Raw genomic sequence first — 72,089 nt, 5'->3', positions numbered from 1 at the left:
GTGAACACAATACGTAAGCAATCACAGTCTCAAAATTAAAAAATATCCCTGTAACCTATCTCAACCAAGTATCCACCTATCAATTTCCCTTTTCTTAAAACAAGACTGAAAATAAATAGGTAAGACGCACATATTACAACTTTAAAGTTTTAACGTCTGAAATAACATTTATTACATACCAGAAGTATTCTAAAGAAATATAATACAAAACATAGTCTATATTGCGGAATAAAAACATGACAACACTAGCTCCGACTCTATCTACAGCTAAGGAGGAACACCCTCCACACCATCCAAGCCATGACCTGAAAAGATGTGTATAAAATAGGAATGAGCAACCACAGCTCAGCGGGAATTACTTAAAACGCACTCCTTAATACCTCCGTGAATCCAAACAAAAAATAGACAAAGAATAATGGGATCATACAAGCTCGGGAAAAACATAATATAATATGAGATAATAAAAAGAAGTGCCATGTAATGCAAATGCCAATGCTAATGCCACTGACACTTCTCACTTCCCAAAACTCCCATGTCCATCACAAAAAGTTAATGTAATCCACCTAGGGCTGCTCCCCAGTACCACGAGAAAAGAGTTGGTCATCTATCCCTGATACAAGGCCACTCCTTGTGATCATTCGGGGCTCTAGTGACACAACTACGCGTAGAGCCATTCCCTACGTCTCCTTTAGATTCCCATTAACTACACAGACAAGGCAACTCCTTATCCGGTTTTAAAATCTTTGATTCAATTCCCTTTTTAAAACTCACGGATATAAGGCACCTCCCTGTTATCCTGTTTTCAAAACCATTTAATGAAACATTTTCACTTTCCTTTTCATTGCAACATCATCCCCATGCTTATGTGACATGCATGTACATTTGTATAACATGATATACGGATAATGGAATGAATATGGAAATCTCAACTCATATACAATATCGTGGTATTGCATTTTAATCCTCACACAAGCATGGTAAATTAATAGGCTAATTAATCCATGGTTGTATAACATTAGAAGCATACTTTCTAACTCATATTTACCATATAACAACACAAACAGTGCTTAAAAACATTTAGAAAATCAAGTACAAAACTTCTCATTCAAGAAATATATAACAACCAATATTCTAATTTTCAGTTGGATTCTAAGGTTGAAATAGTAGCATTGGAAAGCTTGTTTAGCGCTAGCCAATTTAGACTAAAAAATTACTCAATTTGGACTTAAAATGAGGAGGTTATGTCAGTTGAAGTTCAGATCGCTGTGCAGGAAATTCTGCAGATTAAAGCGCCAACCTGGTAGCCTATGTTTACAAGGTGATAAATTTCTCCACAATTAGAATATAAGGCTGAAATTGGTATCATTGGAAAGCTCGTTTTGATCTAGTCAATTTAGACTCAAAAATTACTCAATTTGGACTTAAAATGATTAAGTTATGATCCTCTGAAGTTCAGGTCGCTGTGATTCCAGAATTGTGAAAAATAAGTAGCAGCCTATGTTTTAAGCACAAAACACATAGAATTGATTCCTTAAAGGTAAAGGGTGTGAGAGTTAAGTAATCCTACCTCAAAGAAGCTTTAACACTTGCTTAACAATGCAAAGCCACACCAAAAATGGATCAAAATCAACAAGTAGAAGGTGAAGATAAAATACTTCTTTATAGTAAAACAAAAACTCCTTCTCCTTTCAAGACAACTTTCAAAATCAGCAACAAGGGAACGAACTCAAACTTGATACTAATGGAAACTTCACAACCTTAGGAACGTTTTTCATCTTTACGACAACACCAAAATGTCACTACAAGAACCTTAATTTGGAACATGAAGATGATGACTATAGTGAAGGAAAATATGACGAAATGGTTTTTGCCAACTTTCTCTATAACATTCCTTTAGACAATTGATATGTGATAATATGCAAAACGTGGATGCCTTATCACACCCATAGATGTCAAGCACACACATGTCAAAGGTGGGACTATGTAAAATGACTAATAAGCCCATCAACAATTGCCAAATATCATTCATGCCATGTGCGTGATAAAAGTCAAGAATACCCTTACACAACTAACCAAAGACCAATTATGCTATTTTGCATAATAAAAGTCTACTTTGACCTTTATAAAATAATCAAATACCATATATGTTATTTATAAAACAAAAAGTCCATCATGTCCTTTATGAAATAAAAAAAATGACATTTAATTAAATTAAACACATTTGTAACTTAAATCATAATTTTTGACAATATATAAAATGCATGAATGCTAACATGCCCGGAAAATGTTAAAAATGCAAGTGCTCACAATATAAATTAAATGTCATTTGCAACTTAAATCTTAATTTCCGACAATAAATAAAAGGCATGAATGCTAACATGCCCGAAAAATGTTAAAAATGCAAGTGCTCACAATCTACCCAACATACAAGGATTTCGTCCCCGAATCAAGTCATACCTAGGGAAGAAAACAAACTCGGATACGTCCAACGAACATCATGTTCCCATTCCGACGTAGCCTCCTCAACACCGTGATGTCTCCACAAAACCTTCACAAAGGTCAACGTTTTACCCCTTAACACTTTGTCCCGAGTGTCAAGAATCTGAACGGGTCCCTCGTCGTAAAAAACATCCTCATCAATGTCAATATCAACCCAACTCAATACATGTGATGGATCCGACTCGTACTTCCGTAGCATCGAAACATGAAACACATTATGGACTCTGTCCATCTGTGGTGGCAATGCCAATTTGTAAGCAACCTCACCTACTTAATGCAAAATCTCAAATAGCCCAATGAAACGAGGTGACAACATGCCACTCTTTCCAAACTGTAGCAATCTTTTCCGTGGAGAAACCTTGAGAAACACGTGGTCTCCCACCTCAAAGGATAATAACCGTCTCCGTCTATCTGCATAACTTTTCTATTGACTCTGAGCAGTCAACAACCGTTGTCGAATCAACTTAATCTTGCTTGTAGTTTCCAACACAATGTCTGGCCCTAAGGCAGCTGTCTCACCCACCTTTGTCCAACAAATAGGACAATGACAAGGCCTACCATACAACGCCTCAAAAGGAGCCATCTCAATGCTCGACTGAAAGCTATTGTTGTAGGTAAACTCAACAAGAGGTAAGTGGTCCTCCCAACTACCACCAAAATCAAGCACACAGGCCCGAAACGTATCTTCCAAGATTTGGATAGTACGTTCTGATTGGCTATCTGTCTGCGAATGGAATGCAATACTGAAATGCAACGGTGAACCAAACGTTGCATGAAGCCCTTCCCAGAACTTCGATGTGAAATTGGCATCCCTGTTCGAAACAATGGACAATAGAACCCCATACAATCTGACGATCTCTCGGACATACAATCTGCTAAGTGCCTCAGCAGAATGTGTCGCCTTGACAGGCAAAAATGCATTGTCTTAGTCAATCTGTCAATAATGACCCAAACAAACTCATTGCCCCTCTATGACCTCGGAAGCCCTGTCACAAAATTAATAGCAATACACTCCCATTTCCACTGTGCTACTGGCAATGGCTGCAATAAACCTGCAGGTCTCTGATGCATGGCCTTTACTTGCTGATAGGTAAGACATTTGGTAACAAACTGAGCTACATCAGCCTCTATCTCATTCCACAAATACTGGCGTCTCAAGTTATGATACATTTTAGTTCCACTTGGATGCACAGTAAAACGAGAAGTGTGAAACTCCCATAACACATCCTCCTGACAAACCATAGGAACCACAAGCAAACCTCCGAACCGTAAACCACCATTTGTATGTAAGGTCCAGTCCTTTACTATGTCCCCACCTGAAATCAACTAATGAATGGCAACTAAATCTGAATGTTGTCTCTGTGACTCAATCACCCGTGTAACAAGAGCAGGTTGAACCACAAGACTAAATAGAAAAGCTGACTCATAACCAACACTGTCATCACAATACTGTAATCCTATCTTTGCTAGATCCTCCAACATCTTCCATTTTCGAATGGCTAACCCAGCCAAAACTCGATAAGATTTCACGCTTAAGGCATCTAGTACCACATTTGTCTTACCCGGATGATACTACAAATCAAAATCAAAATCCTCCAAATATTCTACCCATCGCCTCTGCCTGTTATTCAAGTCCTTCTGAGAGAAAAGGTACTTGAGACTTTTGTGGTTCGAGAACACCTTGAATCTCTCACCATACAAATAATGCCTCCAGCTTTTTAAAGCAAAGACAACTATTGCCAGCTCCAAGTCAGGAGTGGGATAGTTAAGCTTGTGAATCTTCACCTGCCTAGATCCATAAGCTACTACCTTACCCCCTTACATTAACACACAACCCAAACCATCCTGAGAATCATCACAAAAGACAACATAACCCAAACCATGCTCTGGTACCACTAATACTGGAGCTGTAGTCAATCTAGTCTTCAACCCTTAAAAAGGTGACTCACAAGCTTCAGTCCAATCAAATATGATCCCCTTTCAGGTCATCCGAGTCATAGGAGTGGCTAAGTGAGAAAAGTCCCTCACAATCCTGCGGTAATAACCCACTAAGCCAAGAAAACTCCGAATCCCATACACATTCTTGGGACGTTCCCAATCCAGTACCGCGTACGAAAAGCTGTCTTTAGAATATCCTCATCCCGAACTCGTAACTGGTAGTAACCATTTCTCAGATCAATCTTGGAAAGTAAATAGCTCCCCTCAACTGATCAAATAAATCGTCAATCCGCGGTAAAGGATACTTGTTCTTGATGGTTGCTTGATTTAATTTCTGATAATCAAGATATAACCTCATAGAACCATCCTTTTTCTTTGCAAATAACATTAGCGCGCCCTATGGGGAAACACTAGGCCGAATAAAACCCTTCAGCCTCAAGTCATCCAACTGTTTCTTTAGTTCCTCCAGCTCTGCTAGTGCCATACGATATGGAGCCATAGAAATCAATGCAGTACCAGGAATCAAATTAGTCACAAACTCAACCTCTCTTCTATGAGGTAAATCTTGTAAGTCATCTGGAAACACATCCAAGAAGTCACAACAACTGACGGATAAACTATCCCCATATCACCATCTTCTTCAACTAAAATACTAGCTAAGAAGAAATCACAACGGTCCCGACCATGAACATCATAAAAAGCTGAAACCAGAAAATCACCCCGATCTTCCACAAACACAAAGCACTCTCCCTCCAATTCTACAGATACTAACGAGGAAAAGTGGACACAAAATCACGTGATAAAATGCATCTACTACCAACTAACTCCAATCCGCGAATCCAAAGCCTGACAAGTTTGTGCCCTCAAGCAAAAATGGATTCGAATCCCACCAAACCCGTGCTAGCTCAAATCATAATTGTTGAAATACGCATTTATCGTAATAAGACCAACCTCAAAGTAAAATAGTTTTTATTGATAACTAGCACTTAAACTGAACTCCAAATCAACTAAATGAAAAACATTATCACCTCAACTCCATCATCATCGTAATCCCTATCCATATTCCAACCCAGGAATTTCTTAATCATGACATTCTATAACACAACCACTAACACGAATGCCAATGTGATAATCCACCAATCCAGTATAATACCGGTGAAAAACTGTCAATCCTCACCCATCGTAGTCATTAAAGAATACACTTTACTAGGATCCACCAATCAAACTAGCGACTAGTGTCTATTAACATATACTCATAAGAACGGTAGCCTTGTCGGCGTCTAGAGCCCGCCCACACATACTTATCAGCATGGTAGCACAGTCAGCAACTACCGCCCGCCCACAACGCCCTCATACGTAATGTGACATCACCAGTGTCTAATACAATCCCACAACATATCCTTTTCCTGAGACAACTATGACATCTCCTGAAACTATATGTATCTCCAATGACACACCAATCGTCATCCTTGTCAGTGTCTTGATATTGCGTTTAGAGCAGGGTATAGTCCACAATGTCCGGTCGGTCCATTTGGCCATCCCATGCCCTAACAACAATTACATTTTCACTGACCCACTTTAATCAAATCACAAGTCACTAAGACTCAATTCTAACATCAACTGCTATCAAAACTTTTCTAACATCAGGATCCAATTATGGACTCCTTACCACTAATCACAACTAAACATTCCGCTATTACATGCATGAAACACCCACATTTGCTAAACAATAATTAGTGCACTTCTAAACCATTAGTAGAACCTCACAATACCAACCAAGTCGTGTCCAATGAGGACATCTAACAAAGATGCAAAATGCATTATGCAAAATGCTATGATACCCACACATGCTTATGCTGATACTTCATCCACAAAGGACAACGTTACAGGCGTTAGTCCAACCACTCACTTCCCAGACAAACCATTGCACTAGTCATGAAACCATGTATGTATATAATGCATAACATAACAAAACTGGGAAATGCATAGATACCAATCAAAATACAACTCGTAACACATAATGAGATGCAAGTCAATAACAATGACACTATCCACAGTTCCAAAACTGACTCATATGAATAAAAGCCTTTAAACACATGGCATGCTTTATCAGAATCAGATAACACGTAATCACATATACACATATGCATGCTTGCAAGGTCTATAACAGATAAACATATAAGCATATGAGACAATGCAAACCCCTAAACACACAGCTGTAGACAGACCTCTACCCGTCGTCCCTAGGTTATAGGAACTATGCTCTGATACCACAATTGTCACGCCCCATGACCGTAGTCTAGATTGTGAACACAACACGTAAGCAATCACAGTCTCAAAATTAATAAATATCCCTGTAACCTGTCTCAACCAAGCATCCACCTATTAATTTCCCTTTTCGTAAAACAAGACTGAAAATAAATAAGTAAGACACGCATATTACAACTTTAAAGTTTTAACGTCTGAAATAACATTTATTACATACCAGAAGTATTCTAAAGAAATATAATACAAAACATAGTCTATAATGCGGAATAAAAACATGACAACACTAGCCCCACTCTGTCTATAGCTGAGGAGGAACACCCTACACACCATCCATGCCATGACCTGAAAAGATGTGTATAAAATAGGAATGAGCAACCATAGCTCAGCGGGAATTACTTAAAACGCACTCCTTAATACCTCCGTGAATCCAAACAAAGAACAGACAAAGGATAATGGGATCATACAAGCTCGAGAAAAACATAATATAATATGAGATAATAAAATGAAGTGTCATGTAATGCCAATGCCAATCCTAATGCCACTGACACTTCTCACTTCCCAAAACTCCCATGTCCATCACAAAAAGTTAATGTAATCCACCCAGGGCTGCTCCCCAGTACCACGAGAAAAGAGTTGGTCATCTATCCCTGATATAAGGCCACTCCTTGTGATCATTTGGGGCTCTAGTGACACAACTACGCGTAGAGCCACTCCTAACGTCTCCTCTAGATTCCCATTACCTATACAGACAAGGCAACTCCTTATCCAGTTTTAAAATCTTTGATTCAATTCCCTTTTCAAAACTCACGGATATAAGGCACCTCCCTGTTATCCAGTTTTCAAAACCATTTAATGAAACATTTTCACTTTCCTTTTCATTCCAACATCATCCCCATGCTTATATGACATGCATTTACATTTGTATAACATGATATATGGATAATGGAATGAATATGGAAATCTCAACTCATATACAATATCATGGTATTGCATTTTAATCCTCACACAAGCATGGTAAATTAATAGGCTAATTAATCCATGGTCGTATAACACAAGAAGCATACTTTCTAACTCACATTTACCACATAACAACATAAACAGTGCTTAATAGCATTTAGAAAATCAAGTACAAAACTTCTCATTTCAAGAAATATCATAACAACCAATATTCTAATTTTCAAGTAGTAGCCTATGTTTACAAGGTCATAACTTTTTTCACAGTTAGATTCGAAGGCTCAAATTAGTATCTTTGGAAAGCTTGTTTCGCGCTAGCCAATTTAGACTCAAAAATTACTCAATTTGGACTTAAAATGAGGAAGTTATGGTCAGTTGAAGTTCAGGTCGCTGTGCAGGAAATTCTGCAGATTAAAGCGCTAACCTAAGTTTATAGGGTGATAACTTTCTCCACAATTAGAATCTAAGGCTAAAATTGGTATCATTGGAAAACTTGTTTCGATCTAGTCAATTTAGACTCAAAAATTACTCAATTTGGACTTAAAATGATTAGGTTATGATCCTTTGAAGTTCAGGTCATTGTGATTCCAGAATTGTGAAAAACAAGTAACAGCCTATGTTTTAAGCACAAAACACATAGAATTAATTCCTTAAAGGTAAAGGGTGTGAGAGTTAAGTAATCCTACCTCAAAAAAGCTTGAACACTTGCTTAACAATTCAATGGCACACCAAAAATGGATCAAAATCAACAAGTAGAAGGTGAAGATAAAATACTTCTTTGTAGTAAAACAAAAACCCCTTCTCCTTTTAAGACAACTTTCAAAATCAGCAACAAGGGAACGAACTCAAACTTGATACTAATGGAAACTTCACAACCTTAGGAACGTTTTTCATTTTACAACAACACGAAAATGTCACTACAAGAACCTCAATTTGGAACATGAAGATGATGACTATAATGAAGGAAAATATGACGAAATGGTTTTTGCCAACATTCTCTATAACATTCCTTTAGACAATTGATATGTGATAATATGCAAAACGTGGATGCCTTATCACATCCATAGGGGTCAAGCACACATAGTCAAAGGTGGGACAATGTAAAATGACTAATAAGCCCACCAACAATTGCCAAATATCATTCATGCCATGTGCGTGATAAAAGTCAAGAATACCCTTACACAACTAACCAAATACCAATTATTCTATTTTGCATGATAAAAGTCTACTTTGCCCTTTATAAAATAATCAAATACCATATATGTTATTTATAAAACAAAAATTCCATCATGTCCTTTATGAAAAAAAAAAAAAAAATGACATTTAATTAAATTAAACACATTTGCAACTTAAATTATAATTTCTGACAATATATAAAATGCATGAATGCTAATATGCCCGGAAATTGTTAAAAATGCAAGTGCTCACAATATAAATTAAATGTCATTTGCAACTTAAATCATAATTTCCGACAATAAATAAAATGCATGAATGCTAACATGCCCGGAAAATGTTAAAAATGCAAGTGCTCACAATCTCCCCAACATACAAGGATTTCGTCCCCAAAATAAAGTCATACCTAGGGAAGAATACAAACTCGGATACGCCGAACGAACATCATGTTCCTGTTCCGACGTAGCCTCTTCAACGCCGTGATGTCTCCACAAAACCTTCACAAGAGTCACCGTTTTACCCCTTAACACTTTGCCCAGTGTCAAGAATCTGAACGGGTCCCTCCTCGTAAAAAACATCCTCATCAATGTCAATATCAACCCAACTTAATACATGTGACGGATCCGGCTCGTACTTCCGTAGCATCAAAACATGAAACACATCATGGACTCTGTCCATCTGTGGTGGCAATGCCAATCTGTAAGCAACCTCACCTACTCGATGCAAAATCTCAAATAGCCCAATGAAACGAGGTGACAACTTGCCACTCTTTCCAAACCGTAGCAATCCTTTCCGTGGAGAAACCTTGAGAAACACGTGGTCTCCCACCTCAAAGGATAATAATCGTCTCCATTTATCTGCATAACTTTTCTGTTGACTCTGAGCAGTCAACAACCGTTGTCGAATCAACTTAATCTTGCCTGTAGTTTCCAACACAATGTCTGGCCCTAAGGCAGCTGTCTCACCTACCTCAGTCCAATAAACAGGAGAATGACAAAGCCTACCATACAACGCCTCAAAAGGAGCCATCTCAATGCTCGACTGATAGCTATTGTTGTAGGCAAACTCAACAAGAGGTAAGTGGTCCTCCCAACTACCACCAAAAACAAGCACACAGGCCCGAAACATATCTTCCAAGATTTGGATAGTACGCTCTGATTGGCTATCCGTCTGCAAATGGAATGCAATACTGAAATGCAATGGTGAACCAAACGCTGCATGAAGCCCTTCCCAGAACTTCGATGTGAACTTGGCATCCCTGTTTGAAACAATGGACAATAGAACCCCATACAATCTGACGATCTCTCGGACATACAATCGGCCAAGTGCCTCAGCAGAATGTGTCGCCTTGACAGGCAAAAAGTGCGTTGTCTTAGTCAATCTGTCAATAATGACCCAAACAAACTCATTACCCCTCTATGACCTTGGAAGCCCTGTCACAAAATTAATAGCAATACACTCCCATTTCCACTATGCTACTGGCAATTGCTGCAATAAACCTGCAGGTCTCGAATGCTCGGCCTTTACCTGCTGATAAGTAAGACATTTGGTAACTAACTGAGCTATATCGGCCTTCATCTCATTCCATAAATACTGGCGTCTCAAGTTATGATACATTTTAGAACCACTTGGATGCACAGTAAAACGAGAAGTGTGAAACTCCCGTAACACATCCTCCTGAAAAACCGTAGGAACCATAAGCAAACCTCCGAACCGTAAACCACCATCCGTATGTAAGGTCCAATCCTTTACTATGTCCCCACCAGAAATGAACTAATGAATGGCAACTAAATCTGAATCTTGTCTCTGTGACTCAATTACCCGTGTAACAAGAGTAGGTTGAACCACAAGACTAAATAGAAAAGCTGACTCATAACCAACACTGTCATCACAATACTGTAATCTCATTTTTGTTAGATCCTCTAACATCTTCCATTTTCGAATGGCTAACCCAGCCAAAACTCGATGAGATTTCAGGCTTAAGGCATCTATTACCACATTTGCCTTACCCGGATGATACTGCAAATCAAAATCATAATCCTCCAAATATTGTACCCATCACCTCTGCCTGTTATTCAAGTCCTTCTGAGAGAAAAAATACTTGAGACTTTTGTGGTCCAAGAACACCTCAAATCTCTCACCATACAAATAATGCCTCCAGCTTTTTAAAGCAAATACAACTATTGCCAGCTCAAAGTCATGAGTGGGATAGGTAAGCTTGTGAATCTTAAACTGTTTAGATCCATAAGCCACTACCTTACCACCTTGCATTAACACACAACCCAAACCATCCTGAGAATCATCACAAAAGACAACATAACCCAAACCAGGCTCAGGTACCACCAATACTGGAGTTGTAGTCAATCTAGTCTTCAACCCCTAAAAAGGTGACACACAAGCTTCAGTCCAATCAAATTTGATCCCCTTTCGGGTCATCCGAGTCATAGGAGTGGCTAAGTGAGAAAAGTGCCTCACAATCCTACGGTAATAACCCACTAAGCCAAGAAAACTCCGAATCTCATACACATTCTTGGGACGTTCCCAATCCAGTACCGCGTACGAAAAGCTGTCTTTGGAATATCCTCATCCCGAACTCGTAACTGGTAGTAACCAGATCTCAGATCAATCTTGGAAAAGCAAATAGCTCCCCTCAACTGATCAAATAAATCGTCAATCCGCGGTAAATGATACTTATTCTTGATGGTTGCTTGATTTAATTTCTGATAATCAAGACGCAACCTCATAGAACCATCCTTTTTCTTTGCAAACAACATTAGCACGCCCTATGGTGAAACACTAGGCCGAATAAAACGCTTCAACCTCAAATCATCCAACTGCTTCTTTAATTCCTCCAGCTCTGCTAGTGCCATACGATATGGAGCCATAGAAATCGGCGCAGTACCAGGCATCAAATCAATCACAAACTCAACCTTTTTTCTAGGAGGTAAATCTAGTAAGTCATCTGGAAACACATCCAAGAAGTCACAACAACTGACGGATAAACTATCCCCATATCACCATCTTCTTTAGCTAAAATGCTAGCTAAGAAGAAATCACAACGGTCCCGACCACGAACATCATAACAAGCTGAAACCAGGAAATCACCCCGATCTCCCACAAACACGAAACAGCCTCCCTCCAATTCTCCAGATAGTAACGAGGAAAAGTGGACACAAAATTGCGTGATAAAATGCATCTAGTACCAACTAACTCCAATCCGCGAATCCAAAGCCTAACAAGTTTGTGCCCTCAAGCAAAAATGGATTCGAATCCCACCAAACCCGTGCTAGCTCAAATCATAATTGTTGAAATACGCATTTATTGTAATAAGACCAACCTCAAAGTAAAATAGTTTTTATTGATAACTAGCACTTAAACTGAACTCCAAATCAACTAAATGAAAAACATTATCACCTCAACTCCATCATCATCGTAATTCCTATCCATATTCCAACCCAGGAATTTCTTAATCATGACATTCTATAACACAACCACTAACACGAATGCCAATGTGGTAATCCACCAATCCAGCATAATACCGGTGAAAAACTGTCAATCCTCAACCATCGTAGTCATTAAAGAATACACCTTACTAGGATCCACTAATCAAACTAGCGACTAGTGTCTATTAACACATACTCATAAGAACGGTAGCCTTGTCGGCGTCTAGAGCCCGCCCACATATACTCGTCAAAATGGTAGCACAGTCAGCAACTACCGCCCGCCCACAACGCCCTCATACGTAATGTGACATCACCAGTGCCTAATACAATCCCACAACATATCCTTTTCCTGAGACAACTATGACGTCTCCTCAAACTATATGTATCTCCCATGACACACCAATCATCATCCTTGTTAGTGTCCTGATATTGCGTTTAGAGCTGGGTATGGCCCATAATGTCCGGCCGGTCCATTTGGTCATCCCATGCCCAAACAACAATTACATTTTCACTGACCCACTTTAATCAAATCACAAGTCACTAAAACTCAATTCTAACATCAACTACTGTCAAAACTTTTCTAACATCAGGATCCAATTATGTGCTCCTTACCACTAATCACAACGGAACATTCCGCTGTTACATGCATGAAACACCCACATATGCTAAACAATAATTAGTGCACATCTAAACCATTAGTAGAACCTCAAAATTCCAACCAAGTCGTGTCCAATGAGGACATCTAACAACGATGCAAAATGCACTATGCAAAATGCTATGATACCCACACATGCTTATACTGATACGCCATCCACAAAGGACAACGCTATAGGCGTTAGTCCTACCACTCACTTCCCAGACAAACCAATGCACTAGTCATGAAACCATATATGCATATAATGCATAACATAACAAAACTGGGAAATGCATAGATACCAATCAAAATACAACTCATAACACATAATGAGATGCAAGTCAATAACAATGACACTATCCACAGTTCCAAAACTGACTCATATGAATAAAAGCCTTTAAACACATGGCATGCTTTATCATAATCAGATAAACACGTAATCACATATACACATATGCATGCGTGCAAGGTTAATAGTAGATAAACATATAAGCATACGAGACAATGCAAACCCCTACACACACAGCTGTAGACAGACCTCTACCCATCGTCCCTAGGTTATAGGAACCATGCTCTGATACCACAACTATCACGCCCCATGACCGTAGTCTGGATTGTGAACACAACACATAAGCAATCACAGTCTCAAAATTAATAAATATCCCTGTAACCTGTCTCAACCAAGAATCCACCTATCAATTTCCCTTTTCGTAAATCAAGACTGAAAATAAATAAGTAAGACGCACATATTACAACTTTAAAGTTTTAACGTCTGAAATAACATTTATTACATACCAGAAGTATTCTAAAGAAATATAATACAAAACATAGTCTATAATGCGGAATAAAAACATGACAACACTAGCTCCGACTCTGTCTACAGCTGAGGAGGAACACCCTCCACACCATCCATGCCATGACCTGAAAAGATGTGTATAAAATAGGAATGAGCAACCACAGCTCAGCGAAAATTACTTAAAACGCACTCCTTAATACCTCCGTGAATCCAAACAAAGAACAGACAAAGGATAATGGGATTATACAAGTTTGGGAAAAACATAATATAATATGAGAAAATAAAATGAAGTGTCATGTAATGCCAATGTCAATCCTAATGCCACTGACACTTCTCACTTCCCAAAACTCCCACGTCCATCACAAAAAGTTAATGTAATCCACCCAGGGCTACTCCCCAGTACCACGAGAAAAGAGTTGGTCATCTATCCCTGATACAAGGCCACTCCTTGTGATCATCTGGGGCTCTAGTGACATAACTACGCGTAGAGCCACTCCCAACGTCTCCTCTAGATTCCCATTAACTACACAGACAAGGCAACTCCTTATCCGGTTTTAAAATCTTTGATTCAATTCCCTTTTTAAAACTCACGGATATAAGGCACCTCCCTGTTATCCTGTTTTCAAAACCATTTAATGAAACATTTTCACTTTCCTTTTCATTCCAACATCATCCCCATGCTTATGTGACATGTATGTACATTTGTATAACATGATATACGGATAATGGAATGAATATGGAAATCTCAACTCATATACAATATCGTGGTATTGCATTTTAATCCTCACACAAGCATGGTAAATTATTAGGCTAATTAATCCATGGTTGTATAACATTAGAAGCATACTTTCTAACTCATATTTACCATATAACAACACAAACAGTGCTTAAAAACATTTAGAAAATCAAGTACAAAACTTCTCATTTCAAGAAATATCATAACAACCAATATTCTAATTTTCAAGTAGCAGCCTATGTTTACAAGGTCAAAACTTTTTCCACAGTTAGATTCGAAGGATGAAATTAGTATCTTTGGAAAGCTTGTTTCGCGCTAGCCAATTTAGACTCAAAAATTACTCAATTTGGACTTAAAATGAGGAAGTTTTGGTCAGTTGAAGTTCAGGTCGCTGTGCAGGAAATTCTGCAGATGAAAGCGCGAACCTGGCAGCCTATGTTTACAGGGTGATAACTTTCTCCACAGTTAGAATCTAAGGCTGAAATTGGTATCATTGGAAAGCTTGTTTTGATCTAGTCAATTTAGACTTAAAAATTACTCAATTTGGACATAAAATGACTAATTTATGATCCTTTGAAGTTCAGGTCGCTGTGATTCCAGAATTGTGAAAAACAAGTAGCAGCCTATGTTTTAAGCACAAAACACATAGAATTGATTCCTTAAAGGTAAAGGGTGTGAGAGTTAAGTAATCCTACCTCAAAGAAGCTTGAACACTTGCTTAACAATTCAAAGCCGCACCAAAAATGGATCAAAATCAACAAGTAGAAGGTGAAGATAAAATACTTCTTTGTAGTAAAACAAAAACCCCTTCTCCTTTCAAGACAACTTTCAAAATCAGCAACAAGGGAACGAACTCAAACTTGATACTAATGGAAACTTCACAACCTTAGGAACGTTTTTCATCTGTACAATAACACCAAAATGTCACTACAAGAACCTCAATTTGGAACATAAAGATGATGACTATAGTGAAGGAAAATATGACGAAATGGTTTCTGCCAACTTTCTCTATAACATTCCTTTAGACAATTGATATGTGATAATATGCAAAACGTGGATGCCTTATCACACCCATAGGTGTCAAGCACACACATAGTCAAAGGTGGGACTATGTAAAATGACTAATAAGCCCATCAACAATTGCCAAATATCATTCATGCCATGTGTGTGATAAAAGTCAAGAATATCCTTACACAACTAACCAAATACAATTATGGTATTTTGCATAATAAAAATCTACTTTGCCCTTTATAAAATAATCAAATACCATATATGTTATTTATAAAACAAAAAGTCCATAATGTCCTTTATGAAATAAAAAAAAAATGACATTTAATTAAATTAAACACATTTGCAACTTAAATCATAATTTTCGACAATAAATAAAATGCATGAATGCTAACATGCCCAGAAAATGTTAAAAATGCAAGTGCTCACTATATAAATTAAATGTCATTTGCAACTTAAATCATAATTTCCGACAATAAATAAAATGCATGAATGCTAACATGCCCGGAAAATGTTAAAAATGCAAGTTCTTACAGAAGACCTTGATGAAGTTCGGTTAAGTGCTTTAGACCATGTCATTGCACAAAAGAAGAAGGTAATGTGAGCCTATAAGAAAAAGGTAAAGTTAAAGTCTTTCCTAGAGGGAGACATGGTTTGGAAAGTCAAATTGCCACTCGGGACTAGAGATAGAGAGTACGGCAAGTGGACTCCAAAGTGGAAAGGACCTTTCTTGGTTGAAAGGGTTCCAGGAAAAGGAGCTTATTAGTTGATGGATATAGATGGTGAGCCTCATTCATCTCCAATCAATGGGGTATACTTGAAACAGTATCACCCCTTAATCTTTGAAGCCTAGGAGAAAAGGATACTAAGACCAGCCGCATAAATGGTTGGTCAAGCCTTCCAAAAGGATGTAACATTTGGAAGGAAAAGAGGATTTTTCCTATTGAAATCCTTGAAAATTTTCCAATGGCTGTTTCACTGGCCTTGGCAATTATGAATTTTCGTAGGATTTCCAAATGAATAAAACAACCAAGTGTTCCAGTAAGAGGTATTTTGGTTATTTCATATTCTTAAAGTATTGCATTTGGAACCAACTCATGGTTCTCAAGTTATATTTTCAATCTTGCCTTTTATTTTTTATGCATTCTATTTCAATTAAATAAAAGTGTGGTTTGAAAACAAAGAAGTAGGATGAAACTAAAAATGACATTTCAATATATGAGAAAGTTCTACTACATGCCATTCAAAAGAAAGGTGTACAAAGTTGAAACACCTATGATTATTACATCATAAGAAAGTGTCCAAGAAGGGACATAAGGACTAACAAAGAACCACATCATTTCACAAAGAGGCAAACTTGCCTTTAAAGCTTTCCCAAAGAAGCTTGGATTGGTTAACCACTTCCACAGCCTTGCTTTCACTTCTTCTAGAAGAGGAGTTTCTTCAGTAAGGTCTTCCCAGTTCTTCTTATGTTTGCTTGACTTAACAAAGATTGATTGAGCAATTTTTTCCAATTCAGCTTCTTCAGTCTCAAGCTTTTCTAGTTCCTTTTGAATTCTCTCCATCTCAGCAGTAAGATTTTCCTTTTTATCAGCCAGTTGATCAAACTTGTTTTTGATCTCTGGATAAGGATAAAGGCTGTTATTGAGATCTTTAGAAGCTTTATCATTCAATTGAAATTTTTGATTAAGTTCAGCAGTTTCTGCTGTCAAGGAATTGATATTTACCACCATGGAAGGTAGCTGGTGTTGCAATTGATTTAAGGAAAGCTTAATCTCTGGAGAAAACTTTGGATTTTTCTTCAATGTACACATGACAGTGATCAAGTTTTGTTGAAATGAAGAAATCTCTTCAACATTTTTTCTAAGGAACTGGAGCAACTGAGTTTTAGCGGCTTGTAGGGCCTCCCCAGTTAGACAAGGAGCAACAAAAATACTAGCACTAGAGGTGGAAGTGCTTGAAGATTTCGAGGCCTTAGCCACCTTATACAAGTCATCCAAAGTTGGGAGTGCCCTCCTCTTTACCATGAAAGAGGTAAAGGTGGACAGTGAATAAGTTGTCTACATCACAAGAAAGGAAACAGTTTTGGTGTAATTGAAGAAATGATACTAAAAATTTAAGAGAAAAGGGCTTACCTCTGGAATGGAAGGAGTAAGTCCAGTTGAAACTTTCAAAGGAGGACAACTATAATGGGATTAATGGAAGCAAGCATGGTATTGATACCCAAACTGATTGGAGGAACTAAACTTGCAGCAATGGACTTTTGGAGATCCAAGTCTTGCTCCTCCAATGGAAAATTCTCTAAAGCAATATTTAATAGATTGTGGCCTGTGCAAGCTCCCTGGAAGAAAGAATAATGGTCAGTCAAGTGCAAGTTAAAGAAAGGGTAGTAAAGGTTAACTCACCAAGTTAATTTCTTTCTTGGCTTTCTTCATTTCTGGAGTAAGTTAAAAGAAATTAGACTCTTTATCTGGTTCAGGGTCCAGAAGGAGTTTCCTTTTACTCTTCAAGGGACGATCTCGGTCAAGTGGATTTGCATGTTTCATGGACTTGGCAGAAGTTTTCACAGAAGAAATCCTCTTTGAAGTACTTTTTCAAAGGCAGTAGTGGAGTCATCCTCACTTGACAAAGTGATAAGAGGTATGTACTTTTTCTTACCAGTGGCTAAAGCCAGTCAAATTGAAAAGTCTAGTGGAACTCATTAAGAAAGGAATTTAAAAGGATGTTATGTCAACTAGAAGGGTATTTCTAAAATACCTGAGAAGAGGAAACAGCTTTCTTTTTTCCCTTTGCTTTATAGAGCTCATCTTCTTGAAATTTTTCTTTCTTAACCCTTATGAGGGCCACACCTTTGTCACTTCCTAGAAGCTTGTTACCACTAGAGCCTTCTGGGTTACTATCCACACCTCCTTCAATACCTTCTATATCTGCAGTCAATCCAATTTTTTCTTTTTTACTGGCAAGATTCTTATCCTTGCCATCGGCATCATCATCGTCATTATCTATTATAAGAGTAGAGATTTTATTAGCATATTATATGAGATTATTTTAGAAAGACTCAAAGTATGGAAAGCTTACCATCAGAGTATGTTTCTTCACGACTTGGTGTGATAGGCTTAAAGAAGTTCAAAAGCCTGTTACAAATTTCTACATAAGCCAACTTTCTGGTTGAATTGGCATACATAGTCCACCAATCAATGAAATCTTGGGTTACCTCTGGGAAATCAAAAGAGATTTTCTTCAAGGCATACTTTTCATCCACTACCTGGAATTGTTCTTTCTCGGTAAATCTAACTCTTACATTAAAGTGTCTATTAGCCGATTCAAAAGGGGGCAAAGGAATAAGTTGTGTCAAGCCAAACTGTCTAGCCAACTGAGCCAGATTGTAGTATTCAACCCCACAATGACTATTCTTTGAAGTTGGAGTGGAAGTTCCATAGTGCAAATCATGGCAGATTAGAAGACTTACCCAAATTTTCTTCCAATCATTAAAAGATTTTTTGGTTGAAACTCCAGGGGAAGGTATAAGCCAATAAGGCATCAATCCATAAATGGAAAAGGGATCTAAGGATGAACTTGGTTTGAAATCATCATGGTCAAAGAAGAAACGAAATACTTCTGTAAAAGAGAAAGAGGTAGGCCGGCTTTCAACAAAGCTATAAGATAAAAGAGACTTTTCTGGTTGAACAGAAATGAGAGTAGTCAAGTTTGGAAACAAATATTTTCAGCCATACTTGGAAAATCCAGAATGGGTTACCAAAACGAGTGAAGTTAAATTCTAAGAGATCATTCATAGCTCGGTACAAGTGAGAAAGAACTAGAGGAGCAAGGGCCTAGTCTGCACCTTTGGCAGGAGCAATAACAATCTAAACGAAATCCTTGGTGACTTGTCCAGAGGAAATACAGAATAAGTGTCTAGAGAGCCAGCAAATCAAGAAGGCAGTAAGCTCTTTCATAGCAATAGGCCCAGTCTTTTTGTTGTGGTATTCCATAAAAGGGATAGGGGAAGAATATAATTTCTTGTTTCCATCCTTAGAGGATGGAAAGCTGAAAGAACCAGCATGTAGCAAGGCGCTGATGTCGTCTCCATGAGGTTTCAAGCCAGTTATACAGCAAATGTCTCTCATTGTGACAGACATCATTCCAGTTTGGAGATGTAAAGAGTTGGTCACATTAGACCAGAAAAAGATAGCAGGAAAAAATAGATTCTTGTCTTGAATCATTGTGTAATACCCCTAAATTCAAAAGGATAATTCTGATATTTTTATTCATTATTTTATTACATTTTTAAATTGTTTAAGTGTGTATTTTCATTAATTGGTGTATTATTTGATTTTATCTGAATTTATTTGAACTACTTGATATTGTTTAATTTAATTGTTATTAGTTGATTTTATTTGAATTAAATGTTTTATTTTTAGTTTTAATTTAATTTTTTAATTGTTTATTTATTTATTTATGTTAATTGGTTTAATGTGTTTTAAATGCATTAATTGTAACTTAGGGTTTTAGGTTTTATCATAGCCGACATTGTTATAACCTAGGATTACCTATGGGCCGAGTGATATCTGTATGGACTTAGGGTTTCTGTAGAGTCTATATATATATTGTTTATACGTTGATTTAGGGTTACAAATAAAAACCATATCCACCATAATCACGTATACAGTGTGATAGAGAGAAAACAGAGAGAAAGATTGAGAGGAAATACATAGTGAACTTGAGTGATTCAAGGAGGAGTTCGGGACTGAATTAGGAGCAGCAGAGGCTGTTTGATACAACCAAGGTAGCCAAAGAAGATAGAGACAACAGTTGGGGGTTTTTAAACCAAAGTCTCAAGGCAAGTTCTGTTCTATTCTATCCCTTTAGTCTGTGTTCTGTGCATGCTTAGGAAGACTCCAGGGATTAAACTAAGGCTTAATTATATCTATTATGCATGTTTAATCAGTAATTAAATTGATGGTATTAATCTGTTCTTGGTTGCTTTAAGAAAATTAACTTGTAACCTTGCTGCCGCTGTGAATCAACTTGTGTTTCAATTTAAGTTTTGATTGTATATCATTATTTGTTGACTAATCTGGGACTGAATTGGAACTCCAGAACAAGTGGTTAAAACATAATTTAATTGCACCAAATTTATCTGAATTAAATCTGTTGCAACTTGCTTAGGATTTGCTAACAGAGGTTCTGTAAACGGGGCTTTAAAACTTGTGTTCCTACACATGTTAGGATTAGAACTCAGTGGTTTAAACTTATTTAGTACTAAGATTGAACCTAGAATAAGAATTAGAACACACCACAGAGGCTCTGTAATCACCAGAGTTAAAGAAGATGAAGCTAGAACGGACGTAGACTGCAACGGAGAAGGAGCAGGCTCTAAAATCACCTTAGAGCCGGCTCAAAGAGGATGGAGCCAGCTCTATTAGGAAGATGGAGCCGGCTCAATGCTGAAGGAGCCGGCTCTAACCTAAATTTAGAGCAGGCTCAATGTTTTAATTGAGCCTGCTCTTTCTTGAATTGCCCAGAAACGAGTTTTAGGGGCTGTTTGGCTGTACAGTGCTTTCTAAGGCTGTTTAAATGATACTGTGAGATGTAATTAAATGTTAGGGACTTAAATAAATGTTGAAAATATTTAATACAATAATGGTTTAAGGGAAGGAGCAATGAACAGTTCAAATAATGGCTAAACGTTGCACTGTTTTTGCTAGGTTTATATAACTGGAATTTGGCAAAGTTTTGTATATAATTCAATTATATATAACTCTATATTTTTTTTACTGTGTTATAAGTATGGTAAATTAATTATATTTATCTATACTTAGTTGGATTTAAATTAATATTTAATTTGTTTAATTTGTATCAATTTATTGGCCGTTTTGGAGGATTTAAATGCTATGTTTTATTCTAGCTATTTAAATGATTGGAGCATGATATTTAGGTTCTGTAGTGAATACCTATTGTTGGTATATGTATGAATTTATACAAATGCATATACTGGAGGATGGTTGTTGATTATATAGTGTTATTTTAATAACTATGTTATAATGGAGGATTGTGTGTACCGGTATGGGACGGTGACATACTAGGTATGGATTAGTCAAACACTAAATCCTACCTAATTTGGATTAAGATATGGATTAACCCTATGAGTTAAGTCCATCACCTACTTGTGTCATATCAATCAAATAATTGAATGACTTAATATGGTCAGGATGGATTTGCTTTACATTTATCAAACCACTTTTTAGATGGTTGATATTTTGTAAAAGGAGGACACGGACTTTATATATTTATTATATGTGCCATGGTATGAGTTTGAGTCTCAGGACCATGGTTAGGGTGCGTATATTGCCTAGGATGGATAGCTGGACAGAGGTGTTGTTCCCTGGCAGGTCTAGATACACATGACCACAGTATGTGCGATTTGCATGGTATCTCTATTCAGGCTGAGACAGACCTTTTTGGACTAGTGAGCGTCCTATAGTGTGTACTTATACATATATGGACTACTCTAGATATTGTTGAGTCTTTCTAGTATGTATCTGCGAATCGGATTCCTGTTTGGATTGTAGTAGATCAGGACTTGCATGTGGGCCTGACCCACCCTTATATTTTTCAGGTACTCGTCAGTTCCAGGATTAGAGTTTGTTCGTGCAGAGCAGATACAGACTTCTATTCTACCGACAACGTAGGACTTTTTTCCAGATATTAGATTTGGATTTTATCTTCAGTTTTACTTCTATGCATTTTGGGATTTTATTAGGGGTCCACTAGAGATGGATTCCCGAGTTGTAAACTTGTGGAGTTTGGATTGTCAAGATTTAAATATTTATATTTGAGGATTTATTTTAGTTTCTTTCTACTCATTATATTATTTCTTTAATCACTTTGTATTCCGTGTTCATTTTAACATATTAATTGTTTGATATCCATCGGGTTTGGGCCTGGGCCTGGGCCTGATCAACCCGTGTCTTGGATCCGAGGGGTATCACACATTGTTACCTTGCTCAATTGAATGGCATCGAAAATACTTTGCCTTTTCCAAGTGGAGGCGATCTTGTCATCACTAGAGAGACGATTGACCCATGATCTCCATAGTGGACTACATCTTGGCCAATTCTTGAGAGAGAGAGTGGGCTTCACCTTTTTTCCTTTAACAAGGATTAACGTGTACTCCCAATTAAATGGTAGGTCATCCTTTGTTGCAGGGTAAAATTTGGATAAACATGGAAGAAACTCATTCAACAGAGATAGGCCTAATCCATTCAAAAGACCAATATAATGGAAAGAATCAAAGATAATCTCTGATTCAGATACTAACTTAAGAATTTTTTGGACTAGGTGGCTATGGCTATGTGTTTTGGTTTGATCAGAAGAAGGAGCAGGCACAGTTGAACTCGTAGTGGACCTGGTTAACCATTTTTATTTTGGAGCCATCACAGAAATATCTAAGGATTTGGTCAGCTTGAAGTTGAAGAAGAATAGTTTGTTTTGAATACTTAAGGCAACTAAGATATATATTTATAGTTGTAATGGGTGATATGCAAATGAGATGCAAGGGTTGTCCAAAATTTAAAAGATGAGCCATCCCGAGAAGGTCCAAACGGTTGAAGAAGGTGAGTAATTATGGAGTCTTTAAAGGATAAGTATAAGAGGTGGCTAAGTTGCCTTTTCAAGATCAAAGGTAATTATTCCTTTCTTTAAAGGAGTAAGATTTGGTAGGTCCTTTCATTTATAGAGCCTTGAATATCAGTTCAAAAATGGAAGACAGATCAGTTGCTCTTCTAATTTAAAAGCGATTATTCTCTTTTCAAAATGAGTAGGATTTGTTAGGACCATTTAATGATGGAGTCTTTTATGTCGGTTAAAAAATGGATGAGTTTCTCAAGGGATGGCTTAGTTTGTTCTTTCCAATTCAAAAGGAATTAGTTTCTTTAAAAGAAAAGAATTTTGGTGGGTCCAAGAAATTAGAAATTCGTTTGTCAATGTCAAAAGCCAAAAGAAGTAAGTGGTCTATTTAAATTCCATGCCTTTTTTGTGCAAACAAAGGCAAAGAATTTAGGGGGGAAATGTTTACACCCTTATTTCCTCCCAATGGAAAAGCAGATACATAGAAGGAATTTTTAGTCAAGCTGGGTTCTGAAACATGGAAGAATTTGGGTCAAGCCGGTTTATGATGGGTGAGAGTTTTACTCAAGGAAGATTGTTAGTAAAATCCTATTAGAGGTAGTTTGGTTATATTAAATTACTCTAATTTGATGAAGGCACGTGGAATAGGGAATTCAAATAAGCCCATGAAGATAGGGACTTTGGCAGTTAATATAGAAGTCCATTGTAGAAAAACCATGTAAAAGATATGATTTGGTCAAAGGAACGTATCAATTATTGGAGTTTTAGACGTGGAGATTAGAGTTCCTAAAAATATGGAGGTTGCTTTTCTTCAAAAGGCACTATATTAGCCATAACCAATTGCACGTTTGGGGCCATTACTTCCACTATTCGGGAAAATAGGAGTGATGGTCATTGCTCGGACAAAAGAAGTCATGCAATTGATTTGGGAATAGCGGAATCAAAGCACGATTAGATGTGATGGCATGATTACATAGAAGTTCCAAAAGAATCAAAGCACGATTACATGTGATGGCACGATTGCATGAAAGTTCTAGAAAAATCAAAGGCACGATTACATGGCCTAGACACTTGGAAGTATTTGGAGGCATCAATGGAACTGCTTAGAACTGCTATTGTAACTAATTATATTTTCATTCTATGAATAGGTCATTATGTTGTAACGTAATAGGCCTGCTCAACGTCAAACACAACACAACATTTCAATACAAATTCTTATTTTCATTGCAATGCAATTTCATCATGATTAGTCTTAGTCCTGCACTTTACTTTTCATTAGATAATTTTACAGCCAATTCAATTACTTTCGCAAGTAGTTCATTCTTTCCTAGCCAGTTAACTATCCCTAAGTCCTTTATCAAAGGCAAAAAGAACCCTAAGGTGTTTATTCTATAACTCATCACAGTCGTCTGGTCTTGCAATCTTCCTTCTAAAATATTGTTTGGATCTCTCTTTGGAACTACTGCAGTTCTTGGCACGCCCATTCGGCTCCATCTGAACTGACCGCTTTTTACAAGCCAAACACCGAGTGCGTGCCCAGGTTAGAGATACGTGGAGGACTACCCCTTTTGCCTTTGGTGGGCCTTAAGAAGAGAGAGTAATATGAGATCCTTTGATGGAATGGAGTCTCCTTGGGGACCATTTAGATTGTATGTCCTTAGGTCTATTTTCTTTAGGATTCAGGGTTATAATTTTAAATCTTTAGAGATTCTTTTGGAGTTTGTGGATAATTTGAGGCTTTGGGTTTTTATTCAGTTTGTTCTCCCCCCTTCCTTTTCCCTCACTATTGGGCACTCTTTAATGCATACTTATTTTCAAAAAGACAAAAGAAATTGATTTAATGAACTTGTAATATCTTCCAACCCTCTTCCTTCTCTAAAACTTCCCTTTAATAAGAACTCACAGTCCTCTTCACTCTTTCATCAAACAAGATAATGAAGGTACAGAGGTATTTAATGAATAGTGAGAAAGTTTGAGAGAGAATTACGGAAAAAAAAAAAAAAAAAAAAAAAAGTTGAGAGAAAGAGGTGAGAGTATGCAGTGTAAAAAAATTGGTATGACAGCCATGGTGGTTCGTGGAGATCATATTGATTAGGGTGTGGTTCGTGGAGATCATATTGATTAGGGTGTGGTTCAAATCAGTGGTAGTTGTGATATTTTCTCAGATTGTGGTTTATGATGGCCTGTGTGAGAGAGAATTTGGCGCAGAGAGGGATGATAGAGAAGTTAGATAAAGAGGTATTTTTTTTCTCATCACATAGGGATAAATCATCATTTAAAGTAATTAGTATGGATAATAACTGTGTGATTTTGTTCCAATATTAGGGCACCTTTGGTGTTAAATGAGAAAGTCTTTCACAGCCTTAACAGATAGGAGCTAACTACATTTTTGGCCTTAACGAACAACAGCTAACTAAATTTTTGCCCAAACCTCCAAGGAGATTGGCCAAAGTTTGATCTGCGGGTGCAAAGGACAAACCTTAGGGGAGGTTAAGGTAATTTACCGTATTCTTTATCTATTTTTCTCTATGGCTGGTGAAATTAGGTTGTATCAGTGAAATCTAGATGACAATAGCACATGCAATTTATACATCAACATGTCAATAGATGTTGTGCAGAATGAGGTTATAATGCTTATGTCAATCTTGATGATTGTAACCATAGACAACTAATGGCTACGAGAGATATTGAAGTATTGTGATCATATTTCATTTTATTTGTTTTTGTGATCATATTCATACATTCTTGATATTTTGATCAGTCTGTGTATTGCTTGTTCTCTTGACATGTCTTTTAATTGGAATATTGTGTGCCATCGGATTCGAAACCCATCGATCTGAATTCTGTTTTGATGAACAGAGGGTGCAACCTTACTCTTTCTATATGCAAAATGGTCACTGCAAGTTCGGGCAAACATGCAAATTTGATCATCCAATGGGATCGGTTAGATACAGTCCATCAGGTTCGTCTCTAACTGATATTCCAATTGCTCGCTACATGGTTGGGTCTTCACTTTCTACTATGGCTCCTTCATTTTCATATTTAGAGTTACATCCTAAATTTATTTCGGGGTCCAAAATGGATCCTCATTCAACTAGAATGCGTCCTGGAAACACTCCGAGTAGATCAGTTGGTTTGATCTTTCCTCAGACTGCATCTGTCCCACTTTTTGATGTCTAGATGTCAAGTCAGAGTTTTACCCCTTTAACCATTGGTAGGAGCACGAGACAAGGTGGTGAAACTCATCATTCAAGCTAAAATAAAGTCCAAAATTCACTCGTTATCTTCAAGATTTTGTTTCACCAACATCATCTGTATTCTTAGATCTTAAGAAGCTTAATGGAGCTCACCTTGAACAGGTTTCATTTCTTACTGTCAGGATTAGTCTACCTATTTAGTATATATATAGTCCAGCTTATAACTGAGCATTTATGGTCATATAGTCTTTTTTATGGTATCTATATTATCTCAAATAACTAGCTGAAATGGCAAACACCTTGTGAAATGTACTTCCTTCCTTCCCACAAGTAACAAGAACTATTTTCGTCAGTTATAAACCTGTAACTGGTCTCCTTCAAACTTGAAACTTTTGTATATGATGTTCTGATTATTTTTGGAATGAATAGGCTCAGTCAATTCCCCGTCTTTTACCAATCTGTATTCATGCATCTAGTTTCTCTCCATTTTTACATTTTTGATTGAAGATGGAATTCTGAGTTCGTAAATATGAAGCTTATTTATGTAAGGGCATAGTGAGAAAAACACTCATACCTTTATCTTTTATTTTGGGTATCCGTTAAGTTTGAAAAAATGTGGCAAAGAAAGGCTTTAGGGCACTTTTACGTTAAAAAATATCCTTCTCTTTTTCGAAAATGCCCTTATATATATAAACAGAGAAGATGAAGGGAAGAGAACAATATGTTTGGGATCTGGGTTTGATTGGTGATAAGCACTGAAAAGTGCGCATTTAAACCCCTTAAGCTTAGGTATTCTAGGACCTTTATCTATCTTATTTTCCTGTCTTAAACTAATTTCATGTTATTGCCCTTTTCAGGCACTTATCCCAAAAATAAGTTAATTCAGCCAAATAAGAGCTTAAAAGAAGCAATCTCAAGCTGAATGGAAGAAAGGAGCAAAGTGGAAGCAAAGTGTGGAAAAACAGCAACTTCAATCGATCTCAACATTCCTTCGATTGATCAGAGCAAGATTGATCTGGCCTTATCAAGATGGATCCAAGCAATTGTCCTTATCCAAAAGACCTCACCATCTTCAATTGATCCAACCTTTCTCAGATCGATCAAAATTATTCGATTTTATCCACACCTACCACCCCACCTACCACTCTTGTCTTTTTCCCAAAGTATCCCAAAATATCTCAGAGATTTGTATTTATTCAAAAAAACGCCGCCAAAGATGATCGATCTCTGCAGCATGCGATGGATCTCACCCATGTACGATCGATCTCAACACAGCTCGATCGATCGAACCTCCTCAAGTCAGAAATAAAACTCATTAAAAGATAGCTCATGGTGCAATCATTGCAAGGGTCCTAGTGCACGAATCCAGACCATTAGGTGTGACACTTGAGCCTCCTATATAAGGATTTGGAGCCATTTTAAGAGGGGGATTCAATATATCTCAACATAACTTACACATCTCATATCTTGGAGAGGAGGCTAGAGACTAAAGAGCTTTTACATATCTTTGGGAGTTCTTCCATTCTTCTAGGGTTTCCATCAAGAATGAGGTCATTCCTACCATGGAGATAGCCCTTGAGGGTTGGATAACTACTTCAATGAGTGGCTAGACATCTACTTGGGGCTAGAGTAGCCCCTAAGTTTGCTTCCTAGACTTCGTGCTTTGTATATTTTTGGGTATTTACTTGTAATAAACTTCTTGATCTTGGATTTATATATATATCTTGTGTTTTCTACTTGATGTGTATGGATTAATGCTTTCAATTGATTATCTATTTCTAACCATATGTCTATGTATGCTAGAATGGATGATTCATGTGTTTTTCTCTAGATTTAGTGGAGTTTATGCATGTCTGTGTATGGATGAAGTTAATCTAGAGATGGTCAAAACATAGTGCTTAATTGAACACTGTTATAATTTATTTGATGGTTTACACTTGTTTCTTGATGGATTGTGCCACACCTTTAGCTTACTTAGTTTAATTTCCATGTCTTTAGTGTAGAGGTAGTGTAGTTGCTTTAGATTAATAAATAGGTGGACAATCTATTCTTGTTTCTTGGTGTTCCATACTTATGAATGCAAAGGGTGTATGTTTCTAGATAGTTGTGTATGCATAAATTGTGGTTTCATTGAATGGATTTTGGTCTCATTTGATAGGTTGTGATTTCCATTTGATTGGATAGACAATCTATACTTATTTGCCATCCATGCCTAGTTTCAATTAATGTCACACACATACACAAGTTAAAATTCAATTTCCCCATTGATATACAATTGCTAGTGTCTAGTGAAGTCAAGCTTAGTGGTGAGCTCTAGTACCCCAAGTCCTCTCCTCTATATCTTTTTCCCTACTTTCTGAATTGTTCCCTTTTACTTGCTTTAATTTCAATTGTATTGTAGTTTAATCAACCAAACAAATCATCTTTTGATCACTTAACCTACTAACCCTATATATTGCTTCCATTGCAAACACGCCCATAATCCCTTAGGACGATTCCTACTCACCCTAGCTATATTTTTAGCTAGAGGTAGTAGTGGCTTTTATAAATTTAAAACTTGGCCATATTGCACACTCACATTTTTAGCTCATTTTTAGACGTTGGTGCCGTGACAGCACCAAGTTTTTGACGCCGTTGCCGGGGATTGAATTGGCAACGCCGTGTTTTGGAAACAATTAGGAATTAGTACTCTTTTGATCGTGTCTTTACTTTATTTTCTTTTTAGTTACTTATTGTGTTTGTTCTTGATTGGCTAGGTGCATTGAGCTAAGAGAGTCAAGCAAAGGGAATTAAAGAACAAAGGAAGTAAGGAAGCCAAGTGAAGCTAAGCAAAAGTATAAAAGGCTAAAATCTAAATTTTGCAAAGTATAGCAAGGCTTAGAAATCCAAAGTTAAATTGAAGTTGCTTAAAGACCCTTTGTGAGATCTTTCTAACTCAATCTATAGTTAAATCGTCGGCCCACGTGGTGGCAAGTTTTTAAATTCATAGATAGATCGTGAGCTCGCGTGGAGGCAATTTAATTTTCTTTGCATATTGTTCAAGCATGGGAGTATGGGATCAATGTATGTGAAGAATGTTTGTCGATTGTTTATTACGGGGGCGAAGTGTTTGCTTAGTTAATTTCATTATTGTGTTACTTGATCTTTGTGCGGTCATAATCATCCCTTCATCATTCTAATGGAAAATCTAGAGGGTCATCTTGGTTATTTAGACTCGAATTTCATGGAACACCTACCTTTCAACCAAATTCCTCCCGGAGTTCAAGCTCCAATTCCTCTAATGATCCTTCGTGATCATTACAATCTTCATAAATATCATTCACCACCTTGCATCTTGCTTCCTAATTTTGGGGCAAATCATTATGAAATTAAGCCCGAGACAATTCAAATGTGCCAATTTTCTATGGCTTAAATGATGAGGAACGTTACAAACATCTTGATGAATTTTTTGAGATATGTTCCATCGTGAAATACATGAATGTCCCAGAGAAAGTTCTTAGGTTACTTCTCTTCCCTTTCACTCTAAAAAATAAAGCTAAACATTGGTTCAACAACTTAAGGGCAAATTCAATAACTTCTTGGGTACCAATGCAAAATGAATTTTTAAAGAAATTTTACCCCGTGAGTTTGACCAATGTTATGCGAACTTCTATTCGTGAATTTTCTCAAGGGGAAGGAGAACTTTTACATGAGGCTTGGGAAAGATTGAATAACTTGCTAAGAAAATGTCCACACCATGGCATTCCTAAATGGCAAGTGGTTTAATATTTCTATTAAAGTCTATCCGACATTCATAAAGACATTGTTGATACATCATGTGGAGGTTCATATTTTGAAAAACATGAAGATGATGTTTGGCACCTTTTTGAGAAAATGAGTGAAAATTCATTGCATAAGTCTCACACTTCTCAGTTGAGTCATGATTCTAATAACAAAAGGAGAAATGTGAAAGTATGTCAAATTGAAAGTCCAATGGAGATTGTTGCCAAGATCAAAACTCTCACTCAGAAACTTAATCAATTTTTATTGAGTTAAAAACCGGTAAACCAATCATCTCCTTTTCTTAATCATCATATTCATCATTCTTGTGAGCCATGCATGAGTTGTTCAAGTGTATTACATACTACTTCCAATTTCCCCATGGATATGTGCTTGATGAGCACTATGAACAAGTCAACGCCGCATTTGCTCATCCTCTTCAAAATGCTTATATACCGGTGTGGAATGAACATTTAAATCCTTTTCAAGCTAAAAATTTTCAAAACCGATATATTCCTCCTCATCAAAGAAATAGAGGTTCAAAAGAATTTGTTTCATCTTCTTCTTCTTCTTATCATCAAAGAATGAATCATTTTTCTCATCCTCAAGCTTATAATTCTCAAAGTAGCTCTAATCATCTTCATGCACTCTCTAGCAACTCCACATTTGAAGTTAAGGTCTTAGTGGCTTTGGGTAGTTTGGAAATAACCACAAATTTGTTGCATTCTCATTCTCAATCGATATCAAAGCTTGAATCCCACATAGGGATGATAGCTAATGCATTGAATGTGAGAGAAATGGGTAAATTGCCTAGCTAACCCGAAAGGAACCCAAAAGCCCAACATTTTGTGGAAGCAAACTTTACATTGGGGTGTTCTTCCCAAGAACAAGTGCAATCCATTACTACTTTGAGAAGTGGCAGGCAAGTTGACAATAGGGTTGAACAACCAAGTGAAGGTAGTGAACCGGTGTAACCGAAAGTTGACACCCGTCTCGTTTCCAATCCTACTCCTACTTTCTTGGAGGAAAATGCTCCAACTAGGAATTTTCAACCCTCTTCATCATCTCCTCAAGTTGCAAGGTCTTATGAGCCAAAAGCTCTATTTCCTTATACTTTAAAAGAAACTTTGCCTTTTGGGAGGCAAGAAGGAAAAATCCATGACATGATGGAAATCTTCAAACAAGTTAACATAAATCTCCCTCTCTTGGATGCAATTAGGCAAATTCCGCCTTATGCAAAAAAATTTAAAGATCTTTGCACACAAAAGAGGAAAAACAAGGGATAAGGCCCTAAAAAAGTATTCCTCACAGAGCAAGTGAGCTCCATCATTCAACATAACACCCCACCTAAGTTCAAAGATCCCGGTGCTCCGACCATCTCATATGTAATTAGAACCCATGAAGTTCGTAAAGCTCTTATTGACTTATGGGCGAGTGTCAATTTGATTCCTTACTCCATATATGTCCAATTAGGTTTGAATGAGTTGAAGCCAACCTCGGTGGTGCTTCAATTGGCTGATAGATCCATAAAAACTCCTAGGGGCATGGTCGAGGACATTCTTATCAAGGTTGACAAGTTTTACTTCTCGGTTGATTTTGTGGTCCTTGATACCGAACCGGTTGCTAATCCTACCAACCACATTCCAATCATCTTCGGAAGGCCATTTCTTGTTACCGCAAATGCTACCATTAATTGTAGATTCAGGGTTATGGACCTTTCTTTTGGTAACATGATAGTTAAACTTAATATATTCAATGCTAGTCGACATCCCATTGATGAAGACGAGTGTTGCCTCATAGATGTCTTAGATGAGATTGTGGAGGAGTCCATTCCTTCCATAGTTATAAAAAAACCAATCGAGGACAATCTTTCATCTTTTTTAGCCGAGGATCCTCTTGCATCTTGTCTTCTTAAAATCTATATGAAAGTTATGGGTTTGACAATGAAGGATCAATGAGTGAGATTAATGAATTAATGGAATCTGTTGCGAGTTTGGATTTTCCACCTTGGAAAACTCCAAAAGAACCTCTTCCTCCACTTTCTAGCACTCCACCGGTTCCATCTCTAATCTCTCCACCAACTCTTGAGCTTGAAACTCTACCTTCTAGTCTTAAGTATGCCTTTCGAGGTCCAAAAGAGACTTTTCCGGTCATCATCTCTTCAAATCTTGAAAAAAATCAAGAGAATTCTCTTTTGGATGTGCTTAAAGAAAATAAGGAAGCTATTGGATGGAGTGTGACGAATCTAAAGAGAATTAACCCTTCCATTTGTATGCATCGCATTCTTATGGAAGAGGATGCAAAACCTTTTAGAGATGCCCAAAGAAGATTAAATCCAAATATGAAAAAAGTAGTCAAGAAAGAAGTTGTCAAGCTTTTAAATGCCAGTATAATTTATCCAATATCTGATAGCAAATGGGTGAGTCCAACTCAAGTAGTTCCTAAGAAATCAGGGATTATGGTGGTTGAAAATAAAAAAGGAGAGGCAATTTCTAAGCGTACCGCCAATTCATAGCGTGTATGCATTGATTACCGCATATTAAATGCGGCCACTAGAAAACATCACTTCCCTTTTCCATTCAATGATCAAATTCTAGAGAGATTGGCTGGGCAACAATATTATTACTTTCTTGATGGCTATTCGGGTTACAATCAAGTAGCCCTTGACCCTCTAAACCAAGAGAAAACCACCTTTACTTGTCTTTTTGGCACATTTGCTTATAAACGGATGCTTTTTGGTTTGTCCAATGCTCCCGCAATGTTCCAAAGGTGTATGATGTCAATTTTCTCGGACATGGTGGAAAAGTATCTAGAGGTCTTTATGGATGATTTTTCTGTCTTTGGGTCTTCACTTGATACATGCCTTAAAAATCTAAATTTGGTGCTTAAAAGATGTCGTGAAACAAACCTTGTTTTTAGTTGGGAAAAGAGCCAATTTATGGTTCAAGAAGGTATTGTTTTGGGTCATGTCATCTCAAAAAGGGGAATTGAGGTTGATAAAGCAAAAGTTAAGCTTATTTCTAAATTACCTCCACTTTCAACGGTGCGAGAGGTTCGCTCCTTTTTAGTTCATGCCGGCTTTTATCGCCGTTTCATCAAAGACTTTAGCAAGATTACTAGACCTTTATGCAATCTTCTTGCCAAGGAAACACCATTTGTCTTTGATCAAGCATGCCTTGATGCTTTTTAAAAATTGCGTGACTTGTTGTCATTTGCTCCTATTATGCAACCTCCCAATTGGTCATTACCGTTTGAAATAATGTGTGATGCTTCTGATTGTGCCATGGGAGCAGTTTTGGGGCAAAGGGTAGGGAAACTTCCATGTGCTGTATACTATGCAAGCAAGACCCTCTCGGGAGATCAAATGAATTACTCCACTACCGAGAAGGAATTACTTGCCGTAGTGTATACTCTTGATAAATTTCGGTCTTATCTCTTAGGGTCAAAAGTCATTGTCTATTCTGATCATACTATTTTGAGGCACCTTTTGACTAAGAAAGAAACAAAGCCTCATTTGATAAGATGGATTTTACTTCTTTAGGAATTTGATTTTGAAATCAAAGATAAAAAAGGTAGCGAAAATGTGGTTGCCGATCATTTTTCAAGATTAGTGGTAGAATCTTCCTCAAGCCCACTAATTTATGATTCATTTCTGGTTGAAAAACTATTCCAAGTTTCTAATGGACAAATGCCTTGGTTTGCTGACATTGTGAATTTTCTGGCAATTGGCAAACTTCTGACCAATTGGTCAAAGCAAGCAAAAAAGCGTTTCTTTGCTAACATCCGGAATTACTATTGGGAAGATCCCGTCTTGTTTCAATATTGTCTAGATCAAATTGTGAGAAGGTGCATTCTAGAGAGTGAAATTCCAAGTGTGCTTGTGTTCTTCCATACCCTTGCATGTGGTGGGCATTTTAGTGCGAAGAAGACCGCCTTGAAGGTGCTTCAAAGTGGGTTATTTTGGCCCACTATCCATAGATATGCCTACAATTTTTGCAAGGAGTGTGAGAGATGTCAAAAAATAGGTTCAATGTCGAGAAGAGATATGATGCCCTTGACAAATATTCTTGTTGTTGAAATCTTTGATATCTGGGGCATTGATTTCATGGGTCCTTTCCCTATGTCTTATGGATATCAATAAATTTTGCTTGCCGTTGACTATGTTTCTAAGTGGGTGGAGGCTTGTGCTACCAAAATCAATGACCACTCCGTGGTTGTCCAGTTCATTAAATCCAATATCTTTACTCGTTTTGGTATGCCAAAAGCAATGATTAGTGATGGAGGAAAGCATTTTTGTAATCAATTCTTAAGGAAATTATTTCTTAAATACTCCCTCACTCATAAAGTCGTCACTCCCAACCACCCTTAAACAAGTGGGCAAGTAGAAGTGTCAAACGGGGAAATTAAACATATTCTTGAGAAAACAGTTAACACAACCCTGAAGGATTGGTCACGTAAGTTGAATGACGCTTTGTGGGCTTACCAAACGGCATATAAGACTCTTATTGGCATATCCCCTTATAGACTTATGTATGGAAAGCCTTGCCACTCCTGGTTGAGCTAGAATATAAAGCTATGTGGGCAATTAAAAAGCTCAATCTTGACCTTGACAAAGCCGGAGAGAACCGATTACTCCAATTGAATGAATTGGAAGAGTTAAAACATAATGCCTATGATAATGCCAAACTCTACAAAGAGAGAACTAAAGTTTTTCATGACAAACACATTGTGAAGAAATCTTTTGAGCCGGGTCAAAAAGCTTGGCTTTTCAACTCTAGGTTAAAACTCTTTCCTGGAAAGTTGCGAACCAAATAGGAAGGTCTGTATGAAATCATCTCTGTTGCGCCACATAGGGTGGTTAAAATTCAAAGTTTAAAGAATGACAACACATTTAAGGTAAATGGGCAAAGGTTGAAACCCTACATTGAGGGACAGGTTTTTCAAAGGCATATGGAAGCTGCCCTTTTGGTAGATCTGATTTATGAAGAGATATAGTGATGCACTAAAAGTTCTCAATGAGATGTTCAAATTCTTGCTTATTTTTGGCTGTTCGATCAATCTTGGAATAGGTTTGATCGATCGAACATCATCTCTGCATCCAATCACCTCTTTGTTCCATCAAGCGAGGATCTCCTGCATATTTCAGCTCTCTGTGTATCGAGCGAACTTCACTTCAGATCGATTTGAGTGCTCCAAGATTGATCGACATTTTCCTCAGATCGATCTTCATTCTATAGTTAGAATTTTTTTTGGAACCCATGAAAAAGACCTCTCCGTGTATCGATCGAACTTATCTGTGGATTTCACCTATTCGTTCGATCGAGATTTGATCGATCTGAGTTCGATCGATCTGATGCTTCATGATTGATGAAAAATAAAAAATAAAATAAAATAAAAAATTCGGTCTTTCACAGCGGCATTCCGTCTAGCTAGAGACGTTAAACTTAGCAATCGTTGTCCATATTTTTCTTACATATTTGTTTCATTGTACATCCTTCTATAAAAAAAATAAAAAAATAAAAAAAAATTCATGATTTCATGTTTAGTGTAGGGCTTACTCTTTTATCTCTACCATCTTATACTATATTGCCTTAGAATGCATAATTTGATTAATCTTATCACAATTGACATTTGATGTGAGTTTACTAGTGTGGTTATTCAAGTAAGTTGTTGATTTCAAGTTTGGGGGAGACGTCTTTCGAATTGGATCATTGCTGAGCTTCATGTCTTTTCCACCACCGTATATTCTTTCCATCTTTTCCAATGTTCTCATTGCACATTGAGGATAATGTGCGATTTAAGTTTGGGGGTAAGGTGTCTTGTTGCATTCTACTTAAAGTTGAACTTTAAATGCATGATTGAGATTAGAGATGCATAACTAGCTGTGATTTTGATTTTTTGAGGACTATATTGCTTAAAATTTAAAAATTACTCGACTTGAGAGTCCAATACTCCTTGTATGCCTTATGGATGCCATTTAGGAGTAAATTTTTTGAAAGATTGATATCTTACTTGCATTTGTGGTCCACATCATCCTAATTTTGTGATTGTTTTAAGATTCACTCTAGGATTCTACATTAGCACAGGGCACACACTAGCATTCATTTATGGGGTACATGCTTTGTTGATTATTGAATTGGTTATATCCCAATTGGGCTAGTAGTGCATTGAAAGTTTTCATTTTGATAATGGTGGATAACAAACCCTTTTCATTGAGTAGCCGGAATTCTAGCCTCATCAAGCACATAATTTCTCGCGCCGAAAGGTGGAGGGCCCAAACTCTAGGTTAATAATTGAACGCTATCCCAAAAAAAAAAAAAAAAAAAAAGAGTTGCAAAAGCAATATAAAAAAATGAGGACTTCTCCCAAAAGATGAGAAGTGGGAAATGATTAGATGGAAGTTGTTTTGATTTGTAACCTAGTTGATTTGAGCTTGTAAGTCCTTAGGGGTGTTTGAACACCTAATGCCCTAAAGCCATCTGGTTTGGGAGTCATTGACCTAACACTCGACCTCATGGATCGCTAGAAAGCTTAATGATCAACATATTGCACCATGCTTCCAAATTTGATCCTTTAGGATATAAAAATAAAAAATAAAAAAATCTAGTGAAAAAGAATAAGCGCACCTAGATCAAATAAAGCTTTAATAAAATGTCCACTCTTTATCTTGATGATCGGTACTAGATTTGTATGCTAGTTTGAGGGTAAGAATGTGATCATTTCTTTAGTTGGCTTAGATAGTGACGGGTGTGTCGCCGCACCACAAGCTTAGGAGTGTTCATTAAGGCAAGGGCTAAGTTTTACATTTATAGAAGCCACTACTACCTTCACTAAAAATATAGTTAGGGTGAATAGGGATCGTCCCAATGGATTGGAGTCGAATTGGTTGTGAATCCCTATTAGGGTTAGTAGGTCGAGTGATCAAACAAATGGTTGGTTGGTTGATTAAACTAGAAAACAAATTAAACTAAATAATTGAATGCAACAAAGAGTAAGTAAGAGAGAGAGAGAGTTCTTAGGGTTTAGAGGTCACCACCAAACAATGCTTTTCTACACCCTTAACAAGTGACTAATGAGGGAAATGTGTGTTATAATATTGATGTGTGTGTGTGTTTGGTTGATTCAATTAGCAAGGGTGACCAATTAAGTATACATTGTCTAATCAACATGTGAAAAGCACAATACATCTAACAATTAAGTATATATTGTCTAAATCGCATGTGAAAAGCACAATATATCTAGCAAGTCATTAATTCTTTCATTAAGCTCACAAGCCAAATACACCACAAGGTCAGAGACATATGCTACTTGCATTCAAAAGTATGGAACATCAAACAATAAGCATGGATTGTCCTCCCATCTAACAACTATGCTACCACTACACTACAATTAAGCTAATGACATGAAATTAAACTAATTAAGCTAAGGGAGAGGCATAATCCATCAAGAAATGAGCATGAACCATCTAGAAAATTACAAGAGCATTCCTTTAAGCACTATGTTTTGACAATCTCTAGATCTATGGCATTAATACACAGACATGCATCAATAACACAAGAAATAGAGACAAACACATAAACATCTATTTAGCATACATAGACATATATTAGAATAAAATGATCAATTGGAAGCATAAAATCACATAAATCATTGAATAAACAAGATCTATATATATAAAAGTGCCAAAATATATATTACAACACTAATCCCTCAATAATACACAAAATCAAGATGTAGAAAGCATGCTTGGGGCTAACTCTAGCCCCAAGAGGATGTCTAGCCACTCATAGTAGTGCTTCTCCAACCCTCAAGGGCTAACTCCATGGTAGAGATTTGCTCCTTGGTTGATGAGGAGTCTCCAATGGTGTCTCTAGCCTCCTCCTCCTCTAAGCTTGCTCTCCAAGAGTTCTTACAAGGTATGAGATGATATGATGTGATATGAGGTGCTATCATGTAAAAAGTAATCTTTATCCTTATATAGGTAGGTCAAATGACACCTAAAATGAGCTGGGGTTGTGCACAAAATATTCCCCAATGATTAGATAAATGACAACTTTTTGTGAGCTGGAGATTTAACTTTTTCGCACTGGAGGAAGTTCGATTGATTGAACCTTGGACTTGGATCGATCGAACATGGCTGAGATCTATCGAATTAAAGTTGGATCAATCCTCAATGGCGGCGCTTTTTGCATAAAGACAAATCTGAGATATTTTGAAGATATTTTTGGGAAAAGGACAAAAGTGCTTAGTAGGGTGATACAACTAGATAAGATCAATCATTTGGATAAGGACAAGGTAGTTCGATCGATTAAAGAATGATGTTGGATCAATCGAACTTTTGAGATCTCTAAAAATGTAATCATGGCTCTGATCCATCTTGAAGTGCTGAGATCGATCATGTTAGATCGATCGAAGATGTTGATTTTCACATTTTTCTTCATTTTGCTTCCACTTGGCTCCTTTCTTTGATTCATCCCAGAATTGCTTTATTTCTGCTCTTATTTGGCTGAGTTAGCTTATTTTCGGGATAAGTGCCTGAAAATGGAAATAATACGAAATCAATCTAAAACGGTAAAGTAAGATAGATAAATGTACTAGAATGCCTAAGCTTAAGGGGTTTAAATACGCACTTTTCAGCGCTCATCAGATAGCAACATATTTGATGCCGGTCTACTCAAAAAAGATTCTAGAGTTGTTTTGATTTGCATAATCATTTTCTTGATGTGTGGAGGACTATACTTATTTGCTTGATGTTGAAATTTTGAGAGATTGCTTGGAAATGGTTGAAAATTTGTATACTTGAGGTAGTTTTCTCCCAATGCTTGTTTGCAATATTGGTGCCTCTTTTGTGATAATGAGCTTAATGTTTGTGGGTATCATTTCTGGAAACCCTCACGAGACTTCACTTGTCCACTAGAGGTAACCTAGGGGTTTAAAAGGCTTATTGCATATGCTAAATGCAATCCTGTTTCCTACAAAAGTGGCGTTATCCATTTATTGCTTTCTAGTTCATAGTTATATAGTCGTTCATTTCATTCCTTTACTTTGTAGTTCATTGCTAGGGACTAGCAATATTTAAGTTAGGGGGTGTGATGAGCGCTGAAAAGTGCGTATTTAAACCCCTTAAGTTTAGGTATTCTAGGACCTTTATTTATCTTATTTTCCCGTCTTACACTAATTTCATGTTATTGCCCTTTTCAGACACTTATCCTAAAAATAAGTTAATTCAGCCAAATAAGAGCTTAAAAGAAGCAATCTTAAACTGAATGGAAGAAATGAGCAAAGTGGAAGCAAAGTGTGGAAAAATAGCAAGTTCGATCGATCTCAACATTCCTTCAATCAATCAGAGTAAGATCGATCTAGCCTCATCAAGATGGATCCAAGCAATTGTCCCTATCCAAAAGACCTCACCATCTTCAATCGATCTAACCTTTCTCAGATCGATCGAAATTATTCGATCTTATCCACACCTACCACCCCACCTACCACTCTTGTCTTTTTCTCAAAATATCTCAAAATATCTCAGAGATTTGCCTTTATTCAAAAAGGCGCCGTTAAGGATGATCGATCTCTGCAGCATTCGATGGATCTCACCAATGTTCGAACGATCTCAACACAGTTCGATCGATCGAACCACCTCAAGTTCGAAATAAAACAAAGTCCAGGTCATTAAAAGATGGCTCATGGTGCAATCATTGCAAGGGTCCTAGTGCATGAATCCAGACCATTGGGTATGACACTTGAGCCGCCTATATAAGGATTTGGAGCAATTTTAGGAGGGGGATTCAATATATCTCAGCATAACTTACAAATCTCATATCGTGGAGAGAAGGCTAGAGACTAGAGAGCTTTTACACATCTTTGGGAGTTCTTCCATTCTTCTAGGGTTTCCATCAAGAAGGAGGTCATTCCTACCATGGAGATAGCCCTTGAGGGTTGGATGACTACTTTAATGAGTGGATAGACATCTACTTGGGGCTAGAGTAGCCCCTAAGTTTGCTTCCTAGACTTAGTGTTTTGTATATTTTTAGGGATTTACTTGTAATAAATGTTTTAATCTTGGATTTATATATATATCTTATGGTTTCTACTTGATGTATATGGATTAATGCTTTTAATTGATTATCTATTTCTAACCATATGTTTATGTATGCTAGAATGGATGATTCATATGCTTTTCTCTAAATTTAGTGGAGTTTATGCATATCTATGTGTATGGATGAAGTTAATCTAGAGATGGTCAAAACGTAGTGCTTAATTGAACACTCTCGTAATTTATTTGATGGTTCACACTTGTTTCTTGATGGATTGTACCACACTTTTAGCTTACTTACTTTAATTTCCATGTCTTTAGTGTAGAGGTAATGTAGTTGCTTTAGATTCATAGATAGGTAGACAATTTGTTGCCCAAGTATAGAGGGGGGGTGAATAGAGTCTAAGCAAACTAAGGTCAATTTTTCTTTTTGATTTAAACAACTAGAACTAGGCTTAACTTCCTAGTCAATTGTTGAATAAAGCAAAATGAATTTAAGCTTCAATGGACAATATTTTTCAACAAATTTATCAACCAAACATGAGGCAATATATATAAGAGATAGAGATAGAAATTGTAAACATGTACTCAGTGATTTTAGCGAGGTTCAGAAACTCCTATTCCTCAGCTCAAGACCCCTCTTGAGACTTCCCAATTCAATATGGCTTCTCCTTGCGGGTGGAGAGTAAACCTTTTATAAGAAGCTCTTCTATACTTCTAAGTGCTAAGAGAAACACCTTCTCTTAGTCTTCCTTAGGCCAAACCAGCCCTTACAAGATTTAAATAAGATTGTTGAAGTACAAGATGATCATTCTTAGATCTAAAGTACAAGATTCAGCTCACTCTAGAGTATGTATGAATAAATTGAAGCTCAATACTCTTTGAAGGTATGAAGTATGTGTATGATGAAAAAAAGATTATAAGATTGCAAGGATATGTTTCTCAATAAATGCAATACCTTTTTATAAAGACAACAAGTCATTATATAGACTTTCAGATGTATCTGATATGAATTCTAGCTGTTGGACACACACTTTGAGAAAAAATGGCTGTTCAAATTTTGAATTCTCGCTGGTTCGATCGTTCGAAATAAAACACTCTTGAGGTTCGGTCGACCGAAACTGTTTAAGGTTGGGCATTATACTTATTTCGATATACCGAAGGATTCCTTCTTTTGTTTCGGTCGACCGAAACACTACTGATGCAAATTTCCATTTGTTTCGGTCGTCCAAAACACCTCTCTCTATTGTTCTAAAACATTCTGTGAGAATTGGTCATCCGAAACAATTAGAGGTTAATTTTCATGAATTTATTTCGGTAGACCGAACTGATTTGGTGCTTTATTTTGGTAGACTGAAATACCTTGAGGCTTGATTCTAAGCTCCTTGTTTACATCGGTCGACTGATTCAATATGTCCTTCCATTTCGGTCGACCGAAATGGAACTTATGTTTTAGGAACCTATTTTGATGATGTTTAAACTTGGTCCAATGATCCTTAACCTTAATGAATGAGTTTCTATGCATGATTTTGAGAGTGAGAGCTTCAAGATGTTCATATATACTTTAACAAAGTTTCCTAGAAAGCTCACTATCCTAGGTAACCCCATTTGATGAGATCTTGACGACTTCTCTTGCATCTTGATTCCTTTTTGTTTTTTTGTCATATTTTCATGATGCTCCTTCATTTGAGGTTTTATATGTAATGTCTTGTCTTGATGAAGGCTATGATCTGTAATTTAGCTTCAAGGTAGACATTAATACAAATAGAACATCATTAATGAATTATTATCATCAAAAGCCTTAGATTCAAGGTCAACAATCTCCCCCTTTTTAATGATGACAATTCATTGATGTTGTTCGAAAAAAAGAGTATGGAATATGAACAATTCTCCCTCTATCAATGTGCATTGTTTTAAAGGTGAGGACATACATATAAGAGATTACAAATCTCCCCCTTTCCTTGTGCATCCATCTAAGCATTTTTAGTGAGATCATATTTAAGGCATGTATACATATTAAGCAAGATTAAGACAATGTATTTAACAACTATGCATAAATACCAAAAACATGTATTCCATTTGATTAATGAATTCAAGGTACATTTAAAAGATAGCATAGTCACTGATCACATCTATTTCATTTCACTACCCTATTCTCAACATCTCAACTACATCTTTAATCACAACAATTAACAGCCTACTTTTTATTCTCATCTACAACCTACATCAACATCATTCTCCCCTTTTGTCATGCATAAAAAAGGTAGGGGGAAAGAGCATCAAAAGTGAGGAAGTCCTATAGCTCGAAGATTAGCGAGGTCGTACATGATAATGTCGACTTCGTTTGCTACCTTTTCAACTTGTTCGCGCAAGGCGAGAATGTGGTCCTTATTTTCCTTTTCAATGGCAATTTGCTCTTTTGAAAGAGCAATACTGTCAAGTAGAAGCTCACGGAGGGACCTTTCCTTGGAAGGAGGGATATTCACAGAGTCTTGCTGTTCTTCCTCTTCTTTTTCTTATTCTTCTTCTTCTCCTTCTACCTCTTCTTGTTCTTCTTCTCTGTCTTCATTTCCACCCACTTCAGTACCTTCTACTTGGTGCTCTACCATGACAATGTCTTGGCCCTTATTTGTCGGATCTCCAAACTTAGGGTCATACCAAATATTGTCATCAGATTTTTTAGCCCCATTCGACTCAGCAAGTCTCTATCAATTCTGTAGAGTTTAGTAAGCTCCTTTTTATCCTCTCCTTCTATTCGCACCTTATATACTCTAAAGATTAGGGTGAGAGGCATGGCATAGAATATGTGTGTTTTCTCATTTTTTAATGCAATCTTACATGTGGTGAAAGATGATGAAGGTGAGGTCAAATTTCTTTTCGTTTAGGACACACCATATGAGAAAAGCTTCCATAAACGACACATCCGAGCGTCCGCCTAATTTTGGAAGGATGGTATGGATGATGACACGATAAATAAGGCGAGCTTGTACGGTTAACTGACTTGCTATGATCTTGTCAGTGTTTTCAGTGGGTAAATGGCTCATTCGTTGAACTGCTCGGAGAGGATCAAACTCTTCTTAGTTGATACCAGTTATAGGATGTAAAGTAGGTGATATTGCCATGAGGGATTTTGAGAGTACGGCAAATACTAGACAGGTAAGATGAATGTGAGTGCCTACAACGAAGGAATCATAAGTGTTTTGTCCTAGCTCTTTCTCAATATGAGTGTAAAATAGCCTCACTAGCTTGGGATAATAAGGCACCTTGAGGGATACAAATCCACCCAAGCCAATAGCGCCAAATAGTGAGAATGTGTGTTGAATCAACTCATCACTTTCACTACTATCAAAGAATTTTCCCTTCTCAACTATCTTATAAAGGAATCTGGTTTCATAGATCTCCTTGAACTCGGGTTCTCAAAAAAGATGCATATTTGGGGCAGGGTAGGAGTCGGAATGCTCAGGGTTTGGTGGGTTAGACCCTCCTGCATCCATATCATAAGAATGCTTAGTGTGTTTTCCTAGGTCTCTATCAGTTCTAGAGGGATTCTTATGAGAAGCCATGGATTCTTTCTAGAGATGAAGAATTTTGTGAGATAGATGACAAAGTTGAGCGCTATAAAATCTAACCTAGTATAATGCAACAGAGATCAATAATCACGAGAAAAAGAAAAACTAATGAAGAAATGATTGATTCGAGGAAAGAGAAGTGAAACTTACCTTGAATACGAAGAGGAGAGAAAGTGAGAGGTTCGCAATCGCCTTTAGAGAGATATGGAGAGAAGGTTTATGGGTTTTTGAGGAGAGATAAGGTTCGCGGGTCATTTAAATCAACTTTGGCCCTTTTCGTATCTGGGCCCCCAAAGAATCGGTCGACCAAAGTAGCTTCATCGGTCGTCCGATTTGTATTTAAGAGAATTATTGATTTCCTTATTTTGGACGACCGAAATAGGTCATCGGTCTGCCAAAATAAGTATTTCGATCGACCAAACTAGGGTTTCGGTCTGCTGAACTAGATGCAGAAGTGACTATAAGAGGGATTTGTCAGTGGTCATTAGATTTCTCTTTCTATTGTCATTCCGATTTCTCCACAAAGTGTGCAAAACCTTTCTTCTTGTAGAGGTTTAGTGAGGATGTCGGCTAATTGATTCTCGGTGTTAATGAACATTAATTCAATATCGCCTTTTAATACGTGATCCCACAAGAAATGATATCTAATCTCAATATGCTTTGTTTTAGAGTGCTGAATGGGATTTTTTGATATGTGAATGGCGCTGGTATTGTCACATTTGATAGGGATTTTGTCGAAGAATAAGCCAAAGTCCTCAAGTTGTTGTTTGATATACAAGATTTGTGCACAGCAACTTCCAGCAGCTACATATTCAGCTTCAGCAGTGAACAATGCTACTGAATTTTGTTTCTTGCAAGACCAAGATACAAGGGACTGACTAATAAAGTGACAAGCGCCGCTTGTACTTTTTCTATCAACTTTGCAACCGACAAAACCCGCATCCGTAAATCCTACAAGTTCAAATGATGTGTGCCTAGGATACTACAATCCTAAGTTGATAATGCCACTTAAGTATTTGAAAATTCGCTTGACAGCATTTAAGTGAGATTCTTTGGGACAAGATTGAAGCCTAGCACATAGACAAACACTAAACATGATGTCTGGCCTACTAGCCATTAAATAAATAAGACTTCCGATCATCCCTCTATATTTCTTAATATCAACTTCCTTGCCTTTCTCATCCTTATTAAGCTTTAAGGAAGCTCATGGGAGTTTTAGCATGTTTGGCGTCTTCCGAGCCAAATTTCTTTAGCAAATCTTTGGTATAATTTGATTGGGAAATAAAAATTCCGTCAACAGTTTGTTTGATTTGCAATCCTAAGAAGAAGTTAAGTTCACCCATCATGCTCATTTCAAACTCGTTTTGCATGGAGGAGGCAAACTCTTTACTTAGAGAGTCATTTGTTGATCCAAAAATAATGTCATCAACGTAAATTTGAATAATCAACAAATTGCTATCAATGATTTTGGTAAAAAGTGTATTATCAATTTTACCTCTACCAAAACCATTTGAAAGTAGAAATCCACTAAGTCTTTCATACCAAGCTCTATGGGCTTGTTTCAAACCATATAAAGCTTTAGTCCATTTATAAACATGGTTTGGATTATCATAGTTTTCAAAGCCCGGTGGTTGTTCTACATATACTTCTTCATCTATAAAACCATTTAAAAAAGTGTTCTTTACATCCATTTGAAATAATTTAAAATTTTTGTGAGATGCATATGCAAGTAACATTCTTATAGCCTCAAGTCTAGTAACGGGAGCAAAAGTCTCTTCATAATCTATACCTTCTTTTTGGTTATAGCCTTTTGCAACAAGTCTAGCCTTGTTCCTAACAATAGTTCCCGAAGATTGATTCATCTCTGGAGAAATTCGACAAGGAATGTGATGCAAAAATTGATCAATATTTTCAGGATGCAGAGATTGAAAGAGGTGGAGAAAATATCATAAAAAAGTATCTTGAATTGTGACTTCCTCTTCATGCTAGACGCCCGCTTCATCTGTCACACCAAAGATACGATTCCGAGCTCTTCTTCGGCGTGTCACTACGTGAAAAAATCTTGTATTTTTATCGCCAAGTTGTAACCATTGATTCTGATATTTTTGCTTCCAATAAATCTCCTCCTCCAACTAACATTGTTTTAGATCAGCTTCAGCTTGGAGTACCATAAAATGATTATAATCCTCAGTCGTTTCCTTTTGAGATCGTAAATAGGATTCCGCTTGACCAACCTTAGTTTTAGAATTATGTTGAGTTCGAGCCCATTCAATGAGAGCTTTTTTCCAAGCTTTCAACTTGGCAGCCCAACATAATTGGTGAGATCCTTGGATTGGTTTGATCCACGTGTCTAGAATGAAGGGCAAGCAGCAGTCATCTATAGCCCATTGCGCATCAAAATAAAACTGACGTTTCACCTTAGAAACAGTCGGAGAATGATTTAGAAGTAAAGCATGGTGATCAGAACCTGCCATTATGATGTGGGACACTGTAGCCTGTGGAAAAGCAGAGCACCACTCTGCAGTGACCAGGACTCTATCCAACCGTTCTTGTATATTTGTAGGACCAGAACGTTGATTAGTCCATGTAAATGGATATCCCGAAAAGCCTAAATCCCACAAATTACATTGTTGCAGTAAAGATGGGAACGTTTGTAATCTTCGACTGGTGTTAATCACCCCACCACATTTTTCAGAAGGATGAAGGATGTCATTGAAATCCCCAATGATCATCCATTTGGAAGGCCAATACTGCACCTATTGTGCCAAATATTTCCATTAATATGCTCGAATGCTATCTACTATGCTTGCATAGATGATTGTGAGTGTCCATGGTGGTTTGTGGGAAGGGTGAATTGAGGCCGTACTATGAAAATCCTTAAATTCCATTACTTGCAGATGAATCGATTCCATCCACCAAAGCATAATGCCCCCAGAACGTCCCACTGGATTAGAAACACAAGCATGATGATACCCAAGTGTTGTCTGGATATGATCAATTCGATCCCTTCTATTATTTGTTTCCAAAACCGCCAAAATATCAGGGGAATGTAGCTGATGAATTTTTTTAAGCTATTGGACTGTCAATGGATTACCTATAACCTTGACAATTCTAGACTATAAGACGCATTTGGTCGGCCTTAAGTGTACCTGCATTCCCCACTTTCACAGTAGAACTGGTACCACACCATGTAGTCCTGTCTATTAAAGACGAAGGCAAAAACAAAGTCCTCTTTGACCAGTCTTTCACTATATATTAGGTTATTTGGCTGGTGAGTGTCGGCAACCCCAGCTATATCAGAACATAGAAGTGGCTTTACAATTTCTTGGTACGAAGAATGTGGCTTGGCACATTATAATGATTACAAAACTCGTGCTGCATATAGTCATAATGATCACAATTTACAACTATCCCCTATAAATTTACCACATTTTATCATATCTTTTACTAACTATTTAGGATAAAGACCTAAGCTTTAACATAAAAATAAAAATAATAATAATAATAATAATAATAATAACCTAAACCTTTTCAATACAAAAGATACCATAGGATATCATTTATCTCAATCTGAGGCTGCTTTGAGATGATGCCCCGGAGAAGTTTCAAGAAAATTTCTACATAAAACCCGAGCCTATTAATTACGCAAAGGGTCACGGGCAAAACACACCCCTAGACTATGCATATAGAGTATATAAACCCCTTATACGTTCTAAAAACTCCCTAAAATTCAATTTTGTTGCAAACAATGACCTAAATTCTGAAAAGATTAAAGTATTCCTCTATAACTGAATAAAAAATAGATAAAAAAAATTAATTAAATGTGAAATAACAAATAGATCCCAATCAAACCCAGATCCCAAACATGTTCTTCTCTTCTCTTCATCTTCTCTGTTTATATATATAAGGGCATTTTCGAAAAAGACAAGGATATTTTTTAACGAAATTCAATCTGAGGCTGCTTTGATATTTTTTGTAACGGCGCCAAAAACTTGGTGCTGTCGCGGCACCAACGTCTAAAAATGTGCTAAAAATGTGAGTGCAATGTGGCCAAGTTTTAAATTTATAAAAGCCACTATTACCTTTAACTAAAAATATAGCTAGGGTGGGTAGGGATCGTCCCAAGGGATTGTGGGCGTGTTTGCAATGGAAACAATATATAGGTTTAGTAGGTCAAGTGATCAAAAGATGATTTGTTTGGTTGATTAAACTACAATACAATTGAAATTAAAGCAAGTAAAAGGTAACAATTTAGAAAGTAGGGAAAAAGATATAGAGGAGAGGACTTGAGGTACTAGAGCTCACCACTAAGCTTAACTTCACTAGACACTAGCAATTGTATATCAATGAGGAAATTGAATTGTAACTTGTGTGTGCGTGTGGCATTAATTGAAACTAGGCATGGACGGCAAATAAGTATGGATTGTCTAGCCAATCAAATAAAAAGCACAACCTATCAAATGAGATCAAAATCCATTCAATGAAACTACAATTTATCCACACACAACTAACTAGAAACATACACCCTTTGCATTCATAGAAGTATATCAAACTAAATACTTCTAAATCCAAATTCACCAAAAAGGGCAAAGCATCTTCTTCTAAAAAGAAAGACTGCAAATGCTATATATGTAATGAGCCCGGCCACATAGCCCCTAATTGCCCAAATAAAGGCAAAGGCGCTTAAAAAATGGTCAAAAGAATTGACGCAGAAGACCTCTGTGTAGTCTACGATTGCAACCTCTCTGATTCCGACGATATTCTATACGAAATCTCTAGTGAATCAGAATCAGATTCCAGTGATGACAATGAAGAAGTACATATGCTCAACTTCACCTCTCATCCAGAAGAAGAATCCTCTAATAAACTCAGTAGTGTTATTGGAGAAGAAGTCCAGTTTACAAACGAACAACTCATTCAGTTCGCTAAACTCTAGAAACTAAAAACCAAAGACCTATATAAGACTTCTAAATTCAAGATCTTTTTAAAAAGAATTCTTAAACAATTCAGCGGCAATACCACTATTGATTATCTCACTAATGGTATATCTTCTTTTAACATCCTAAACAAGGACAAAGTTGACCGCTGGAGGACCCAACATCCCCTTGCTCGTTATATCCATATAGGAATGGTTCAGATCAAAATCACTTCCCTATTTCGCAAAGGAACTGATCAACCCATTCTTTCTCTTGTTATGGATAACCGATTCCATAATCATGTTGACGCCTTAATCGGAGGTGTTCAATCCAACCTTGTCAACAACGTTATTTGGTTCAAACTCACACCAAATTACTTTGTCTCCATCACTGATCTAAACATAGAAAAGGTTTTGAAAGTTAAACTCAAACATTCCAATCTTCAAATGGATCATGATTCTCCAGGTTTAGGCATTCAATGGAAAGTTCTCTATGAACTGACCTGAGAACCTGAAACATCTACAATTCCAGTTGACCCCAAAATGGTCACCCTATTCAAACCCAGACCCTTCGACTTAATAATTGAACCAAAGTTACTGAAATGGACTGATCTCGAGATACCACAAAACTGGTTATTTGAAGGAATCAACGAGGAGAAAACGCCGAGAATAGAAGAACCAACTGTTACCACTATTCAAGCTTCTGGCTCAAATCTCTATATAACCAATACAGAGAAACCTCAGCTTCTACGATCTACCTCAGCATGACAAATGTGTGAAATTGGTTGGGATAAACTCCTTCCCCCTCGACGATCAAATACTCTTGGAACACCAAGGAACAAGAATAGATTGTGTTGACTTTGAATCTAAGGTTTTTGATGATCATAATTCATTAATGATGTTCTATGCGTACTAATCTCTACCTTAAAGCTAAATTATAGATCATAGCCTTCATCAAGACAAGACATTACATATAAAACCTCAAATGAAGGAGCATCATGAAGATACAACAAAAAAACAAAAAAGAATCAAGATTCAAGAGAAATCTTCAAGATCTCATCAAATGGGGTTAGATAGGATGGTGAGCTTTCTAGGAAACTTAGTTAAAGTATGTGACGACCCTGGGTTTTTCAACCCAGTGTGTCCTGTGATGACCCGAACTGGATCCGAGATGCGGAAGCTAAAAACAAGACAATGGTCTCCCAAGGCACAACACACCTCTAAGACCCTAAAATGACTTTTCATGAGGTCACAAAACCTAAAGGAATAAGTGTGGAAGCAAGAGATCGGAAGGATAACAATTAAGCCCCTAGGGGCAAAATGGTCATTTCTGAGAATATAGATTCGGGTGCCACCAAGCACACCGCTGGAGAAACAATGAAAAACAATCAAGATGGACTCAAGAATCACAAGATTCGGAGTCCGGACGAATGAGAAACGGCAAGATGAAGAAGAACGAGAACTTGAGGCTAAAAGGTTAAAATGGTAATTCAAACTGAATTGAATACCCCTGTGTACACCATTAGATAGACAATGAAAAATTAATAAATATGGACCCAAGAATCACATAATTCGGAGTCTGGATGGTAAAGATATCAAGTCCCGAAGTCGAAGGAAGGGAAACCCTATCCCGGTTCGAACCAAATACTGACACTACTTCACTAAAACTTGAATAACTTGAGGTACAAATGAAATTTAAATCTCTAATTGGTACCATTGGAAAGCTTATTTCGACGCGGTCATCTTAGACACAAGAACGGACCAATTCTGAGTTAAAACAACTGAGATATGGCCTATTGAAGAAGAGTGTTAGTGCAGGAACAGTATCCGCGGGAGCTCGCCCAAAACCCGCGGGCGCCCCCCCAAATGGGCAGAACAGCAGGAAGAGGTACGGCACAGCCTTGAAACTTGGCAGGGGCCTGCCCAAGACCCACGGTACTGCCCAGGGGGGCACCCGCGGGTTTTGGGCGGGCGCCCGCGGATATTGTTCCTGCACTGACACTCTTCTTCAACGGACCATATCTCACTTGTTTTAACTCCGAATTGGTCTGTTCTTATGTCTAAACTAACCGCATCGAAATAAGATTTCCAATGGTACCAATTAGATATTCAGATTCCATTTGTAGCTCATGTTATTCAAGTTTTAGTGAAGTAGTGTCAGTATTTGGTTCAAACCGGGATAGGGTTTCCCTTCCTTCGATTTCGGGACTTGATATATTTACCATCCGGACTCCGAATTATGCGATTCTTGAGTCCATCTTTGTTAATTTTTCATTATTTATCCAATGGTGTACACGGGGGTATTCAATTCAGTTTGGAATTACCATTTTACCCTTTTAGCCTCAGGTGCTCGTTCTTCTTCATCTTGCCATTTCTCATTCGTCCGGACTCCATCTTGATTGTTTTTCATTTTTTCTCTAGTGGTGTGCTCAGTGGCACCCGAATCTATATTCTCAGAAATGACCATTTTGCCCCTGGGGGCTTAATTGTTATCCTTCCGATCTCTTGCTTCCACACTTGTTCCTTTAGGTTTTGTAACCTCATGGAAGGTCATCTTAGGGTCTTAGAGGTGTGTTGTGCCTTGGGAGACCATTGTCTTGTTTCTAGCTTCCGCATATCGGATCCAGTTCGGGTCATCACAGGACACACTGGGTTGAAAAACCCAGGGTCGTCACAGGTGGTATCGGAGCATCCGAGTTTGAATACTTGGACAATGGGTTTTGGGTGCATATCATGCTCACGTTGTTTTGCTTTGATGTGTCATTTATATGTTGATAACATGCCTTCTTTGATAACATGTCTTGTATGATAACATGTTCACATGCTTAGGTGTTTTGAGACATCTATTATTTGTTAAGCATACTTTATGTGTATATATGCTATTGATAACATGTTTTGATTTGATAACATGTCTGTTTGCTTATGTGGCACCTTGAGTAAATAGTCCATTGCTATGTTGCATGCTAGCTACTTCCTTTATGTCAAGTTTTGACATTGTCTCATAGGATTTGTCGTATTCTTTGGATGCATTCTTGTTTCACGAGTTTCTTCCTTGGATAGGAGAAATTCATTCTGTAAGGACCCATGTCGGGAACCTTCTTTTTTGTTTTGTTGATGCGAGTAAGGCTCATGTGAGCGTAGAATCGCAATCATTATCTGGTGGAGTGAGACGTGTGCCAGGGAGACACCGTTTCATTTCCTTTTCCTTTGTGGCTTCTAGATCTAAGGCCTTAAGCGTAGCGGTGCCTAGGGTGTTGTTGTCAGAGTTTTGGGATTGGCCAAGATGGTCTGGCCAGACATTATTGGACCATACCCCACTGTCGCAGATGCCTGGTCTTCGCAGTGCTTTTGGTAATGATCATTCTGACATTGATGTCATCCATATCAAAAGTTTTCTCAGAGTTGACCTGGTTTGGGATATGTTACAGACTAGTGCCTTATACCGTCATGCTACCTTGCTGACGAGTAAGTGTAGGCGAGTTCTAGTTGCTGTTCGTACTGCCTTGTCACTCTCTCCTTTCATCGTGATTCAACGTTCCTTTGTCTTGGGATTCTTTCGGTGGTTGACGTTGAGTTAACGTGCCGGTTCGTATGAGGTGTTGTCTCAGTTCATGGTTTCGCGTTCCTTCAGTTGATCTTTAGACTTCAGGATTTGTCCTTCAGTGCGTTGTGAGCTGTCCTTTGATTTGACCTTTTATTCAGTCATTATTCTGTTCTCTCTAGTATGTTCCTAATTTCGGGGACGAAATTCCTTTAAGGAGGGTAGGTTGTAACGACCCAGTCATTTGCCTTCCTTTCCTTTTTCCTGAAATTTTACGAATGAATTTTTTTCCGTTTAATTTTCTTTTCTGAGCTCTGTTTCGTGTCGCTTAGTGTCATCTCGAGTGCTCGGAATTGGTTCCTGAGACTTTTTTCCGTGGATTGACAACTTCCTTTGAGGACCGAGTCATTTTCACATTTTTCGTTTTTCGACACTATGCGCTATTTCGTCCTTTTCCTTATTCTGTCTTATCTCCGTTTGTCAGTTTTTGGCACAACCTCACCTCTCATGGTCGGATTTGGTTTTTGACTTGCCATCATCTTGAGTGGTTTCCTCGAAATACGTATCTTTACTTTTGCAAGAAAGTACTATGGTTGCTTCCGGTGCCCATAGGAGCATGGATGTACAATTCTTTAGAATCTTTTTCATTTCTTGGGTTATTTTTCATAAATATCTTTTGAAGATATTTTATTTCAGGGGTATCTAAGAAAATATCTTTTAGAAGATATTTTCATTCTGGGGCAGTTCGCAATTAACCCTTTTTGTAGGGGTCATTGTGCAATTAACGAAAGTTATTACAAAATGTCTCGTCTGGAGCCTGGATCCTTGTACGGGATTCATTTTCACATTTTGTCAAGTCGTGGACTCTTAGAATTCCGTTCTGGTTATTTTTTTCCAGTTTCAGAGTTTTTGGACCTAGTTGCCGTCGAACTTGTTCGGGGCATAACTTTCTGTTCGAGACTCAATTTTTGACGTTGTTTCTTCCGTTATTCATATTTTCTCATTTTGAATCTTTTTTGTTCATGGAGTTTTTCCGTTTGAGCGCGTCTGCTCAAAATCCACTTTTCCAAACCCGGCGAGGCCCTTTCGGGGCAATTTTTGAGACTTACTATAAATAGGATGCCCTAAAGTGAAAAATCAGATTTTCACTCTTCTTCTCCACCTCTTGGCCGGTAGCCATGGAAGCTCTTTGGCTGCCACCCTTTGACCTTCTCCTCCACTTGATTTCCTAAGTGAAATCTCTTCGGCCTTTACATTTATCGCTCCCCTCGACGTGCTCTACTATTCCCCCTTATTAGAATTCATTTCCTACCATTTCTTGAGTTTGGGTTAAGAGTCAAGTTTGGATTTTCATGGGGCTTCTTGGAGATTCATATAGATCGTGTTGTCCCCGACAAAACCTAGGAGTTTCGTCAGATTCGGAGCCGTTTCAATTCGGTGGGGATTTGGGATTTTCATCCCAAATTAAGATAGGAGGTGTTATAGGTTTAATTCTTGTTATATAACATGCTATTGATGCTTATACAACTTGATTGCATTCTTAAATATGAAATCTAGAGATTTTATTATTTAATTTTCTTGTATTGGATTTGATTTTCCCGGTTGCTTATGACTTGTTTTAAACATGTAGCATGGTAATATAATGCTCTATAATATGGTCATTGACATATATTAAATTGAAGGAATTTAAACAAGTATTAAAGATTTTATTTAATATTTATCTTGAATAAAATATTAAATCATATGGCCTTAACTAGCTTAAAATCAATATGTGTTAGCGTATTAAATTAGGCCTTAGCATGCTCTCCAACATAGTTGAATTTGAAAGTGATTGGAGGTGTTTTGAAAATTAGTAATTATTAATTAATTTAATTAATTAATTTGGCCCGAGTGCACTATTCACTCTATTTGAATTCCGACTTGATATTCTTGATTTACGTGCCATATAGCTTCACATATATTTGATTTAGAATATTCGGTTATGTTTTGAAACCTTTTATTTAATTAAATTCCATGTTTAGGATTTAATCCTCATGGTGATATACAACTTGGAATTGTATTGTGGCATACTAGAAAATTAAGTTTTGGTATGATTGTTCACATGTATTAAATTGGGATTAATTGAATGAGAATTGCAACTTTTAATTTATATTTAACTTTAGTGAAAGGTTAAGTCACATGGTCTTAAATTGAATGAAATAAACTTGTAATGTGATATTACATTAGTCCTTGGCATATTCTCTAAGATATGTTAAATTGAGAGAATTTGGTTAAGTTTGAAAATCTAGAGATTTTAATTAAAAGAATTAATTAAAATCTATTTCGTGGTCCCATTAGCTTAATTAAGGTTTTAACTTGATATTTGTATTGGCCATGACTTGTTTACTAGTATATATTAATTTGGGACTATCTAAAGTTGCTTTAGAACCTTGGAATTTAAATTAGCACGATTTAATTAAAGTTCTACTTTGTTGTTCTAACAACCTAATTGAGTTTTAGAATAGATATAGATGATGACCTTGCCATGTCATTTAGCATGTATCAAATTGAGGTTAATTGGAATTAAATCGGAATCTAGAGAATTTAATTGTGTTTATCTATTTAAATTCTATCAATTTGCTCCATGATCTAGTTGTGTTTTAGAAGTGGTTTCTATATTCAAATCATGGACTTAGACTTGTTGTATATTCATTTGGTTATGTTTTGAACATTAGATAACAAAGTTGCTATGTTTGTACTCATGAGAATATGTTTTCCTTATTGAATATATTGTTGCCTTGTGTAATGATTTGCGCACTTCGTATTTAACATCTTTCATGCATAGCGTGTAACGAATCGCACACTGAAGATTCGACATTTATCATATTATATTAGTTGTGGATTTAGAGCATGTATTGTATAGGTTTCCAAATTTGGTTGTGCTTAGTAGATAGTTGATTATCTTGCATAATCCTGTTGATATATGCGTTGTTGCACAACTTGTTGATTTTGGAAACTTGGGGATGTTGTTGTTTGACTATGGCTAGGACATGGTTCTAGTACGGGGGATAGTCCCTCTATATAGTCTAGTGCACACATAGGGAGGTTACCCATGGGCTAGTAATCCTAAAGTAACTATGTTGTCAGTCTAATCCGGCGTAACGTCCGAGTATCCACTTTGTTTGATTTCGCATTTCATTTTCAAGTTGATAACTAGATGATGTTGTAACTTGTTGTTTCTTATTTGTCGTTCCATTTTAAGTTATAGGATGTTAATTTTGCGAAATTGTGCTTTATGCGTTGTACTGGAAGTTCCAATGTTGGTTAAATTGCATTGATATTGAAAATCGTGTTTTGACGTTCTAATAAAGCTTAGGATTGATCTTATTGATTCATTTATAACATAGACGTTAGGTGGCATGACCCACTTCTGTTGTTTTCGTGCTTTAGATTCCAAGCTGATAGCTTTAAGAAATTATAATTATTGCCTTGTATAATATGCTTTTATGTGGTTAAACTGCATTGAAGTTGTAATTTGCATTTTGATTGTTCAGCATGGCCTAGAATGATTCCTTAGACTTATTTAGAACATAGACATTAGGTGATATGATCACTTTAGTTGTTTCTGTATTCGAGATTGCAAGTTAATACCTTTGGGAACCTATATCTTGTTACTTTGTATAACGTGCTTCCATATTGTTTAAATGGCATAGATGATGTGATTTATGCTAGAAACACTCTAAGGTAGCTTAGGATGCTCCCTGAGTCTCATTTCGATATAGACGTTAGGTGGCATGAACCCCTTTAACATGTTTCACTTTAAGGTGATAAATTTGTAAAATGCTAGGTCGATGCATGCTCATCTCCTACGAGTAGCTTTATGTTACTCACCCCTACGATACTAGGGCATATTTCAGGTACGAAGACTTGGTTCATAAAGCCTAGCATTCCTTAGATGTCGAGTAGCTTTCAAGTTTCCATTTCATGCAAATGTCAGCATGAAATGTCATTTTGTAGACTTATATGTCAAAATATGTATATTTGATTCCATGTATGTAATGTGTACTTAAGTACACTCCTTTCAATGTATTTGACATGTATGAGACGAGGCTAGAGGCCAATGACCATTGTATTGTATTCTATGTACTTTTTAACTTCATGAAATATTATGAAAACCTTGAAATATCGCAAGTCATTGCTTCACCATGGTTGCATCTGGTGTGGGAATTCCATTCTCATTCTTTCATAGGGTCTCACAAATCTTTTATGAAGTGTGGCCAAGGGCCAAACGGTCATTTGATCCTGTTTTGTATTTTTGGATTCCATGTTTTCCATTCCACGTCCATTTTTGCCTTTTTGCCCGTTGGGGGGGTCGGATTTTGCATCGGCTATATTTTTAAGCCATGGAGCATTGTAGCGTATCTAAATAAGTAAGTTGCGTTTGCGTGCATGGTCATTTCCGGGCAAAACCTCATCATTTGTGTTTCGAGCCTCCTACGGATTCATTTCACCTATTTGTTAAAAATTCTAGCTTAAGGGCAGTTTGGATATTTCCTTTGGGAAATAAATTCTGTTCTTGACTCCATCACATAGAAAATGTGATTTTAGGGGGAGTTTCTTCTTCGTGTTTTTCCGAAAAATATCATCTTGGCCTCGAAAACCGCGTCACAAACTCAAATTTCTGCTAAAACATTGTTCCTACTGTTTTGGGTTGCTTCTGCCCATTTGGGCAGGCGCCTGAGGGTCTTGGGTGGGCCCCCACCAAGTTTCAGGGCTGCCCCGCACCTCTTCCCGCGGTTCTGCCCATATGGGCGGGCGCCCGTGGGTTTTGGGCGGGCGCCCGCGGATACTATTCCTGCACTAAACACTCTTCTTCAACGGGCCATATCTCACTCGTTTTAACTTCGAATTGGTCCGTTCTTGAGTCTAAACTGACCGCATCGAAATAAGATTTCTAATGGTGCCAATTAAAGATTCAGATTCTATTTTTAGCTCAAGTTATTCAAGTTTTAGTGAAGTAGTGTCAGTATTTGGTTCGAACCGGGATAGGGTTTCCCTTCCTTCGATTTCGGGACTTGATATCTTTACCCTCCGGACTCCGAATTATGCTATTCTTGAGTCCATCTTTGTTAATTTTTCATTTTCTATCCAGTGGTGCACACGGTGGTATTCAATTCAGTTTGGAATTACCATTTTACCCTTTTAGCCTCAGGTGCTCGTTCTTCTTCATCTTGCCATTTCTCATTCGTCCGGACTCCGAATCATGAGATTCTTGAGTCCATCTTGATTGTTTTCATTGTTTCTCCAGCGGTGTGCTCGGTGGCACCCGAATCTATTTTCTCAGAAATGACCATTTTGCCCCTGGGGGCTTAATTGTTATCCTTCCGATCTATTGCTTCCACACTTGTTCCTTTAGGTTCTGTGACCTCATGGAAGGTCATCTTAGGGTCTTAGAGGTGTGTTGTGCCTTGGAAAACCATTGTCTTGTTTCTAGCTTTCGCATCTTGGATCCAATTCGGGTCATCACAGGACACACTGGGTTGAAAAACCCAGGGTCGTCACAAAGTATATATGAACATCTTGAAGCTCTCACTCTCAAAATTATGCATAGAAATTCATTCATTAAGGTTAAGGATCATTGGACCAAGTTTAAACATCATCAAAACAGGTTCCTAAAATATAAGTTCCATTTCGGTCGACCGAAATGGAAGGACATATTGAATCAGTCGACCGATGTAAACAAGAAGCTTGGAATCAAGCCTCATCCTATTTCGGTCTACCGAAATAAAGCACCGAATCAGTTCGGTCTACCGAAATAAATTCATGAAAATTAACCTCTAATTGTTTCGGATGACCAATTCTCAGAGAATGTTTTAGAACAATAGAGAGAGGTGTTTCGGACGACCGAAACAAATGGAAATTTGCATCAGTAGTGTTTCGGTCGACCAAAACAAAAGAAGGAATCCTTTGTTCTACCGAAATAAGTATAATGGCCAACCTTAAATAGTTTCGGTCAACCGAACCTCAAGAGTGTTTTATTTCGAACAACCGAACCAGCGAGAATTCAAAATTTGAGCAGCCATTTTTTCTCGAAGTGTGTGTCCAACAGCTAGAATTCATATCAGATACATCTAAAAGTCTATATAATGACTTGTGGTCTTTATAAAAAGGTATTGCATTTATTGAGAAACATATCCTTGCAATCTTATAACCTTTTTTTCATCATACACATACTTCATACCTTCAAAGAGTATTGAGCTTCAATTTATTCATACATACTCTAGAGGGAGCTGAATCTTGTACTTTAGATCTAAGAGAGATCATCTTGTACTTCAACAATCTTATTTAAATCCTGTAAGGGTCGGTTTGGCCCAAGGAAGACTAAGAAAAGGTGTTTCTCTTAGCACTTAGAAGCAAGGAAGAGCTTCTTGTAAAAGGTTTGCTCTCCACCCGCAAGGAGAAGCCATAGTGAATTGGGAAGTCTCAAGAGGGGTCTTGAGCCGAGGAGTAGGAGTTTCCGAACCTCGCTAAAATCACTAAGTACATGTTTGCAATTTCTATCTCTATCTCTTATATTTATTGCCTTATGTTTGGTTGATAAATTTGTTGAAAAATATTGTCCATTGAAGCTTAAATTCAGTTTGCTTTATTCAACAATTGACTAGGAAGTTAAGCCTAGTTCTAGTTATTTAAATCAAAAAGAAAAATTGACCTTAGTTTGCTTAGATTCTATTCACCCCCCCCCCCCCCCTCTAGAGTCTATACTTGGGCAACAATTGGTATCAGAGCCAAATCTCTATTGAAAGACTTAAGTGTTTTAGAGAACGATCATGGCAAACTTAAATGGTCACTTTCATCAAGAAGGTCAATCTAATTTTAGACCTCCTTAGTTCGATGGAACAAACTACGGTTATTGGAAAAATAGAATGATAGACTTCCTCAATCAGTAGATTATCAAATTTTGTTGGTTATAGTTAATGGACCTTTTGTTCCAATGAAAGTAGTTGACACAAGAACGGTCCCTAAAACTTCAGATTACATATGAAGGAACATCACAAGTTAAGGAATCCAAAATTGATATCCTTATGCATCAATATGAATTGTTTCGTGTGAATGAAAATGAGTCTATTAGTGAAATGTTTGTGAGATTTACTGACATTATAAATGGCTTAAAGAATCTTGATAGAACTATTTCTAACTCTGGTCTTGCAAGGAAAATTCTGAGAAGTTTACCTAAAAAATGGGATGTAAAAGCTACAGCAATTAAGGAGGTGCATAACCTCAACACACTTGAGCTGGATGAACTTCTTGGTTCACTTCTTACATGGGAGATCACCTTAAAAGATAGAGAAGGAGATCATCATCAAAAGAAAGAAATTGCTCTCAGAGTCTCTCAAATAGAAAAGGAAGTTTCTGGCAACGAAAACGAAAATGATGATCTAGCTCTTATCACTCAATCCTTCAAAAGATTTCTTCATAAGAAGAAATTCAACAAGGGAAGGTTCAAAAAGGGGGAATCATCTAATGAACAAAGCAAACGAGACGCTCCTACTTGTTTTCATTGTGGAATACTGGGACACTTCAAAGCTGATTGTCATGTTTACAAAGAGGAAAAGATAAAAGGAAGAGCAATGCAAGCCACTTGGGAAGATGATGACTCAAATGGCTCCGAAAGCGATGAGGAAAAAGATATCCTCTGTCTCATGGCAAATAGGGATGAGGTAAACTCTAACTATGACTCTTCTTCTGAATGTGAAATGTCTTATGATGATTTGGTTAATGCTTATAATGGCCTACTTGATGGCTTTAGAAAATTGCATGATGAACTAGGTAAAATGGTCAAAAAATGTGCTTCTTAAAGAAGAGAAAAGCTTATCATTGAAGACAAACTTCAAACTCTTCAAATTGAAAATGAATCCTTGAAATTAATTATTAAAGACCAAATTAATGGTCTAGCAAAGTTCACTCAAGGAACAAAAAATCTAGAACTCATGCTAGGTGCTCAAAGGAGTGTCTTTAATAAAAATGGACTAGGATTTGCTCATTTTGATAAAGAGAAAGCCTTTGGCTAATCATTTCGTTAAAAGTACGAACACATATTCTAAATGCAACTATTGTAAAAGATTGGGTCATCTTATTCAAGATTGCTATAAAAAAAAAAGGCTGAAAATTATCAAGAAGTGGGTTCCCAAAGGAACATACGTGCTTCTAGCTAACTCCTACGGACCCAACAACATCTGGGTACCAAGTGAAGACTATTTGAAATCTCTCTTGTAGGATAAATTGAAGACCTCCACATCCTCTAAGGACAAATGGTTTCTAGATAGCGGATTCTTAAGACATATGACGGGGTGACTGCACAAAATTCCCTTCTCTAGAGACATACAACGGAGGAAGCGTCACTTTTGGAGACAACTCTAAAGGGAAGGTAATTGGCATTGGAATTATAGGTATTTCTTCCTCCTTATCTATTGAACATGTCTTGCTTGTTGAAGGTTTAAAGCATAATCTATTTAGTGTTAGTCAACTTTGTGATAATGGATTTGATGTGATTTTTAAATCAGATAAATGCATCGTTAAAAGAAATGAATCTCAAATATTTTGTGCTCCTAGAAGTGGTAATGTTTATACTTTGCTCTTAGGAGAACTTCATAATCAAGATGTTAAATGCTTTATGTCATCAAATGAAAATAGTTGGTTGTGGCATAGACGGTTAGGTTATGCTAGCATGGATTTAATCTTAAGATTATCTAAAAATAAACTAGTCAAAGGTCTCCCTAAGACAAATTTCTCAAAAGACAAACCATGTTGTGCATGCCAAATTGGTAAGAAAATCAAGTCCTCCTTCAAAAGGAAAAATGATATAACCACTTCAAAACCACTTGAATTGATTCACATGGACCTTTTTGGACCGGAGAAAATTATTAGTCTTGGTGGTAAACTTTATGCCTTTGTGATTGTAGATGACTACTCTAGATTCACTTGGGTATTCTTTCTTTCACACAAAAATAAGGCTCATTCAATTCTTTTAAAATTTTGTAAAAGAGTCGAAAACGAAAAAGAACGTAAAATTAAAACCATTAGAAGTGATAGGGGTAGAGAGTTTGACAATCAAGACGTTAAAAGATTTTGCGACGAAAATAGCTACAATCACAATCTTTCGGCACCTAGAACTCCCCAACAAAATGGAGTTGTTGAAAGGAAAAATAGATCTCTTCAAGAAATGGCTAGAACCAAGCTAAATGAGCACAAATCACCTAGATCTCTATGGGCCGAAGCCGTCAACACCTCATGTTATGTTATAAATAGAGTTGTTATTAGAAAGATTCTCAACAAAACACCTTATGAGTTATGGAACAAAAGGAAACCTAATATAGGCTATTTCAAAGTTTTTTGGTGTAAATGCTTTGTCCTCAATGACAAGGATAATCTAGGAAAATTTGATGCTAAATCCGATGAAGGCATTTTTCTTAGTTATTCTTCTAGAAGTAAAGCATTTAGAGTTTATAATAAAAGGACTTTATTTGTGGTTGAATCCATACATGTTGTGTTTAATGAATCCCCAACCTCTCCCATAAAAAGTGTGATAGACAATGATGACGAAGTTGAACTTGAAAAGGGTACCAATGAACTTAATACAAATAAGTCCCCTATGGAGCTTGAGAAGAGTATCAATGAACTCAACATAAATGAGTCTCCTATTGATCTCTATCAAAGTTCCAATTCAAGTGATGATACCTCTCAAAATAAAGCTACTCCAAATGAATGGAAGTTAGTTCATAATCATCCCATTGACCAAATTATTGGTGATCCATCCAAAGGTGTTAGCACAAGGTCACAATTAAGAAATGTACGCAATTTTATGGCATTTGTTTCTTAATTCGAACCTAAAAATATATATGAGGTTAAAAATGATGAATCTTGGCTTTTAGCAATGCAAGAAGAACTCATTCAATTTAAAAGGAACAAGGTTTGGCATCTTGTCCCTAGACCTCAAAATAAAACAATTATCGGCACAAAATGGGTTTTTAGGAACAAAAAGGATGTTTACTTATGAAGCCGACATAATTGCAAATCAAGCAAGTTGTTTTTGGAATGGAACCTTTGAAAGCTCCTGGTCCGAATGGTATGACACCCCTCTTTTATAAAAAATACTGGGATGTGGTTAAAGCTAAAGTTGTGGCTGTAGTTTCCAGTTTTTTCCAAACCGTGTATATGTTTTCCCGCATTAATCATACAAATATTATTCTTATTCCTAAAACTAAGTCTCCTACTTTAGTTTATCATTACAACCCAATTTCTTTATGTAATGTGGCTTATCGAATCATTGCAAAAGTGATGACTAATCGATTGAAATGTGTTATAGATCAAGTTATTAGCGAATCTCAATCTGCGTTTGTTGTAGGGCGCCATATCACTGATAATATTCTTATTTCTCATGAGATTCTTCATTACTTGAAAAATAAAAGGAAGGGAAGGAAAGCTTTTTTGGCGCTAAAGCTTGATATGAGTAAAGCCTATGACCGTATAGAATGGGATTTCTTATTCAGCATGCTATAAAAGTTGGGAATGAATTCTCATTGGATTAAAATGTTATCCCCATGTCTTTCAACCATTTCATACTCTCTGGTTATAAATGGAACTTCAGTGGGCTTCTTCCATCCATCGCGTGGGTTGCGCTAAAGTGACCCTTTATCACCGTATCTTTTCATTCTTTGTGTTAAGGCACTTTCTATGGCTTTTCAGAGAGCTCAACAAGCAAAAATTCTAATAGGGGTGAGGATTTGTAGGGGTGCGCCATCCATCTCTCACTTGTTTTTTGTTGATGACACTATTGTCTTTTGTCAGGCTTCTGAAACAGAGATTGGTTCTTTAAAGCAAATTCTTCATGCTTATGAGATGGCATCAAGACAAAGTTGTACTTTGAAAAATCCGCTATCTTCTTCTCCAAGAATGCTCATGTGCACTTTAGGCGTGACTTGAGTCAAATGTTGGGATTGTCAGAAGAAAGGTTTCAGACAAAATATCTAGGGATGCCAACCATAATTGGTCGTGACCTTAAAGCATTCAACTTGGCTTTGTTGGCTAAACATACTTGGAATTTCCAAGTTTCTAAACACAGAGTGGCTTATCAGTTATTCAAAGCGAAATATTTTCCATCTTGTTCCTTTCTAGACTCGCATCTGGGATCAAATCCATCTTGGGCTTAGCACAGTATTTGGTCATCCCATAAGTTGCTGAGGCACGGCATGCGATGGTGGGTGGGGGATGGTACATCTATTCATATTTGGAAGGATAAATGGATTACTAGTCTTTACATGCCATTAGGACCACGGGAGTTTGATTCTCACTTTGCTTGGGTTGCTTATTTAATTGATGGTAATAAAAAAGAGAGTAGCATATGGATGTTTTGCGGCAACTGTTTACTAAATCTGAAATCCATTGTATCTCTCAAATTTCTTTAAGTCATAAGCTAATGGAGGATTCCCAAATTTGGGAAGTTGATACCTTAAGTAGGTTCAGTTAGGGCTGCAACTCGGGTGAGTCCAACCTGAAATAACTTGAGCCCAGCCCAAAATTTTGTTGGCTTGGGCAGTGTTTTTCTAATTTTGATTTGAGCCTAGACTATATATTTTGAGCCCGAATTCAATTCAGGCTGGGCTTGGGTTGATATGGATGAAGCCCGAAGCTCAACCCGAGCCCGAAAATATTATATATATTTATAATTATACTTAAGACACAAGAGTGTGGTAACCAAGTTGGTAGTGTGTTTGGGATTTATGTTTAAGGTTTCAGGCTCAAGTTATGGGTGTAACATTAATTGATTTATTTTTTATACACAAATTCTTCTGAGGTGGGCTCAGTGCGGGCTCGGGCTAAATAAATTATGTATGGGCTGTGCTTGGGCAGCTTGGCTCGAGCTTAAGTCGGGCTGGGCTTAGGCTGAAGATTTTCTATATGGGCTTAGCCCAAGATGAGTGCCAAGCTCGCCCAACCCGCCCGAGTTGCACCCTAGGTTCAGTGTTAAGTCAGCATATCATTTAGCCGAGTTTCTCTCTTATAATCAGAATTTGCAGGACTTCAGGACGGAGGGTTGTCAAACGGCTAATGGTCAGATTTGGAGTAAGCTGTGGTGGTTTCTTTTGGCTTCTAAAGTCAAACATTATTATTTGGAAATGTTGTTATGGTGCAATCCCAACAGGGTCTGCTCTTGTTTGTCGCAGTTGCTTAGAGGATTCGGTTTACCAGTGTTGTGGTTTGGAAGTAGAGGATATTACTCATCTTTTTTTCCAATGTGCTCACTCATTGCAGGTATGGAAGTTAACCCCTCTTCGCTGGGATTTTCTTCAAAATCCACCTTCATCTTTTCTCTAGTGGTGGGATAGAATCTCTGGTGCATTAACGCCTACACAGGAAAATCAGTTTATAATGGTGGGTTTGGCTTTCTTTTGTGTGTGGACGATTTGGAAAGTTAGGAATAAAAAGGTTTTTGAAAAGGACGTTGGAATCCTTTACTGGTGGCAAATCAAGCTACGAGTCGATTTTGGGAATTTGTGAATGTGTAAAAGAAATGTCAGTAGCTGTGATACCCCTCATTTCTAGAGCCACGGGTGATCAAGTCCGAGCATAGATCCGAGGGATACCAAACAATCAATATGTAAACAAGTAGGAATAAAACTGAAGTAAGATTTAAATAATAATAACCAGAAAGAATACTAATATAAAAATCCTCAAACCTTAAATAATAATTTAATATAATTTAAATCCGTACAACTCGAGAATCCACTTGGTGGACCCCTAAATATAAATCTTTAGATAAATTTACAGAATTAAAATCCAAAACCATAATAGGAAGAAAATCCTATGTAACTGGTAGAGTGAGTGTCTGCATCTGCATCAACACGATCAAACTCTAAGCTGGAACTGGCGAATACCTGAAAAATAGGAGTGGGTCAGGCCCACATGCAAGTTCCAATCTACTACAATCCGTACATAAACCCGATACGCAGATACATCCTAGATAGCTCGGCAATATCTACAATAGTCCATATATATATAAATACACACTATAGGATGCTCACTAGCCTACAACATAGTTCAGCCTGGGTAGAAGGTGACATATAAAACACGCTTTTCAGCAGCCAAGTACCTAGACCTACCAGGGAACATTAGTTATATCCAGCTACTCAACCTTTGCAATATACGCACCCTAACCATGATCAGGAAACTCAAGCTCGTATCACGGTACCATAAATATATGTATAAATTCCTTCCTAGTGCAGAGATAAAACAAATATCCATTATGTCGTTCAACTGTTTTAGTTGACAGGACATGCATCCATGTAGGATTTAACTGTTTTAGTTAATCTATTCCTTATGTATGAAGGGGTAGGACTTAGCATTTTGATCTAATCCATCCCTGATATGTCACCGTCCCATACAGGTACATATAATGCATATGATTCATGTACAATGCAGAATCACTCAAACATCCAATCCATCCAAAACCAAACATAATAGAAATCAATTATAGACAAAATCCTATTATGCATCCAGTATATGACTATATTTATAATGAAAACTCCTTTTGAAATTGTTAAAACAATAAACAATTTAATCCATCCATCTCCATATAATTAACAGAACAAGAATTTATAACAGTTCAGCAATTACCATTCATAGCATGATATAATAATTATCAGAATTATAAACTGAGCAACATTATACTAAAAATTCCAACCAATCCTTCCATACTAGTTCACTTGAATTAATACAACAAGACTAGCAATTAAATCCTCCTAAATCCCTGACAGCATGACAATTCGTGTATAGATTTCATGCTGCCCATAACCACAACCTAACCAACATTCCTGAGACTTAAGTATGTCTTAGATATCATTGATATAAAATCCTAAAAATCCCTTTTATATCAATTCATTTAATTTGCTAAAACAAATAGCAACTCAATCCTCCTTCCTCTCGGACAGCATGCGCATTATATGATTAGGTTTCATGACGCCCCTTAGGATTAGCACCCTAGCATAAACTAACTATTTTAGGGTTTTATCAAGTTAATTTTAAATATTTAAAACCCCACAACAATTTCCAAAAATTCCATTTAAGCCCCTTAACTCAGAAACTTACCCGAAAACACCCCGTAGGGGTTTTATTCAAGGGAGCTGGCTCCCCCACCATAGGAGCCGGGTCTAACACTTCCAGAGCCGGCTCTCCATGGGAGAGCCGGCTCTCTCTTCATGGGAGCCGGCTCCAACACTTAGGGAGCCGGCTCTCCCACTGAGAGCCCCCTCTGCTTCGTCTCTGCTTCGTCCGGTGATCTTCTGTGCTTCCGGCAAAGTTCAACATCCCTATCCAAAATATTTTTAACATACCTAGGGTTCAATTTAAGTTCTTATTGTCCTAGAAACTCCTCTCCTTCCAGTATGAATTAATCAACAAAAATCTAAACCAAAACCAAAAATAGTTTATGTTGCCTCTGTTTGTCTTCCTTGATTCCGGTAAAGTTCTAACCTCTGTTCCAAAGTTTCCTTAAAGTTATTAAGGTTCAAGATAAGTCCCAATAGTCCTAGAACACCTCAATTTTAATTTTTAATTGATTTACAAAAGTTTAAAACAAACACAGACCAGTTTAAGCAAGAAACCGTTTTCAGTTTAAATAAATATAAGGCAAGTTACAGTCCGGTGAAACATGCATCAACTATCCGTTTTAAGAGTTGAATTAAACCCTAGAGTCTATAAAGAATGCATAGAACACAAGTTTATAGGAAAGAGATAGACTGAAACTTGCCTTAAGATTCCGGTTTGAAATCTTCATCGTCGTCTCTAAGTTTCAGAGCTTCTTCAAGACTGTTCATTCCTCTAATCACTGCTCCAGTTCAATCTCACAGTAAACCATTCCTTCCTCCTTGATACGACCTTTAGTTACATTGCTGAAAGCCTTTCCCCAGTTTTCCTTTCATGTTTTACCCCTCAGCCTCTCTGTTTCTCTTTTTCTCTAGTTATGGGAACATAGTTTATTTTTTTTAAAACCCTTGCCAGACCTACAACTTATATATATATAGGCTCCATTAAAACCCTAATCCTAATTTCCATGACTCATTATATGACGGCTATACCACATAATCCCTAAACTTAATTTATAAACCATATAAGCCATATACAACACACGTCAGTTAAAACCAACTAATCAATCAATTAAATTAAAACAAATAATCAATTACTTTAAAATACCAATTAATCATCCAATTAAATTGAATCTTTGAATGAAAATACCTCAATCAAGGCACCTATGAAGTCACTAGACCTTTTTAGTGTATAAATATTGAATCTTGGAATAAAAATAAGAGTTGAGTTCCCTTTGACGTCACAAAAAGTGTTTGAATGAGTAAAGAGTGAATCTTTGAGTGAAAATACCTCAATCAAGGTACCTATTATGTCACTTGACCTTTTTGACGCGTAATGATTGAATCTTTGAAAGAAAATCAGAGTTTTGAGTTTCAGTTATTCGACTTCCTTTTGATGTCACAAAGAGTGTTTTAATGAGTAAAGATTGAATCTTTGAATGAAAGTACCTCAATCAAGGTACCTGTTATGTCACTTGACCAATTTAATGCATAAAGATTGAATCTTTGAAAGAAAATGAGAGTTTCGAGTTAAACATATTCGAGTTCGCTTTAGAGTCACAAAGAGTGTTTTAATGGGTAAAGATTGAATCTTTGAATGAAAATAGCTCAATCAAGGTGCCTGTTGTGTCACTTGACCTTTTTAATGTATAAAGATTGAATCTTTGAAAGAAAATAAGAGTTTTGAGTTAAACTTATTCGAGTTCCCTTAGACATCACAAAGAGTGTTTTAATGAGTAAAGATTGAATCTTTTAATGAAAATAGGTCAATCAGGGTAGTTGTTATGTCACTTGACCTTTTTGACGCATAAGGATTGAATCTTTGAAAGAAAATGAGAGTTTTGAGGTACAGTTATTCGAGTTCCCTTTGACGTCACAAGGAGTGTTTTAATGAGTAAGGATTGAATATTTGAATGAAAATACCTCAATCAAGGTACCTGTTATGCACTTGACCTTTTTAATGCGGAAAGATTGAATCATTGAAAGAAAATGAGAGTTTTGAGTTAAACTTATTCGAGTTCCGTTTGACGTCACAAAGAGTGTTTTAATGAGTAGAGATTGAATCTTTGAATGAAAATACCTCAATTAGGGTACCTATTATGTCACTAGACTTTTTAAATGTATTAGAATTAAATATTTGAAAGAAATTTAGAGTTTTGAGCTAAACTTATTCGAGTTCCCTTTAACGTCACAAAGAGTGTAATAATGAGTAAAGATTGAATCTTTGAAAGAAAATACCTCAATCAAGGTACCTGTTATGTCAGTAGACCTTTTTAATGTATAAAGACTGAATCTTTGAAGGAATATGAGAGTTTTGAGTTAAATTTATTCGAGTTCTCTTCGACGTCACAAAGAGTGTTTTAATGAGTAAAGATATAATCTTTTAATTAAAATGCCTCAATCAAGGTACCTATCTTGTCACGTGACCTTTTTAACGTATAAAGATTGAATCATTGAAAGAAAATGAGAGGTTTGAGTTAAATTTATCCGAGTTCCCTTTAACATCACAAAGAGTGTTTGAATAAGTAAAGATTGAATTCTTGAATGAAAATACCTCAATCAGGGTACCTGTTATGTCACTAGAACTTTTTAACGTATAAAGACTGAATCTTTGATAGAAATTAAGAGTTTTCAGTTAAACTTATTCGGTTTCCCTTTGACGTCCCAAAGAGTGTTTTAATGAGTAAAGATTGAATTTTTGAATGAAAATACCTCAATCAACTTACCTGTTATGTCACTTGACCTTTTCAATGCGGAAAGATTAAATCATTGAAAGAAAATGAGAGTTTTGAGTTAAACTTATTCGAGTTCCGTTTGACGTCACAAAGAATGTTTTAATGAGTAGAGATTGAATCTTTGAATGAAAATACCTCGATTAGGGTACCTATTATGTCACTAGGCTTTTTAAATGTATAAGAATTAAATATTTAAAAGAAATTTAGAATTTTGAGCTAAACTTATTCGAGTTCCCTTTGACGTCACAAAGAGTGTAATAATGAGTAAAGATTAAATCTTTGAAAGAAAATACCTCAATCAAGGTACCTGTTATGTCAGTAGACCTTTTTAATGTATAAAGACTGAATCCTTGAAAGAAAATGAGAGTCTTGAGTTAAATTTATTTGAGTTCCCTTCGACGTCACAAAGAGTGTTTTAATGAGTAAATATATAATCTTTGAATGAAAATACCTCAATCAAGGTACCTGTCATGTCACATGACCTTTATAATATATAAAGATTGAATCATTGAAGAAAAATGAGAGGTTTGAGTTAAACTTATTCGAGTTCCCTATGACATCACAAAGAGTGTTTGAATAAGTAAAGACTGAATTCTTTAATGAAAATACCACAATCAGGGTACCTGTTATGTCACTAGAACTTTTTAATGTATAAACATTGAATCTTTGCTAGAAATTGAGAGTTTTGAGTAAAGCTTATTCGGTTTCCCTTTGACGTCCCAAAGAGTGTTTTAATGAGCAAAGATTGAATCTTTGAATGAAAATACCTCAGTCAACTTACCTGTTATGTCACTTGACCTTTTAAATGCATAAAGATTGAATCTTTGAAAGAAAGTGAGAGTTTTGAGTTAACCTTATTCGAGTTCCATTTCATATCACAAAGAGTATTTTAATGAGTAGAGATTGATTCTTTGAATGAAAATACCCTAATTATGGTAACTATTATGCCACTCGACTTTTTTAATGTATAAGGATTGAATCTTCGAAAGAAATTGAGAGTTTTGAGCTAAACTTATTCGAGTTCCCTTTGACGTCACAAAGAGTGTTTTAAAGAGTAAAAATTGAATCTTTGAATGAAAATACCTCAATCAAGGCACCTGTGAAGTCACTAGACCTTTTTAGTGTATAAATATTGAATCTTGGAATAAAAATAAGAGTCTAGTTCCCTTTGACGTCACAAAAAGTGTTTGAATGAGTAAAGAGTGAATATTTGAGTGAAAATACCTCAATCAAGGTACCTGTTATGTCACTTGACCTCCTTTTAAATATTAGGGGTATTACAGTAGCTTCTTCACCAATCACAAAGGATAGAGTCCTCTAATCATTGGATTCGTCCTTTGCATGGAATTATTAATGTAATGTTGATGCTAGTTTTTCGATGCTTTCTCAGTTGGGAGGTGGAGGTGCGGTGTTTAAGGACTCATCTGGCTCTGTTCTTCAAGTGGTGATATTTAAGCCTTTTTCTTCCTCATCGGTGCTAGTGGCAGAGACATTTAGCTTGCGTCGTGCTATTTATTGGCCAGAGTTTTCAATTTTTAGGTTGTATGCTTTAAGTCGGATGCTAAATTGGTAGTGGATGCCATAGAAGGGGTTAGCTATAGAGATATTGCGAATGCTTCTATGTTATCTGACATCCGAAATGAGCTTCAAGTTTTTTATGGGTTTTTTATTTCGCATGTTCGATGGAATGGCACTAGGGTGGTGCATGCTCTTGCAACCCTCTCAAGGAATGATATGGAAGCGGACTTGGTGCTTCATTCGCTGCCTCCGCCGATCTTTCGCCTACTGGAGTTTCATGTTGCTGCTAGTGTTTATCTATTCTTCTTTCCTCTTGTGTTGTTGTTGTCAGGAAAAAAAATCCTTCTATGTTTCATATAATATGAATTAACTAGTTTAGGGGTATTTTTTTTTCCTTTTAAAATGTGAAGGGTGAGGGTTTAAGGGGTGTCCCGTGCGTGACTTTGTTGCTAAAATAATAGTAATTATTATTATTAAGTCATCATTTAACATAAAAATATATTGGTAAAAAAATAAATAAATAAATAAAAGGGCATAAAGTCTAATAACAACATAATTACAAAGAAGTCCTACTTTAAAAAAACATAACATTAAGTCCTGTTAAAGAATGAACTTACTAGATCTTTTATTTATATATATATATATATATATATATATATATATATTTATTTATTTATTTATTTATTTATTTTCATTGATTATATTTTTAAAAGTCGGACATTGTTCAAGTTTTTTGTTTTAACCAAACAATTTTTATACTATTTTTTAAAAATATCTGAATACACAAAACTATTTTCAAAAATCTAAATCAAACATGAGCAATTCCTAATTCCATTATCTATCTCTCTCTCGCTCCATGTGTGTATATAAATCTAAGATATTATTAAATGAAATAATATAATGACATGCACTATTTGATGTATCTTCTGGTTATAGCAATAGCAAAAATAAAATAAAAAATAGCAGGGTCTTAGGGACGAATAGACATTATTTTTGTATAAAGCGGTTGCTTACACAATATTTTTTTTTTAGATCACGTGTATTGGCCCTAAAATACACGCATCATCTAAGTCAGGAGTGTGGATCGAAAGCGAAACATCAATAACTTAACTTCCGAATCCCTGCTAATGCCGCTATACCCTGAGGGCTACTCATTACACATTCACTGAGAGTAAACTTTTATAATTATATCAAGCAATATCTTTCAATAAAAATATAGATTATTTTCATATGTACATGTTAGTAAATTTTCTTAATGTTATGTTTAGGAGTATCGAATTACCTTACATTTGGGATTGAAGAAAGTTTAGTTTAAAATTTGTACTAAATATTTTTCACTCTCAAATCTAAATCACCGATTCCGTGCCTCCAAATATGATAAATGTATTACCATATCTTTTTTTATTCTTGATTCGAATAAGAGTTTTCTTTTTATTGTTTGTTTACCATATCAAATTTGGAGTATTTTATTTTTTTTTAAATCTTATTTAAAAAAAAAAAAAAAAAAAAAAAAAAAAAAAAAAATCATGCATGAGATTGGATTCATAAAATGACCCTTTGACTTATGATCTTGTTAGCTCACCACAAAAAGTTACGTTCTTCCTCCTTTTCTAGTGGGAAAATT

Source organism: Cornus florida, unplaced genomic scaffold (genome assembly GCF_030987335.1).
Source record: "Cornus florida cultivar Cherokee Brave unplaced genomic scaffold, ASM3098733v1 CherokeeBrave_3.0.0_Hap2_Chr05, whole genome shotgun sequence".
Taxonomy (NCBI): domain Eukaryota; kingdom Viridiplantae; phylum Streptophyta; class Magnoliopsida; order Cornales; family Cornaceae; genus Cornus; species Cornus florida.
The sequence above is the reverse complement of the archived record's forward strand: the minus strand, read 5'-3'. Positions refer to the sequence as shown.